The sequence below is a fragment of the Schistosoma haematobium genome, chromosome 4 (assembly GCF_000699445.3).
Source record: "Schistosoma haematobium chromosome 4, whole genome shotgun sequence".
Taxonomy (NCBI): domain Eukaryota; kingdom Metazoa; phylum Platyhelminthes; class Trematoda; order Strigeidida; family Schistosomatidae; genus Schistosoma; species Schistosoma haematobium.
Window position 1 is genome coordinate 19,956,301 of NC_067199.1, and position 71,466 is coordinate 20,027,766.

The 71,466-nt window shown below is 33.0% G+C and overlaps 2 protein-coding genes across 4 annotated transcripts; one reads left to right on the top strand and one right to left on the bottom strand.

The window, feature by feature from the left end:
* Positions 1–1,091: 1,091 nt before the first annotated feature.
* EFCAB4B_1 (EF-hand calcium-binding domain-containing protein 4B) lies at positions 1,092–46,141 on the top strand (the record flags this gene model as incomplete). Of its 2 annotated transcripts, XM_012942172.2 has the most annotated exons (15): positions 1,380–1,590; positions 3,758–3,886; positions 9,579–9,687; positions 11,048–11,194; positions 26,505–26,595; positions 27,675–27,770; positions 30,832–31,091; positions 35,605–35,877; positions 36,834–36,913; positions 36,964–37,057; positions 38,062–38,122; positions 38,856–39,061; positions 41,634–41,862; positions 43,459–43,535; positions 45,597–46,141. In XM_012942172.2, 15 exons carry the CDS (start codon positions 1,380–1,382, stop codon positions 45,685–45,687), a joined length of 2,154 nt encoding a protein of 717 aa, XP_012797626.1. In that variant the 3' UTR covers positions 45,688–46,141. The 2 variants fall into 2 exon arrangements, with proteins under 2 accessions (XP_051066469.1, XP_012797626.1); XM_051215924.1 differs by lacking the exon at positions 3,758–3,886 and having other exon boundaries at positions 1,092–1,590.
* A 4,145-nt stretch (positions 46,142–50,286) lies between these two features.
* On the bottom strand, positions 50,287–57,825 carry MS3_00007607 (uncharacterized protein). 2 transcript variants are annotated; one of them, XM_051215926.1, is made up of 6 exons: positions 57,658–57,825; positions 57,403–57,625; positions 57,072–57,371; positions 52,200–52,371; positions 52,027–52,166; positions 50,287–51,031 (listed from the first exon to the last, which is right to left on the bottom strand). In XM_051215926.1, exons 1-6 carry the CDS (start codon positions 57,777–57,779, stop codon positions 50,885–50,887), a joined length of 1,104 nt encoding a protein of 367 aa, XP_051066470.1. In that variant the 5' UTR covers positions 57,780–57,825; the 3' UTR covers positions 50,287–50,884. The 2 variants fall into 2 exon arrangements, with proteins under 2 accessions (XP_051066470.1, XP_051066471.1); XM_051215927.1 differs by lacking the exon at positions 52,200–52,371 and having other exon boundaries at positions 50,843–51,031.
* Between the last annotated feature and the right edge of the window lie 13,641 nt (positions 57,826–71,466).

A 71,466-nucleotide genomic window follows, 5' to 3' on the forward strand; every position in this document is an offset into this window, starting at 1 on the left:
TCAAGTAATCCACGAAATTGAGCGACACATGTGGTCGAGCTTCAATCGACTCATGATCCTAACTATTAAAATTACTACAATCTCCACAAGACCCCTTCCGATACTAAATTTTTGTTTCGTGTTTAAGTGTAATAATTTAACAAAAGTTAGTCAATCCTTTAAAGTGAATTACTTCTAAAGTCCATGTTTATTCACTTAATATTTGACTGATTCGAATAATAAGAATCAAGCTAATACAACATTTTTGTTAATAACATCGAACTATGAAGACTAATTCCTGGTAATCAGATGGTTAATTTATATGTAACAACAAATGAATTTAGAGAGCCGGAATTCATTCCACGAATAACTACTTTTTAACAAAAAATCTTGATGATATATAACACCTTCAAAACTATCTAACCTACCTTTTCACTTTAGTCTTTTTGAAAGTAATTTTATTTTTGAAAACTACCTGAAATACAGATTACAGGTGAAATGGTTGATTAATTAATTTAAGCATATGTTTTCTATTTAATAGTTGAATTCATGAGTCAATTGAAGTTAGACCACTACGGAAACATGGAAGCAATAGAAGGTCGTTTCGTCCTATTATTAAGTTACTAAGAACTCCACAAAACCCAATTCTGATAATATTTTTTGTTCACACAGTGGAGCTCGCTTATAATTGAGTATAAAAGTAATGAGTAAAAATCACATGTATTTTTAATGGTTAACAAGTTTACTTGATATTTAATGTACTCAAAATCACATGATTGCCATGAAACATATTTGTCTGTGTGTGTGTGTGTGGAGATCAGTGAGCATATATGAAATAAGTTATTTAGAAAATGCAATCGATTATAACCCCCCCCCCCATGTTATTTACATTTTTTCTTAATAATCCGAACTCTTTATTTAAGTGACTTTTATTGTATAAATCCTTTTATAATATACTTATTTGCCCATATTGTCCAGGAGCAGACCATTGAAAAGAATTTTATAGTATAAAAGTTCTTAATCTATTTTTGTTAAAAAATTTTTTTGAGATTGCCCAATAAGTGGGAAAGAAATGAAAGGAAACTACCTCTTATCCATATTTATTAGGCACGTACATAAATCTATGTGTGAATGTACGTGTGAAATGTGTGTATGTATGTGTGTGAAATGTGTACTTACTTAGGTATGAGTTTGTATGTGTGTTTACGTTTTTCCTTTAAGCTATTTTGAGTTCCATGCAAAGTATACTAGTTAGAGAATAAATGTTCATTACATAACCAAATCGTGCAACACTAAAGTTGTAAAATTTACTTCAGACAATAGCGTTTCTGCAGTTACTACTTTGAAATTTCTCATTCCTAACCATACTATTATTATTGTGTTCAAACTTCAACACAATAATGGATGACTGCAATTCAGATATAATTGAACAAGCTCGTCAATTGTTTATGCATTGTGATACAGATGATTGTGGCTATTTAACACGTCAAGCATTAGATCGTCTTAGTGATCGTTTACCATTGACGATTTCACAACTGGATTTTGTATTCAATTTATTAGATAAAGATAAAAATGGGCAATTGACTTTGGATGAATTCATTCAAGGTTTCGGTAAGTGATTATTTTGTAATATAGTAAATTCTTATCTTGTAATAATTCCAATAATTAATGATGATGATTAGCTAAACTTTGTTGTTAACTGAATTGTTGTTAACTGTCTGATAGCCAAGCTAATGGATTTAAGAATCCGTTGTACTATAACAGTTGTTGAATTGATAAAGACACTTTTTTAGAAGCTTTGATCGGTATAATTATTTTGCTTGTTGTAATCACGAGGTGAATTCGGCTTTCTCAACAGACCGCACAATTAAAAATACTGATATTTAGTTGTTCTGGTTCCAAATAATCACTTGTAAAATCAAATCACTTTAGCAGTGAATTGCTAGTTATTAGCACCATCTACTACTCGGTAATGATTATGCCAAACGTGTGATTACTACAGAAAGTGAAAAGATATTAGAAAAATCTTTAACCGATGTTCGTTTTAGTCACATTTCACCAGCCATCATAATTTAATTATAAATAAACAAAGGTAAGACTTACATTTCCTTAAATAGAGAAAAAATACTCATAGTTGGGCCATCATCACGCAAATTAGGGATTGATTATATTTCATTCCTTGCGTATTTGATGAATTTCCAGTCTGAACGTCTTTGAAAATGAGTTATTCATTCTTGCAAAAAAAGGCCCGACCAAGATTTCTCGACAGAAATATGAAACTAAAACCTTCATGAGAACCTATCATCTATGTACCCGAAAAATACTTACATCAATGTTCACTTCAAAGGTGACACAAGTATGTTGTTTTGCGGATCAACGTTCACAACAAGGCCCAGCGTTTGTTCACTAGAGGGGTTATAGACGTGGACTTTCAAATAGCCTGTTTAAAGGGAGAAATAGCTGTCAAGAGCTTTCTAGTTATCAAAAGCACTCAAACTGAGATTATAGGGTGATAAGTACCATTGACAAATTAAACTGATCTACGTATAACATCCGTAACACAGAAGCTCACTTTCATTAATTGGGTTATCTCGTATTCACATTCAGATAAATATTTCTAGAAAATCTGATAGACATACGTGATTCTTCAGTCTAGTCTCGATTTTGGCAGTTTAGTCAACAAAACATGGGTCTTTTAGGAGTGCGATATGAATATTTTAAATGAGACTATGACTTATATTCGCATGACATATATCTATGACATGTAAAAATAGGAATAATTAGATCGCCACCCTGTCCATCACTTTTCTTTTCACTATCTTGCCGATGATAATAATAACAGTATTCATAATAGATTATCTTTTTTATCTCTTTATTAAAAAGTAGGATTGCTTCTTTCTTTGAAATAGTTCTTTCTAGCTAAAATGACCTAGAGCCTATAACAAATAAGTAACTAATGTTAAACAAATAATAATAACCATGACCTTAAGTGTATTTTACTACTTGGCGTAAGATACAATCTACCGACATAATAAACAAAGTGTTGGACGAGCACTGAACTCAGAAAATTATTATTGAATCAATGTCACTTTATCATCAAAAACTATAAGATTGATCGGTATATATTGGGAGTAATATGAATTATCTGAAGAATAAAAGTGTATTGTTGATAGAGCTAGGGATACATAGAAAATAATCCGAAATATAATAATACTTAGTTATTCCGTCGAAAGTACTGAATATTATATTCTGTCCTTTAACTGTTATGTTGTGTTTAACTTAGGTATGGCGAGTATGATTGGCAAAAGTATGTTAAGCTGTAATATAATAAGGTCGACACTTTTGGTCTTTTATAGAATGGTTCGTTTCAGATATAACGAAATGAATAGTTTCAAATATCCATAATATTGTTAACAGTAATTGTTATAAATAAACATTATCTCGCAGTGATATGAAATCAATAGTGTCATGTTTGGAGGGATTTTGTGATACTATGTACTGGATGTTACAAAGATTAACAACAATGTATTACTGGATAGTAGGGTTAAATGTGAAGATTTAGGTAACTTTTAAGAATTTGATAGAATCATACGTTATGATTCAAAAGATTCCCTACACAATGATGTCACAATAAATTCTTTTGGTGGATTCAAATAAAACTTAAATTCATATTCGAGCATTTTTCATAACAGACGTTAGAATTAATTAACCTACACTGAAATCTACAAAACCATTTGAAATATACGATTTTATCTAATCTCAATAAATTTAATCAAAGGAATTCATGAAATATATGATGCATATATGAAAGAACTTTTAGTCACAGAAGATTTATTACCGGTTTTGAATTTATCCGCTGTAGAGTATATAAAACAAACAATCTCGTTATCAGATGTTTCACAGGATTGTAAATTGTAATTTTAATACAGTCAATAAATGAATTGTAGTTTATTATTCGAATGCATAAAAGACATGTTTAAATTATTATCGTCTTATTTCACAAAATAATGTGGAACGTCCTAATAATAAATTCTATCAATAAAAAGACCCATTAATTTTGGTGGAGTTTTGTTCTCTGAGCTGGATGGTTTGGTCATGGAGCTTTCATCGTTCTTCTGAACGACATCATCAGCACAAACTTCAGACTTCTATCTGAAGTTTGTGCTGATGATGTCGTTCAGAAGAACGATGAAAGCTCCATGACCAAACCATCCAGCTCAGAGAACAAAACTCCAGCAAAATCATCCACCTGAGCTACAAATCTTCTCCACCATCTCAGACCCATTAATGGTGTAAAACTCATTTAGTAACATTCGAATTAGAGTATAGTGAACAAAAATTGTCAATGTCTAATAATAAGAATAACACTAACAATGAATGGATGAAATTGATTAAAGTGACGGTCGTGCAATATCATGAATTGGTTGAAGTTAGACTTTAATGCTTTTGGATGCCAGCTAACTGGTCTAGAGGTTAAGCGTTCACGCGTGAGATCGAGGGTCATGGATTGAAATTCTACGTGCTAGATCGTCGATGCGCACCGCTGACAAGTTCCATACTGGGGCGGAACGGCCTTCTTGTGCTTTCAGGTTTTGAGTGGTAGTCTGACAGTGATCCATTCATGATCTCAATCTAAACTCAACAATCTCCACAACTGTATACCGATAAAACAGTTTCAAGTGCTGATATTTTTTTGATTAGATAAAAAAACTTTTATCTAAACTAAATTGATAGTGTTACCCTGGTAACTAGTTATTTTCCGTTCTTTTGAAATCCTAGACTTGTACATACACGGCGCATATTTATTACCTCTTATTTCTTATTATCTTTATCATCGATTATTTTAGCTATTTACTGTATTTGTATAAATAACATTTCATAGGACAATAAAAATTCTTAACAAATATTAACGCTTCCTATCTAATACCAGAATAGTCATCTTTAGAGCATAAAGTTGTTCTATATGATCTATTTTCAATATCTGAATTATCTTGAAATACTTTTAACGTGTTGTTTCTATGGCAAGATATATTATTAATCATTAAATCTAAAAACAGTAAACAAAATAATGATTTCCGAGGGATCAGTTTTCGAGCAGTTGAGTTGTTGTATAATCAAGTAATAATTCAATTCAGATCCATTCATTTTATATCTCATTCATTCGTAAGAATATTTCTGATAATTAAAATAACCCATAGTGTCATTGAATAAGAAAAAGAGAATTTAGCGAAGAAAATTTTCTTTTCGACGAAATCATTTACTTAAGCTGTACATTCGTATATATAGTTATATGGAAAAGGTATGTCTGTAGAAGGATAGAAAGGAATGTATCGCAAAAAATGGATTCGACAATAAATAACAAATGAGGTTAATGTACTAATCAAGGGGTAAGGAAGAACAAAATTTATGGGTCAGATAATAGTCCAATTGACAGATATGAAGGAAAACGACAAAACAACAAAGGTAATAATATCACAGGTTGAAATCATGGGTCGATTGAAGCTAGACCACCATGGAAAACCTGGAAGCACTGGACGGCCGTTTCGTCCTAGTATAGGACTCCTCAGCAGCGCGCATCCACGACCTCGCCCCCTGCGAGATTCGAACCCAGGGCCTACTAGTTTTGCGCGCGAGCATTTAACCATTAGACCACTAAGCCGGCATCCAACGGTGTTAATGTCTAACTTCAACCAATCCACGAAGTTGCGCCACCGTACACCATTGTCTTCAGTGAGTTACTATCTCACAACAGACCTGGTTGAAATCCACTGGTAACGGCTTCTCACTAGAACTCCAGGAGTTTTTCCTGAAGTCAGTCACTAGTGAGCAGTTGATTATTATCAGAATGGGTTTTGTGGAGAGTTTTAGAAATTTCACAGGTTGAAATCATGAGTCGATTGAAGCTAGACCAAGGTAATAATAATAAACTGAATGATAATCAAGAAAACTTGTAAAAGGTAATAATAATAAATGATTAGAGTTTAAAGTGCAAAATAGTAATTTAAAAATATCGATAATAATAAAAGTGCAGAAAAAAAACAAAAAAAACCTAGAAACATACCCATTAAGCGAATAAGGGCCAGGGAAGGATGAGAGGTCGGACAAATCGTTTTTGCACGCAAAGTTCAAGCTTTAGTTTGTGGATTGCCAATGCCTCTGCGGTGCATAAAATATTGATTCGAACCTCCTTCGATCCAGTTCTCTTGACTTTGTAAACTATCTTCAACGAAGAGTCTTTTGAATAGATTTTCATTCATTTTTATCTTTATTTATTGAATATGATATTAACAGATAATTCCCATTTAAACATTAAAATTAAAACACGAAGTTCAGCGAAGGGATCTCTTTTCAACGAATTTATTATCAAGCTGTACAATCATATATATATGAAATTTTATATTCTCATTGTTTTATTCGTACATACTCATCATATCACCTTATTTATTTTTTACACCTCTATGATCATCTTATTATATTCATCAAATCTATTGTTATTTTTATTATTCATATTACGTAATCTAGTATTATAACCTTTTTATTAACTGTATTCACATTTCCTCACGGAATTAGTACTTTTACAAAAACAAAATTTTCATATATATACGATTGTACAGCTTGATAATAAATTCGTTGAAAATAGATCCCTTCGCTGAACTTCGTGTTTTAATATGATATTAGTAAAAATGATTGAAATTTTTTTCTTGAAATGATTTCTGAACTACATTTTTATTTCAATGGTTGAGATCATGAGTCAATTGAAGCTAGACCACTATGGAAAACCGAAATGCACTAGACGGCCGTTTCGTTTTATTCTGTGACTCCTCACCAGTACATATACACGATCACACCTCGTGAGATTCACACCCACAACATATCGGTCTCACCAGCGAACGCTCAAACTCCAGACCACTCAGTCGGCATCCAACACTGTTAATGTCTAACTTCAACTAATCCACGAAATTGAGAGACACATCCACCATTGTCATCAGTGAGTTACTACCTCACAACAGAACTGGTTGAACTCGACTGGTCATTGCTTCTCACTAGAACTCCAGGAAATACATTTTGAAGCCAGTCACTAATGAGCATATGTTGATTAATATCAGAAGTGGGTTTTGTGGATATTGTAATAATTTCAATGGTTGAGATCATTAGTCAATTGAAGCCAGACCACCGTGGAAAACTCATGATCTCAACTATTGAAATTTCTACAATATCCACAAAACTCCTTTTGATAAAATTTTATTATTAATGAAATAAATTTAATACAATTTCTTTTGGTATTATTTCATTCCAGTGAAATAATATTTATAAATACAAAAAATGTAACACAATTTCATTAGAATATTTATAAACATAAAAATTATTTAACCACCTAGTCACTGATAACCTAAATAGCTTAACTGTTAAATCTAATACTTATCAAGTAAACCAGTTTTGTACATACGCATATGAAGCATTAAGGGGTTTCTTTTATTGTAATATTGATAAAAATGTTGACCTTTTGGACTTTTTCGATGGTCTCTTTAATCTTTTAGTAAGTTATTCTTCTTTGCGTCCTTTTTTTCACTAATTAATGTAATTATCATAATAAGCTAGAATCGTAGGTATTCTTTTCTTTTCTTGATTACGAATTAAAAAGTGCAAATATGCTTAACTTTCTTCTTATTTAGTTTACATAATTTTCGTATATATTAAATTGAAGCACCATAAACATCTAGATTGTATATTTTGTATTTCAGTAGAAATTTTTGTATTTTCTGAAAGTATGTATAGTCTTTACCAGATAGATATTGTATATTTAATTGAAAAATCCTTAATATATGGTCTAAACTTTGATTAAAATGGAACTTTTGATGATTACACCTTGAATGATGTTAAATTAATAATAGTCTCAAAATGCTTCATACTTTATTTTATACTCTTATTTGTCTATCATAGTTTATTAAACCAGTTTTTTAAACAATAATAATTTCCATGTATCTAAATAAATGGTTGCTCTGGTTGTCAGAAAGGGCATCGGCCTCGTGACTTCCGAAGGAACTCGGCTTTCATCATGAGACGTAATAACTCTTCTAAATGAAGACCTTCTGACTACCAGGGCAGAGTTTAAAAGGTTTGAATATTTTTTCTGGTTAGCGTTTTTTTAGCGAGTTAGTTTTCTACGGGATGGGGTCGCTAACCCCATTCCCAACCCTCCTCCTTTATCCGGATTTAGGACCGGCAGTAACCCCCGGAGGGACTCCATGCGGAGTTAAACAATATTAAACTTGAATAAAAATCAGAATTTTATTAAGTTAAAAATGAATTTCCTTTTTATTTCAATTAGAATGAATTATGTTATTAGTCTAAGAGTATAACCCATGTAAGATGATATAAACTTTACAATTCTATCTCGTTAAATACCATGAGTGTTTAGTTATAAAAATCTGTTTAAAAACTTTTTAATGCTTTTAAGCTATCGATGATATTTTAGGCATTAGTAATTTGTCATAAAAACTTCGCTTAAAATTCTTTCGTACAAATTATATTGATGTTCACTGAATTCGTTGTGAATACATCACCCAAAGTAAGGAAACGTGTCATTTTGCGCTTACAATAGTAAATACGTGTCATTGATGCTCTGTGAGTTGAAGTGAGATACTATACCTAATTCACTTTATTTAGGGTTATTTCCTGTTACTATGTAATAAAACAGCTTTCTTAATAAGTTTATGAACTTAAATTTGTTCGTTACAGATTTTCTGTACTGAATGTTCAGATCTCAAGTTAAGGTAAAACAAATATGTTGAATCTCTTTGATTATCAAAGATTTATCAGCTTGTATAAATTGATACTCACTAAAATCTTCAAATATTCAGTGCTTATAGACTGATTTATACTGATATTAACGAAACAACTAGATGATGTTCACAAATATTTATTCATATGCTAAGGATGAATGTTATAAAGGGTTTCTTTAGCTGAGTCAAATATAGATTCAAAACTTTGAAAGATCATTCAATAGCCAATTATTTTAAGAGTGAACTTCTTGCCCTCACATGGAATTTTTATAAAAAAGTATTTGTTATTGGTGTTAATTCTACTTAGTAAACTATATTATATTGAACTGGAAAATATGCATAACATTTAAAGTATAGAATTCTGAAAATGGACATTAATTGATCATTATTTTAACCCTTCTTCAATTAATAGGATTTTGAAATGAAATTTATTTACATATTATGCAAAGTTTTTACAGAATTAACGATTTTAATAAATTAAGAGGTTGTTTAATGAAAGAAATCCTAGTTCTAATTGAAGTAATTTTATTTATATACATCGTTTATAAAAATTTTTTGGCTGATTAGGTGTTGCCAAATTCAAATTCATTAAGATGTTCAAGTACACATACCTTGAAATATATTTACCTTGATTTAAACAAACCGGTTTTTATACTATTCAACAGGATGACAGTAATTCAATTTCCCATTCAAATTTGACAATCCAGTATGAATTAAATGAAATTGAAGTTATTCGTTTCTTTTCATGTAAAAACATTTTGAATTTTCACTTTCTATTAGTCTTATCATCATTTGTTTATTATTACTTGATTATAGGTCATTTCCTAGTTGACAAAGCAGCAAACAATTTATTATTGGATGAAGAAATTGACGAACAATACAATCAAATTATATCATCATTAGATCCAGAAAATGTATTAAAAAGGTAAAAAAAGAATTTGTTAAAGCTACTAGAATAAATACATTTTACTTTACATATCTATACATTTGCAAATATATACTTGTGTAATAGTTAACAATACAAATCAAAAAGTGTGCTACTATGCATCGAATGCAGATGTCATTTCGAAAGACATAACATATATAGTTCCTTTGCCCTAGTACTGAACTTTTCATCACTATGCATTCACAACTATACACATACTATGTAACATGGACGATAGCCTCATATCACTGAATTGGAATTTAGTGGACTGTAGTTTGAAATTAAATTAATTTCTAATATGATATGATCTTTAGTCAACATCATCGAAGTATAACAGTTATGACACCTCGAAAAATTTTTACAATATACATTTTAAAACTTGTAACCAGTTGATTATTATCGAAGATATCATTTATGTTGAGAGTGATTTCCATCGTGAAGTGATATCAATCCAAGAACTATCGAAAATTTCAGTAGTAAGTAAGAGTTTTCTCTAACGCTTTTTTATCTGAATACAAATCATGACGAATACCACTTGTGTCGATACGATTGTTGAAAACATATCTGAATGTTTCTTCAAGATACATCACAGCACACCGGGGCGAGACTATAATTTATTGATGAACCAGTCAGATTTACGATAACAGATCTTCAGTTTTGACGCAAATTTAATTTGGCTAAATAAAGTTTTGGCATTAAAGATGATGTTAGTTCGTGGTGAGAACCCTAGATCTAACTCTTAACCCTAACTGCCAACTGTAAATATTAATCCTAATTCCTCACATTAGTTCATAAGCCTGAATTGGCGGTAGTATGTACGGTGACATTCTCATGATCTTTTTAACGTTGCTCAAAGGTCATCCATAAATTATAGTTGCACCGGATACAAAAATATCATTCATATACCTTTTAGTATCTTATCGATACAAATATTCGGTGTAGAATTACATAATGATAAAACTATATGAATAAAAACTATCTGTTTGAGAAATGAAGAATCATGGATTTCTCATGCAAAATATACTGATTATTTTTAAACAACAATGATCATAACCAACAAACATTTACTAATGACTAGTAAAACTAATTCTAGATAGGGATGTCATTCGAACTAAATCAATTTTATCACTTTATATCATATATGAAATAAATACACAGTGAAATACAAAACTATCAAGTGTAATTATTCATTTAATTAAAATGTAAACTGTTACCTACATACTTTTTGTTCCAATTAAACTAAAGGAATCATTATCAAGTTGACTTTTTATAATAAAATTTAATTGAACAGATTGTTTTACTCACCTTTATCTACTTTTTCTTATTTTATGTTCAATTTTATTGTTTTTTTCGGAATTAGCTATGAACAAGTAAAACATATATGGAAATACATGAAATTGGCTAATTCACATTTATTACCAGAATTTGAAGATATGTTAAGAGCTATAATGAAAGAGGTTAATGGTGCTAGAGTAGAATATGAAAATATGGAACGTATGATACAAAAGTAAGTTCTATTTCTAATCATTTGTTCATCATTTAGTAAATGGAATTTACCCCTCCCATTAAGACAATAAATAAGATAGATTTATTCAACCGAAAAGAGAACACTTCACTCAACTGATTTATTTTGTCTGAAAGGCTAATTCCTTTTTAGTGTGTAAGAAATTTAAAGTAGAACGTTTTTTTATTTAGACAGAATCGTCTTAACTGTAAAATTCAATCTGATTGATTTATAGTTGAAAACTTCGGTTTAAAATCGTATCATTACCCAAGCCTCGATCATCAAAATGATAAAGTACCTGATAAAAAATTAAATTCATTAATATATTGACAGCCGTTTAATGAGATGAATAAAGCTCTGGGTTACGGGTGAAGTATTTAAATGTCGATAGCAACTAATAAAGAGGTATATAGGTTCTGAGAAAAAACAAATAATAAATGTATCTAATTTATTGCAGATTGCTTATAATCATGTTAGTTAAAATCTACAGTCGCTGATTTTTAATTACTTTGAGAAAAATTTAATTATGAAGTGAACAATAAAAAAATCCAATAAATTCTTTATATAATCACACAGCTCTATACATTGAATACAGCGAAAAATATTCATCACTTTTGCTCTCTATTTTATTGAGATTAATCATCTACTAATAGTATCCACAAGGTATGTCACGAAATTCCCTTTTTAGTCAATGAGTTTTATTCTGTACAACTGTATAATCAAATGTATCTGCTTTAATCGTTTAAAGATCCCCGTCATATTAAAAGACTAGTATTTGAACGAAGAATATTCTTTTCGATAGATTCTCTTCAGGTTCTACAATTATATATCCAAATTAATAATCCGAAAAATGGCCAGGGTAAGGGCAAAGTACATTGTTTAAAGCATGTGAATTTAGAATTGTGATAAACAAAATACAATAAAATGTTAATATGACTCATAGAATTTTAACTTGAATCTGCGTATACGTTAAGTGAAATTTTAAGATCCATGATCAGAATAAATATGGGTCAAATAGGGTGAGAGAGAAATAATAGTGCAGTTACAATTCGATCAAATAAGTAAGACGTAATACAGAGGGATGAATGAGAAGTGAATGAATCATGTATAGGGGAGATTAATGATGTTTAACCAATAATACGAATAATAATAATAATACGAAGATTTAAGATAACAGGGACAATTACAATTGACTACGAAAGGTCATAGTCAAATTAGGTTATTCAGTAGTTAAGATTACAATTGATTGATTGGCCTTGATGTTGGCTAGAGGAGGAGGAGGAGTGGTTGAATATATTTCTTCTGTACGCATAGCTCCGGTTTCTTCATCCGGATGGCTACTGCTTCAGCCGTTTGAAGGACTATAACTCTGACCAGTTTGGACAAAAAATTACTGACCTTATAAATAATTGAAAAAGATTGGTTTATACTGGCACTATGACGATGTGCTGAGAATTGTACCAAAATATAATATTGAATAAAGCCATTAATAATAATAATAATAATGACCGGTTTGTACTAAATGGGCCAATATTGAGCTGTTCACTTTCTTCATCAAACCTTTATTTAGCCACGCTGGAAGGTGTTCACGAGCACGAAAATGTAAATTCCCAGAACTTCGACCAATATAACTCGCTCCACAGGAGCAGTTAAACTGATAAATACAAAATGAGGTGGTCATTCTAGGTAATTCATCTTTTAGCTTCGGTGTAACCATTGGGCGCGTAGAAAATACTAATCACAGTTCTCCGGCGTTAAAAGACTTTTGTATTGTTCTACGTAATCTCTGAGTTAGTATTTCACTAGCCGCATCCCCTCTGAATTGTAGACGCATGAACAGGGATTTCTTCTTCACTGTTTGTATTTCACCTATTTTCGCCTTCGTGACCATTTATTTAATTATAAAATTTCTAGGGTAGCCGTTCTCCCTGAGAGTATTATGCAAGGTGTTAAGCTCTTGTTCAACTATATCAGCAGAACACATAGTGCGTATACGGCAACTAAGGGTTTTGATCAAGTTTCGTTTGTACTGTATAGGTACAAAGCTCAGAAAATTCGTATACTGCCCAGTCCATGTACTTTTCCTGTTTAAGTTCCTTTTTAACGATCCATCCGCTCTTTTAGTCAAGAGAACGTCCAAAAATGCTATTCGGCCATCACTCTCCTCTTCAGATGTAAACTGAATGGCTGGATGCACTTCATTAAATCGCCTAAGAATTTGAATTGCGGCGACGTATTATCTTTACAGAGGATGAACGTTTCATCCATGTATCTACAGTGAAATGTGAAGTTTTGAATAATCTTTTTTAGTGGACCGTTTCCTCGTTTGGCTAGAAAAATACCAGCTAGTATAGAGCCTAGTGGTGAACCCATTGCAACACCATCTGTTTGTCTATATATTTCACCGTTGAACTTGAAATTCACATTCATGGTGCATTTGAGTGATAACTCTTTCACGATATTGGTAGGAACAGTAGTTTCAATTTCATTTTCAATCAGCTGTTCACCTATATATTCTACAGTCTTTATGAATGGGACGTTTGTGAATAACGATGTTACATCCAATGATATCATCTTTGATTTCAACGTATTTGCATTTTTGATTTTATCAACAAACTGGAACACATCCTTAACACTATATTTTGCAAGCTTTTCATGTAGAGGTTTCAATACAGTTACCAACCATTTAGCTATAGTATAGTAAGGAGAGTTATACATATCTAGAATAGGTCTTAATGGGATTCCCGGTTTGTGTACCTTTGACACTCCATACAATCTCGGCAGATAGATTCCCAATGGTTTAATCATTTCATATAAACCCGATGAGATAGCCTGTTGGTCCCTGAGCTTCTTCAAAGATCTGGTAAGCTCATTCTCTATCTTATTATTCAAATCTCTCTGGTCAGTTATTTTTTGAAACTTTAATTTGTCACTTAAGATTGTACTCATTTCTTGAATATAATCACTTTTATTAAGAAGAACAACACCTGAACCTTTGTCAGGTTTTGTAATCAGTAAAGTATCATTCTTAAGAAGTAGGTTTATAGCTTCCTTGTGCTTCTTCGTAAGAATGCTTTTGTAACTAAATTTATTGTTCTTATATTGGTAACAGCAGTCTACAAGAGTTGATTAAGAATGTTCTAATTGATGATCAGAATTCACAACTAGATCACGTGTCTGACTATAAAGATTCTCGAACTGTATATCTGTATCGATGTGGTTACAGTTATTACGAGTATCACAAAATTTTAGACCTAGGGATAATACCTCTAGTTTAGTAAAAATGTTTGTAATTTTAATAGTACTACTGTTTTGTATAGTTTGCTTCTTGAATGTCTCCTAGTTTTTTTTCACATAGTTCATACTTCTTCCTCTTCTTCTTCAGATAATTAAATAACAGTTCGTAGTGTGATCAATTTTAGACCAGTTTACCTCTATTTTCTCTGAATTATAAAACATTTTTTATGAAAATAAAGGTAAACAAGTAAAGACAAAGAACCTTTCATCCTCTTGTTGAAATTGTTAGAAATACTTCAACTAGACGATTAGTTCGACATTTATCTTATTTGTTAGAAAGTTGATGAAGTAATCAAAATGGATATTATAGATATTCGTTGACCTATAAAATTATGTAAAGGAACAAACAATCATTCTCTATTAGGAATCCTTATGTACATCGTTTTATACGTGTTGAATAGTATTCATGATACCATTATTAATATTATCATTATTATTATAGAGATATTTAGCATTTAGAAAACATTCGGCTTATATTAACAATCTTTTACATATTATTAGTTACCAGTTGACAATTATACAGATTGGAATATTATTTACAGAAATCTTAATGCATTAGAAGATGATTGATATTGAACTAAAAATGAATTAGTTGTCAACGATCTTTGTGTATCACTTTATGTAGTTTCTCTATTAATTGAGTAATAACCTGCTATACATCACAATTATTTGTTCAATTATTACTCCACTCGTGAAAAACATGACTATACGCTTTTTACAACATTCTCTGATACAATTATAGGTCATAATATACCATAAATTAAAAATTATAACACTTGTTTATTAGGACAGGTTTATAATTAATTTACAATACATTGATAACAATAAAGATAAAACAACAGTTAATGAATGAGTTGGGAGCAAACAAACTTCCAATATTTATTATTCTCATTGATATCTCATATCTTAACACTATCTGAACAATATCATCCTGTCATAATTCATGGAATTACTAACCACGCTAAACAAAGGTAAATAGATTAACTGTCAGCTACATTTCTTATTTAAAAGATAACAAGATTACCGATATTCGTAAGTGATCCATGTATCACAAACATGATTTTTTAATAACAGAACTTAAGTTGATTGAACGGATTGAACACTGATCATTTAGAGAACTAGGCCTAATAGATGAATTGCTGAATAATATCAGATTGATATCATAGAAATATTTGACTTTAAATCCAAATTCTCATAATCAAATTAGAAAAAAAGTAAAGTCAAAACACCGCTAAATGACGCCCATTTTTTAAAATTTAACCAAGACCAGACAAATAAACTAAGGTACATCCAAGAAATACTTTAGTCTATTATCAGATTGGAAATGTTCTGAATATTTTACATAGCTCCTTGTTAGGTATAAAACTTTAATATTTTATCTCATCTAAAACTCCTGAAAATATAAATAATCACTGATAATTTATACTGCTTGAATACAATCACTGTTAGATGCAGTTGGACTTACGGAAATTTCTCAGCTATTTCTTCATTATTTTGTCCGACGGTTGGTAATAAGTAATTGAATTCGGAGGCAGATTTGAAACTGCACAGCTATATGTCTTAGCTAAGAATATTTCACCGATTACTTAACTTGAAGTCTAATCAAAGTCATAAATAGCTTACAACAAAAATAATATGTTTGAACCAATGCTACTAGACTACAATACAGATCGTTTTCAAGTTCAATCAATTTCCGATAAATAATCCAACAAACACTTTTATTTACTCGTTAGTAACCGAAATATTATTTACAGGTATTGATTAATGAAAGTCTATCAAGTCAAATATAAGTTTATGAAGTGACCATTTTACTAAATCATAAAAAATCCCATGATATTATCAGTGACAGAGTTATCTCTGTCTAGTTAAAACAACGTAATAATGTTGATCATTCTAAAGCGAATATTGATTTACTGTATTACAAGAAATAGTTTACAAGAAATATTTACGTTAGTTCACAATCTCAAAAACTTGTTTCGCTAAGCCATGATTGATTGTGAAATGTAAAGCAATTAGAATTTCAGTAGTTGAGATCATGAGTCAGTTGAAGCTAGACCACTATGGAAAACCGAAATGCACTAGACGGCCGTTTCGTTTTATTCTGTGACTCCTCACCAGTACATATACACGATCACACCTCGTGAGATTCACACCCACAACATATCGGTCTCACCAGCGAACGCTCAAACTCCAGACCACTCAGTCGGCATCCAACACTGTTAATGTCTAACTTCAACTAATCCACGAAATTGAGAGACACATCCACCATTGTCATCAGTGAGTTACTACCTCACAACAGAACTGGTTGAACTCGACTGGTCATTGCTTCTCACTAGAACTCCAGGAAATACATTTTGAAGCCAGTCACTAATGAGCATATGTTGATTAATATCAGAAGTGGGTTTTGTGGATATTGTAATAATTTCAATGGTTGAGATCATTAGTCAATTGAAGCTAGACCACTATGGAAAACCTGGAGGCACTGGTAAATGAAAAACAAATACATGTTTAAAATGACGGATTCATATAACAAAATATTTGCAACAGTATGTAATCTTAAAATGTTATTTGATAATTATATATTGAGGAGCAGAACTTGATCAAAATACAACTTGTCAATAGCTTGTTTATTTATTTATTTATTTGAGTTTTTCTTCTTTAAATATGAACCATTATTTGCCAAAATAATGAAATCCATGTCTTTCATACTTTTATTTTTAATATGAATAAAGTTAATTATCCACTAAATGTAGATTCATTTCACTTTAGCTCTTATATAGTATGTTTTGATGTATCGAAACATTTTCAAACGTGGTATATTTTCTCGATAATCATAAACAAAAATATGTATGATCATCTTTACGAAATAAAACGAATTCATTCTCTATTGTTTTGTAAAAGTATTTCATTAACTACTAATAACCTTAACTGTTCCATAGATAAAAGGAAAGATAATAAAAGAGATTAATGTGTCTAAATCGGTTTATTCAGTATTAAAATTCATGGCGAAACAGCACATACATAGGGAAGAATAATCGTGATTTTAAAACAAGTGTGTGGACATCTACCTAAATGGTTGCAAAAACAAATAGAATCGAATTACCCAATAAGAGTAGAAGATAAACATCCATCATCCTCTATTGCTAAACATTATTAAAACAGGTAATAAGATTGATATAACTGGACTTTTGTGGTGTTGTACAAAAGTGTATATTAGGGCTTATTGAAGCCTAAGTCATGCGAAAATTCAAACCTCATCTGTGTATTCGAAAACAGTTTGTTCTCACCTTAAACCTACACTGGTAATATTAACTTATTATCCAGTGATGAGGCTACAAATTGTTTTCACATTATTTCTTTATTATCCTTGTCTCCTCTTACCATCCAGTTTTAATCTAGTTGACCTTTTGTTTTTATATATAACTGTTCTTAACACAATAGGACGTAACGGCCTTCCAGTGATTCCAGGTTTTCCATAGTGGTCTAGCTTCAATTGACTCATGATCTCAACCATTGTAATTACTATAATATCCACAAAAACCCTTCTGATATAAATATACGTGTAATCAAAATGTTCGAAATGTATTGCGCTAATACATCACATAGTTCTGATAATTTTCGTCTTCTTATTACATTATCGAAAACTAATAGAATAAAACACAAAAAATGAGATTGGACATGGAATAGTGCATATCCTTATGTGAAACATAACGTCTTTCGGAATAAGGGAGGATGAGATCACAAATAAAATTACCAAAAATTTTATAAAAAATTGTTAATTAAACCATCTCAACGACCAAACAAAATATTTCCTACTCTACATTTTATTCACATGATTTGTTTTATTACATTGATTGTAATTTGATATCTTACAATGGATCATTCTAATCTTTTGTAAATCATCTTTCCAATTGATAAATGACACAATTTTGAAGATACTTAAACCGTAACAAATGCAAGTATGCACCATTTTCAAATTCATAATCTTGTCTGATTCATTAACATGGCTTATTTTTTGCATTTGTTATACAATTATTATAGACTGATAACTATAGATCCTTATAAAATTATCAAAACAATAATTGTTTGCTGTAATATTCTTTGTTTTTGATAAGTCATTATACCGGTAAAAGAAGCTGACATTATCTAATGAATCAGGTTGACTTACGGGAGACACATGTTCCGCAAGTTAATCCATCTATTATACTGATATTAGATTACTGATTGTTGGATAAATACTAAAGTTATGCGATCATTTTTAAATATTCTGATATGTTCATACTGATTGATATAAGAAATAAGCATTCACTAAATACATCAATTTTGTTTTATTAAGCTCTAAAAAATACTCATTTTTCTTTAACATTTTAATGGATCAGGAAAAGAAAAATATCATCATAACCCATTCATTCATGATTTCTTTTCGGTTAATAGTTAACATTTCTACAAAAGAAAACAATCGTATGTTTATCTAGAATTAATCATCAATGGTAATCATTATAACACAATGACTTGAAACTTAGACATAAAAAAGATACTTAGAAAAACATGTTTATCTTCTGAAATTTAAATGTCATTATTTATTATCAATAAGAAATAAACCTAAAATATCTTCTAGCTAGAACTATGGATTACTTCCCTTTATTTAGCGTTCGCGTGCGAGACTGAAGGCTCTGGGTTCGAATCCCATGAGAGCGATCGTGGAGGTGCACAGTTCAGAGGTCCCACGATAGGACGAAACGGCCGTCCAGTATTTCCAGGCTTCAGTAGTGGTCTAAAGTCAATCGGTTCATGATCTCAATCAAATAAATCAAATCCATATGTTTTACCGCTAAAAGTTCAATATTTTTTAATACTAAAACTATTGATTACATATAGTTATTTCTAGTTTTACGATATTGTTACTCAATTGTAAGTGTTAAATTAGATTTATCTAGTTAAACGTTTTCAGATAATTGTTGTCCGAGAAACAGTTTACATTTATATACATAGGTTTGTTTTAAAATTACATTATATGTACATATATTCTATTTACTTAAATATTGATGGTTAATATCCAATTTCCCAATACAAGTTCTATTAAGAAGCACAATATTGATTAAATGATTTTAATTGAGTTAAAATAGTACTCTAAATTGTAATTGTTGTACAAATTGTATAAAAATTCAAAACTGACCATGATATCTTGATAAAACAAGAGACGTTGTTATGATCCCATTAAAACAATGACATAGAATCACGCAGTAAAAATTTTCAAAATGACATCATTCCTGCTAAAACACAATGACAACTAAATGATGTCAGTGAGAAAGTTACTTTATTTATTATATATTTGTACCTAAAGCTTTCATGACTATCTCAAAGAAATTTGAGAATCGATCCTGAGGCTGATCGTTAATGATTATAAGATTATTGCTTGGATAATTGTTTTGATCGAGTTATTTGGTCATCAAATTCAGGTTAACGCTTCTTTAGATGAACAATGATTCGAAGATATTGTTGAGACATAGGTTCATTTCTTAACAATAAATGCTCTTTTTTATTAACCGAACTACTTTGTCTTTGTAGTTTTAGCAGATTTCATTCTCTGTAAGAAGAATAGAAATTCAGAGGAATTTTACATAGATTATATTTTTTATTATAATTAAATGGCACCATAACGTCACACAAATCCTACCACTTTTGTAGCCATAGTAAATAGCTTATACCGATGAAGCTCACTTATTGTTACTTTGTCAGCAGATGTACTGCCATTAAAAGCTTTGTAACCACTTGCATTAAAAGAAACACTTCTAGTCTCATGTCACAAGGTGTTGAATTCAGACTGTGATATTCATAACCAAGTTTGAAATACATGTGATATTTTCTAAAGTATATGTCAGTTGGGATTGAAAATAACTCATTCAAAAACCACTGAAGACTACAGTATATAAGTCAAGTGTTTCATCTTAGTTTGAAACTTTTCAAAAGCCTACACTCACAAAATAATACAGGATTAAATAAAGGATATTAATATTACCTTAATTGTCACCACAATATTTATGAAGAAACAATTAATTGATGCTAAATACTATACAGTTCTAAAGCCTATATATATATATATAAACCGTAAAGTCTAACCGTAACCAAAATGTAACGTAAATTAAACCCCTTAGGGCTTACACAAACATTTGTCATTAGCATTTGAACAAAAATTCAAAGTAACTCCTTTTCCGAATTATGTCTACATATAGACACATATATAATGACTAAATGAAAAGTGCTTTAATTTGTTCTACAATTTTGATTTTTACCAAAACAAAGAGAATTAATTTCTGAATAACACTATGTAATCGGACTTATCTTTTTTAAATGAATTTTATACAGGTAGTATGTAATTTAAGCAATTGGTGTTTTATTCATAAAATATTTTTCACATCTAGAAAAATTAAATACAAGACAAATGGCTTGGTTTTAATGTGTTTTGTCACAATAATAAACAAATGCCAATTAAATGAATGATTTATTGATCTTTGTCTTAATTATCATAAAATCAATTCCGTACACATTGATAATGCTTTAGAATTTCGTCATGATATTGAAGTGACTGCTCAAGATATGAGTGTAATGACAGCAATTCTAGAAAACTATAGAGTCAGTACATATATTGTTTGAATTCTTAAGTTTTTGTCTGTTGAATTGTTAGTGATTAGTACTTCAACAATCTTTGAATTTTATTATACTGTAGACAAAAAGATAATTCTCTGACATCTGGTTTTATCATTATACATCAAATATTCTAGTGTTCAAGCAGAGTTTTCACCCCTTGTAAGATATACCCGGTCAGTGTTTAGGTGCTATTTTTCACTTCTTCATTAAATAGATATATTGGATAGCAATCAATAACAGTGTTATTAGAAATTTTATCAATCTTATGCTTTCGATTATTCATGACCTTCATTAAGTTAAAATATGTAAATGATTACTTGCATACTCTAACTGTCCGTTTTATATATTATTTGTATTAGTAGTTAATAAGTAATAATTGTATAATGGTACTAATTAGTAAGTACAGTCAATTAGACGATCTCGTAGCTAAGTCTCAAAAAACTGAAATATTCTAGATTTAACAAGTACATAATCACACAATCTTGAGCTTAAAATTTAACAAGAATGGTATATTGCACGCTAAAATATTTGATAGTACACACGTTAAAAACTTGAAAATGAAAATCAATGTTCCTGAGTTAACAAATCGGTTATATTTACACATTACAACACTGGTAATATTTTTATTTGAAAATATCACATAGTATGATTATTAGTCAATGATTCCAATAATCATAATATAGATTATTGACGAATATCTTAAAGTGTAAAAACTTGATTTGAAACCGTCTCTTTGTTAATGTTAAGAAATGAAATTGATTAATCTGAACTGGCATATTTGTAACCTGTGCGGATTGACTCCTTATTCCCAATGCTCTTTACAGAAAGCTTTTAGATATGTTACTAGTCACATTATATATAACGTGTAAATTAATCTCTTGTATTCTAATAAATTGACATTAATAAGTTTGGTATTAAACAGATTTAAGCGTGTTTACAAGTCAGTTGATTGGTTTACACCTAGTAAGGAAGTAAGATAGTTATTGATATTTCACACCTGACTCTTCTATTTAATTCAGTTAATTATGGTTAATACATAAATTATTTGGAACCTAAATTAAATTTCTTAGATAATCTGTGTGCATTTCTTTAAATTATTAGATCGGTCAAAAGTAATAAAAATGATTTTTCTGATCAACAAATACACAACGACTGGTGATATTTTGTATCATGTAAATGCCTCTAATAAAATGCAGTTCTAATAGGTAATAAGGTTTTTGTAAGAAAAAATGCCAGTTACTATGAATAAGAACTGAAAAAATAAATTCATAAAATATTGACCAACTTTCAGTATATTTATGTCAAAATGGTCCTCATATATGAAGTTTTGTCGTATTAACATATTGATGACAGTTTACCTGGACCAGTGATCGATATCAGGAAATAAAATCTTGGTTTCCTGACTTTTAAAATCAACAGGGGCTCAGTAATGCTCAATTGCAATCATGAATACATTTAAATCCATATATTTTGATTACACTGAATCTATTATCCTAAACATATTAAAATATAAACGAGCATAATAGAGTTATGAATATCGGTCTGTCTTAGTTTATGACTCTTCATCATCATACAATCACTATCTCACATACGATTTATTTGAACATATAAATATTGGTACAAAGCGCACCGAATACATGTGCGCCACACAAGTCACTTGATTTCTATGTGGGCTGGGATACTTTCTGGGTGCTCAAACCGAGCTAGTGGTTTTCTTAGAGGACCACACTCCGAGACTTCGACCTAAAGGTCTGGTCAACAAAACAGTGGAGCAACGTCAGAAGATGCATTCCCATGGTAGCCGGTGACCAACAATTTGTTCAAAGGCCACTTGTTTCCTTCAGGGTCCTGGAGCTCATGTGCACCATTGGTTTGGAACCAGGGTTTTCCGACTCACCTAAGTGGATCCTTCATACCCACTAACTCGGTTAAAGAGCCTGACATTCGTTTCTTGTCCTCTTAATTTCGTAAACAACACCCCCATTGCTAGAAGGCAATGAGTAGGACTTCCATAGCAGTGTTTGTATGCACGTGGCCATGTGAGAGGAGTTTGAGAGGGAGATCTGACTCTCCCCACTCTCGGCCGTACCAGGGCACTTGGTCCACAATTCCAAATCTAATTATAGTATGACGTTATCATCTATGCTAAAGCGGGCCTAGTTCACTATGAAATTTTAAAGAGAGCAATAACAAAAATTGGTGCAGAATACTATGAATTCATTTTATTTCGTTAGGTTCTCATCAGCTGCTTACAACCTAACGAAATAAAATTAATTCATATTATCCCGCACCAATCTTTGTTCTTGCTCTCTTTAAAATAATAAAGGGAACTATGTGAATGAAATTTCACTATGAAATGTTTAGGTTTATTTGAGCAAATCTTTTAGGTCAAATTACTCAAATAATGTTTGTTAAATAAGCATTATCTATGGACAAAACCTATGACATGTCAAACATTTTAAGTAACCAGTATGAATTGGGACTGATTACAATTTCTTTAATAGAAACGTGATCGACAAAAAAGCTTGTCCTATATATATATACTCTAGATAACTTAATCATGATTACTATTTTGGTGTATCAATTTACTAAAATGAATTGAATTTTCGAGCAATAGTAGTTCTGCCCTATTTATAACCTTGTATCTGAATTCTGTGGATAGGTACATTAATTTTCATAAGCAATTACCAAATTTGACAACCATTCAAATATTTTATCATACAATTATTGATATAGAGTATTTAACCGCTGAAACTAATCCTAACTGACGGCAGACTACTCTCATATTCAAAAACATTACACTTTACTGAGAATACTTGTTTTCGTAGACATCATAGTATAGTAATAATGTTATCATTGTTTTGTAACTTTAGTGATAGAAATTTAGACGTTAACATAAATGTTAGGCGGTTGGAACCAATCGGTATTAATTATTAACCAAAGTTTTTAAACTAGTGGGAACTCATTAGTTGGTACAATTTTCTCCTCACAGAAGACTAGACAATCACGATATCAGTAACTAATCAGTGACCAATTATGGTCGTAGTAATCAATTCTATTCCATTTAACAATTATGTTGTTTATTAACCTTATGAGAAAGATTTCACATCTTGATACTTTTACACAACTCATTAGCTGTTTTGATTCAAATTTTAAAGAAAAATATTATTTTGTAAATGAATTACTCGTACTCATTACACTAACAACCTGAAATTTTGTCAATTAAAATTAACTGGAAATAAATAAACGTTCATTAAAAATCTTTATTCTTTGAATCCTGTCATATAGAATGTGTTCCATCAAGCAAGATAACTATTCAACTTCAGCTACACTACCCAAAATTGTAAAGCTCAGATAGATCTCCTCAAAAATCGAAAATAAAAAATACCAAAACAAAACCCTTTAATTTAAATAAAGTTTATAGATGGTGGATAAGGATTCAACCAGATAATGAACTATCATATTAACATCTATAAGACTAAACAAAGAAATTTTATCCATTATTCTACAAAGATTTGCCTGTAAAGCATCACATCGACTTGAAATTAAAGAATACAGTTAAACGAATGATTTTAAGTACCTTTCTTTTCAATTTCAATTACTTTATTGAATTAATTAATTTTCTAGTATCATCGAATTGATTACTAGTTCAATAGATTTTTAATTACTAACTGAAATGTTTAAAATAATTAACTTTGGAAGTAGTTATATTCATCACATTCTTTTTCTTACAATCTATTTACTGTACTAAACAGTAATAATAATAATTGCAAAATATTAGATTATTAGATAGAATGAACAATAAAGTACAGTGCAAACAATAGTCATAAATAAAGATGGATGGGGGCTATCAGTGGAATCAAGTTTTGTGGTGAGCGCGACGTGATATGAACACACAGCCTTCTGATATGGAGTCAGACGTAGAGCCACTAAAGTGTAATATGAGTTGGTTCATATGCCTTTTCCACTGCGCATCATTTCGTTTAGCTCACTCTTCTTCACTTCATACGCCGCGATTCTCTGATTATCTGTTCCGATCAACGAGTGTACAAGATATACATATTCAAACATCCATTCTTATATTTGACTTATTTAATTCCGTTATTCACCAATGCGAGTTAGGTCGATAATTATATAGGAAGATTGACGACATGTATATTTCAATAACATTCATACGATCCAACTGGAGTCAGATCTCGGGCCACAAAAGTGATATTTAGACAAGCGTACCTTAATAACAATGAAAAACATGATATAACTGGAGTTAGATATAAGGCCACTAAACCAGGACCAGCGTTTCGTACTATTTGGGACTTGTCGGCTGGATGTACCTGAATCCTTCAGTTGATGTTCACTCCGGGACTTGAATTGCAATCCTAAACATCAATGAGAAGATTCAAACAAACAATTTAAAATGAATTAATAGTTATAAACGAATTTACATTTTAATGTTAAGAATACCGTATGAATTCTCTTGAATTCTTACGAAACATAATAATGTCACTAACAGTTTTTTTTTTCTTTTTAAGTTGACTTATCAATAATGAAATGTGAAACACAATCACAGAATAACCTTGAAGTCACTAGTTCCAAATCTGTCCTGATTCAAGATTTTTCTACATTTATTCATTAAATAGGATGACATAGAGTTTATTAGTTTGAGTTAATTATAACTGGTTTATTTATTCATATTTCATTATAAGCTTGTATAGTTGGATCTTAGTTGAAAAAAAGGCAAAAATTGGGAGTTAACTAGCAAAAAATGTCTGGTTTAAAAATTAACCCGGAATTCACATGTAGGACACTAAGATTATTTACTGTGCAGGATAACTTTCCAAATTCAACTGTGATTGAAACGAGCAATACTTTCCTCATTGTGCGTCCATTTCAAACCTTACAATTATACACTTCATCATGAACGTGTATTATGGTAAGGACATTAAATGAAATTATTATCATTTCTATATCAAGTCAAACAATAATTAAACATCAAACAATAACGTGATCCATCCAAACCTTTAAAAAATGTCAATCCTTAAATTGATCATAATGAAATTTTATACACTTTCATATAAAGTTTTCAATCATTTATGATTTCATATTAAAGAGTGACCCAAATTAAACAGGCATTGGAAATCACCAGAGATCAGGAACTCAGGACCTGATGTGACCGTGAATGCACATTACATAAATGTTCGATACTACTATAAAATAGCTGTCCATAACTTTTCGGTTTTCAATACTTCATTAATTAAAGTCAATCTGTAATGTATAATGACAACATTCAACAATCTCCATAACCAACTTCATCTATTATTTCTGTATTCGATTGGTTTCTCCTTGTTTTTTCTGTTTCTCTCTTTAATAGTAAAATAATGAAACAAGATGAAGAATTGCACAATTTAGTCGAAGAACTCGAGCTACAAGTTAATCAAGAAAAAGAACAATTAAAACAAAAGGTAAACAGTTAACTTTGATGTATGTTTGTTTCTCCCTGTATATAATTCAATAATAATGAATAGTCCATCGTACCAATTAAAGCGCCAACAAAGCATAATCAAATATCTCGCGTTATTTCGTATAATTTAAAATTAAAAGCTCACATTATTATATACATAAAAATATCAGGTTAAAATACACCGATATGCACATGACAAGAATATTTGTCATTACCAAATTAATGATTAGTTTATTGTAATTTTTGGACAATAAAAGAAAAAAAACATTTAGTGAGTTAGTGAATGCCCTCAATTGGATATTATGAAAATTCATAGACTAATTATTCAATAATTACACATTGAGAATACATATATATGGGATATCAAGAGGATAGCTTTCTAATTTTCATAGGATGAAGAACATTTGTAGTTTAGGATGAGAATTTGGACGGTGTTATATTCGCTAAGCTAAATAGTTTTTAATATATTTGATAAACTTTGTAACATATCAGTTCAATGTTATACTTTATGAAGATAGTTGACAGGAAAATCTAGATTTCATATGACTACTTGTCACCAATGTAAAGTAACTGCACATTCAAATTATCCGACTAATTTTTTGGATGAATGTTTTTTACATTTTTATAGATATCTGAAAGTATACAGTTTAACTATACTTTAATTCAAAGTTATATTTTCAATTTTTCTTCATTATTTCTGCTGGTTTTACTCATATCCATTTCAGTGACTTTGCCATCACAACATTTATCAGTAATAATCTGTTGATTTTGCATTTATTCACATTTATCAGTAGGATTCAATTACATGTTGATCAGAATGTATACTGACCTAACGATTATAATCTTTAAAATTATATAATCAAACTAAATATTGTACTGTTTTACTGTATGTAATGTGAAGAAACATTACATCGTGTATTTGATGCTACATGTTACATGAACCTTAAATTTCCGATTAATATACAAACATACCGATAACATACATAGTCGTATTTAAATATTTGTAGTAAATTCTATATTCCAAGTGTTTTTAATACTTTCATGAAATGATCTTTAATTTTTCTCCCTGTTTTTATAAAGGAAGAACTCAAGGAAAGAGAACTGAAAGAAGAATTAAATAACAAAGTACAGGAAAAAGAAAAATTGTTAAATGACCTTGTACAACAATTTGAAAAAGTAAGGTATTTAAAATGTGCTTTCACATGATCAATAGTTTGTAGTACATTCACCTGTTAAGGGGATCAATTTCGATTTGAATACCTTACAACTAGTTTTAGTTAATCCTAAATCACACGAAGAATTGTAAAACCTTTGTATATTGAATATTTAAAAGAAATAATATCTATATTTTTGCCTAAAATTCCCATACAACATAAGTTTTCGAACATTACTTATATTGTACAAGATTAATCACAAGTTGTTCTGTAACAATTCCTTACTTTCTCCCTTACGCATGCAAACTCGAAAGAGAAAACTTACCGATTGAGCACTCATTAGTGTTCCATGTAAAAGGTAACTTTATGTGAGCCTACAAAGTATTAACATATTAGTTTGATAAGAATGTATCTTTCGACTACCAAATTTATAAAGCTGATATAGTGTAGACGTAAATGACTGGTAATTTACCAACTGAAGCTCTGCCATCTGATTTATAAAGTCTTCAAGCAGAGAATAATATTGTTCATAGCATTTGATTTTTTTGATTCAGAATGATTATAAGACATTTAGAATGATGAAATCAGTTTGTTTTTGAATTCACTGAACGAAACTACTTCATTTATGTGTTAAGTTCAGCAATAAATTAACAAAATAGGTTACATGCAGTGAGCCTATTACATACATTTCATAATGCTAATGCAAACTTATGAGTTTGTTTTCAGTTACCCATATTTGGTAGAAAGTATTTCACCAATCATTATAAATTGATATAACCTCTTTTATGCAAGCATAATAACTTCCCCTTTCGTGATGAAAAACTACTTTTTAATATTCATCGAGCTCTTTCAATTATATTACTGATCATGTTGCATGTTTTAAGAATAAATTTTACGCAACTGTGTGTAGTTCATCACAAATATTAGTTACAATGTAGTGAGAAATTTTAACGCATCCTCAAGTTTTACAAGAGGTCATTGGAGATTTGAATACTTTGATGCTCGGGTGCATGAATTTAATCCCAAATAAAATAAATTTAAATCTTTGATTCTTTTTGAAAAGTACATATTTTGGTTTAGATGATCAATAAAACAACCGTAAAAGATACAAAATGAAAGGATTTCTTAACGACATTTTTCAACGATCACTTGAAAGAGAAAGAATTTAAAAATAGAAAATGATCACGTTACTCAAATTTTTGAGTCACGATAATAAATTCTTGATTGAAACGTCATTAATGATCCATCTAAACTTTTAAAATCAGTCTAAAAAGTTCTAAAAATGGAGATATCGAATGTTTTGTTAAGCTTTATAACTGCGATATTATTGAAGTAACTAACTCATATGATTACAATTAAATGATAATTGTAATCGAAATTTTGTTAGGCATACAAATGATCTTTTAAAAATACTGTTAAAAAAACTACTGTATCATTTATAATGGTGAACAGTACCCAATTTACATTTTGTTATCGAAGTGTTGATTATACAACTTATAATTGAGGATATAAATTTGGATGGGACCACAAGTTTCTGCAAGAAAAATACTCACAAACAAACTATATTATGTGACTGGATGTAATCGATGCGAAACTCTGGACCTCGGTTTCAGGAGATCATACCTGTAAACTTGAGGTAACTAGTGCTCCATGGCAGATTTGATTAAGCGTCACATGTACGGATACAGCTTGCTGACGAGTGCTAAACCTCACTACACATAGTTCCTTAGTTTTAATTTAATTACCTTTAGCTACCTATTATCTCAAGATAGTTCACGCAATATCGGGCCACTTACAGTACTTTCCACAGTATAGCTCGATAGGTAGCAAGAAAAAAGGACTAGATCAATACGATAATCCTCACTATTCAGAGAAAAATAGATTCTACAAATAACCTGAATGATTCAAAACAAACGAAAGAGACAATTTAGCGGATTTCTCGAAAAAATCAAATCATAGACACCAATATTCATGTTTTATATATAGCGTGAAAATTGGTAAGATGTCCTTTCTCACATTCCCTTTATTAGGGAGCATGAAATGAAGTCGACCAAAGCGTTAGCTTATTCTGAATATCTGAATTTCAACTGATTGAATCATAAAATTCCATCATCATAAACTGAAAACAGCCAAGGTCCTAAAATATAAAGGTTTCCCATATGCAATATATATATATATATATATATATATATATATATACACATTCAGTTGTAAAAATGTAAGTCCAAAACTTGCCATATCTATTGTAATATAAGCAGCTAGAAAACTACTCTACTTCTAACACAACTCAGATATTGTAGGAATATTGAGTTTCATTAATTCAAATTGCCAGGAAACAATATTTAATAAAAAAACATTTTGCAGTTGACTTCGTTTATTGTACTAGATTGTTCTTTTATTTATTTGTAAGAGCTAGCAGATCATAGAAAATACACCGGGCTAACAGTCATAACTTTGATGATCAATAAGATTCTAATGAAAATAAACATGTTACTCCATTTCCTAAACTACGAAACTTCTTTAGGGTAAAGATTAATTTAATCGAATGTAAACTAGTTTTCATATATTATGATATGTAGTCCTACTAATGTGCATATTTGTGAAAATATATTTCATTACGAGTCAACATGAGTTGTATAAATACAGAACGTCAACTTTCACTCGAAAATTATTAGATAATATATACTAAGAAAACAAACTGTATGGGACCCAGAAATTTATGTACTAACTATCTAGAAAGTAAAGCTAGTTTTAAGATGACTTCTTGCCTTTTAGTTAGATTCCATGACCACTGAGTTCATTTCGATCTGGAGTTAAATTATAATTCAAAGATCACATTCTCAATTTATTCTCCATAAAGTAATCTGAACACTTGATATATTTCTCTAGGTCTGACAGCTCTGAGCTCGACCTATGGCTGGGCTTGGAGCAAAATCAATAATATTATTCAGTCGATTTTATTTAGTGATAAAAGCTTTCTTTATATTTATATAAACCTAAATTATTGCTTGTAATGATCAGATTTAGAGCAAAAATATGTATATTTGTGTAATTCTTACCTTTACTAAATGATATCTTTACAGGCTTCTATCAAAGTAGAAGAACTTCAAAAGAATCGAATGAGCATTGCGCAAGAAAAAGAGAAATTATTACAAGAAAAAGAAGATCTAGAACGTAAATTAGAAGAATCACAAGAAATGTTAAACGAATGTAAAGATTATATTGATACACTACAGAAGAAAGCACGTGAAGAACGTCGACGTAGAGCAAAAGCAGCCATAGAACTTAGTGAAGGCATAGCATTAGAACGTGAAACATTAGTAAGACAACTCGATATGTTACGGTATGTCCGATTCAGTACCAGGATCAATTAAGTTTTTATGATTAACAATACTTTCACGTATGATTGTATAGTCGTAGAGTGGGATGTGGATCATAATTGTAAATCCACTTAGTTATAATGTAGTGAACAAGAACACGAGTGGGGACAACCAAATGTATTTGAGCACGAAATTACAGAACATCGCACTAATATCTGAGAACAATACAATAAATGCTTAATTTACAAAATATCAATCCATCGTCTCAAACTTGACTGTTTCTTTTGTAAATATCAATCCATCATCTCAGATTTCATTGTTTCTGCATTTCCATACCAACTGCTTTCCGTTACCGTTCTTTCTTTCTCAATCTTCTACTAAAATACATTCTATTCCTGAATATCGTTATATACTACTTATGTGGATATAAGTAGCTAACACTACAATAATATCAGTATTCAATAAATCGTTTAGTTTATATCCATTATTTTCTCTTAAAAGTATTATGTCACCCATTAATTCGCATGAAATGAGGAAAAAAATTGTAAAGGCGTACTTTATTCTCATTAATCTCAACACTACTCTTTAGAAATGGTACTAAATTCTTTTATACACAAAACATACTAACTAATTCACCTTTTGATTCATTTCCATTCCATCAACATTTTAAAGATAATATTAATAGATTGAACTCATGAGTCAGTTGAAGCTAGACCACCATTGAAAACCTGGAAGCACTGGACGGCCGTTTCGTCCCAGTATGGGACTCCTCAGCAGTGCGCATCCACGACCCCGCACCCCCCGGGGCTCGAACCCAGGACCTACTAGTTTTGCGCGCGAGCACTTAACCATTAGACCACTAAGCCGGCATCCAACGGTGTTAATGTCTAACTTCAACCAATCCACGAAGTTGCGCCACCGTACACCATTGTCTTCAGTGAGTTACTATCTCACAACAGACCTGGTTGAAATCCACTGGTAACGGCTTCTCACTAGAACTCCAGGAGTTTTCCTGAAGTCAGTCACTAGTGAGCAGGTGATTGTTATTATCAGAATGTGTTTTGTGGAGATTTTTAGAAATTTTCACAGATTGAACTCAACTGACTCATGAGTTCAATCTGTGAAAATTTCTAAAAATCTCCACAAAACATTCTGATAATAATATTAATAATAATGAAATGAGTAAATCTAATAATCCAAACCTTTTCACTATCAAATATACATATATATAGTTAATACGTTTATATATTTCTTATATAACTATTATACTAGTTATATATTAGACTGATTGATTAACCAAAATAAAACTAAGATGATTCAGTTTAATTAACTTATAAAAACATACTTTAGATCTGAAGGTTATAAGAAAGGTCAAACATTCATCATTTATTACATTTCCTAAATGACCAACTATTTATTATATAATATAATATAAATTACATAATTAGATAAATATTTATCATGATTCTTTGTAACTAATTTAGTAACATTTCATCAAATCAATAATCAATATAATCAATTACCTAGTATCAACTAATTTTAATCAGTGTGAAATATTTCGATAACTTTCTATCATTAGTATTTTAGTAAACTCTATGCAATAACATAAAGTATTTTTTCCATTCATAGTCAACCTTTTTTCTAAATCTGATTAATCAGTTATTAATAGTGATCTAAAGCTAATTGTAGTGGGTGTGTGTGTGAGTGTGTGTAATTTTTTTTGCTTAACACCATGTTATCAACTGTGAATGAATTGAAATTACAATAAATTACATTCCATAATAAATAAATGAACGTAGTTTAAATATGTTAAAGATACGGTTAATATGATTAAATAACTATGAAATAGCTTATGATTGATATTGCTTGTTAGGTTGTTGATTACACGAGAGTAGATAAATACATAGGAGATAAATATAACTCGTTGGTTGAAGTTAGACATTAAAACCATCGGATGCCGTTTCAGTGGTCTAATGGTTAAGCGCTCACGCGCGAAACTGGCAGGTTTTGGGTTCGAACCTTGTGGAGGGCGGGATCGTGGATGCGCACTACCGAAGAGTTTCATACTAGAACGAAACGGCCGTACAGTGCTTCCAGGTTTTCCATGATGGTCTCACTTCAATTAACTCATGATTTCAACTTTCGGGATTTCATTAACTTATCATCATAAGTTTGGATGTTGATTCCAGTTATAGTATGTTGTCATACTCTTTTCAGACATAATATTCAAGTTATGATACTATAGCAACTATCCTACAACCAATTTCGATTATGGTTAATTTTGGTTAAGCCCTTTCATTAATTTACTTAACGGACAATGATATTTGAACAGTAACGATTCACATATTTCTTTGCACCATTATGTTCACAAGAGCACATGACAGACACTAGCTAAAATGTTGGTTGCTTAAATATCACTCGATGATTTATCCTCCTCCCGATGTATGTATGTACTCGAATCCTATCATTAGTCCTTGCTTTGCCTTGCTGAGCCATTATGTAATTTGACTATAAATTTGCCTATGTAATTGCTCGCATATACTTACTCGCCGTTCCGCTTCAAATTCACTTGATGTGCTTATAACTTTGTGTTCCGCGCTATCCGCTAATAAACTGTAGTCACCGCTTCTCATCGCCTTCTGATTTTAATCACCGTTGAGATTTATATTATAACGGTTATCGAGGTGATCGGTTAACGAAGCGAAGCCATTACAATACCATAGCATTTTAAAAGATAAGTAGATAAAGTGTGATTTCTGTAACTAAATAAGAGGTGGATAATAGTTTAGTCTGATAGGTACCATCATGACTAATAGCCTTCAACTCAAAAATCACCGAAAACCAGAGCAAATTGTCCAGCTATTATATATCTGTATAGAACTCAGTAGCGTGCACCCATGACCCCTTTGGAGGTCGGACCCATGTTCTCTAAATTTTACATCAAGGCGTTTGCCTTTAAGTGTATGATTTGAAATCCTACGTTCCATGTTCCAAACTTTAGTTAACTTGTAATATAGCACCAATATAATCAATTGTGACTGTCTCACTCCACAAAAATTGAGCCAGTATGATATTACACAAAAAATACTTCTATGTTAGTTATCAATATAGACGAGTTCATTATTCAGATGAATCGATTGTGAAGATTAGTTCCTTGTCTGTTTGTTACAAAAAGATGTATGATTCATAAAGTGAATATCATTTGTCTAATTGATCTCTTATAGTCAATTTTCTTCCTAATTTGAAATTTGATGATAAAAATATACAGAAGTAAACACTCACGATATTATACAAATCCAAGTTAATCTGTTCAAATTATCACAGTGACCATGCCATCAGTCATTTACTTTCTTAAAAACAACGAATAATTTGATGACATTATTCAAATTTCATCCTAACGGATATCTTCTTATAATGTCAACAGTAGTTACAGTTGCTTATTTACATTTTGGTATAAAATTCATTTGGCAACAATTCAGAAATATATTCTACTCTATTCACTAATTTACTCTTTAACAAGCATTTAAAAAAAATTACAATCATTATCATAACCTAATTATTATATAATAACAGCTGATGAAAATTAGTTAATACACATGAACATTATGAAGTATGTTTAACCAAAAAAACTGTTATTCCATCGTTTTAGGGTATCTGTTAAATCATTACTAAATATTACACATTATACTGGATGTTTCACAAAATTTAAACAAATGTGTTTTTTTTATTACCATAGTTTCATTACTTTTATCTGAAATCAAACTGAATTCAAATTTATGAAGAACAGAAATATTTAATATTTTACCTTTTAACCTAAAGAAAATCAAAACAAAACGAGTAGAAAAGAAAGATCTAGGTTGTGACAAAATATCCTAACATTAGTTGATCACTTAATAGTATCAAGTGTCTTGTTTTCTATTCTCTATCGATTGATCCTATCGATCAAGTTATGAACTAATGGCTAGACAATCGTCAACACATTTAGAAATAGGTTAGTTGAGATTCGTATGGTTTAGTGGTAACACCTCTGATTGTAACACTTAGCGACATCAATTTATAACTCCACTAGGAGCATCATTTTACAAAAAATGTCAGATATGCCCTACTAAAGAATGCTAACTAGAATGAAAACTAAAGTCAGGGTTTCATACTGACTCTTTTCAAACATTGAAATCAATTTCCTATTATTATTTTATTGGATAGGTTTGAAACTCCCTTATAATCCATATCTATCCGTTTTTTAATAGAATAAAGAAGCCTGCAGGTTTAACACAGACGTATTTTCCTAAATTCGCTTAAGTCTGGTTCTTGTCTGTAAATTTATTCCATCCTTATCTGAAATCTTCTTCTTCTGTGGAAAATAATCCAGTTCTGAAGTATGTAATTAATGGCTTTTATTCTTGTAACAACTTGAAATAAGTAAATAACCATGAGAAAATGAACTGTTCTTTACTTTTCTTCAAACAATATCACTTCATCCTAGATAGAGTGTTTAGAAAAATTAGTTAACTTCTAAATATTTTGATCTTTATATAGGACTATTAATCAGAAGTTAGTTGATGAACAAGAGTTTAAATCCCAAACGCTTTACGCAGTAAAAGAAACATCACAAACAATTGATTTACGTGATTTTCACAGTAAATCACAATCACTTGATATGACCAGTGCAAAAGCTTCAGAGACAACAATAAAAGATACTGCCGCTTTACCACATTTACTATGTAGTTCAACTGATTTGGATGCGACAAATTTTGAGATCGCAGATGCAAGAAGAGGTTCTACACTGAGTAATTATTTCACACCAGTAATGTAAGTCCAACGTTCACTGATGATTGTATAAACTTTTGAATTAAATTTTTATTTCAATCATATTACTGCCCAAATTAGTGGTGAGTTAGATAAGTTCAGTTCAATAAATCATTATGAATCATGGATGGTACTTAACTGAAATTTTGTTATTAATAAATTCAGTTGAGAATGTCCTTAATTAAATCAAATAAATGTATCTCTGTAACTATTTATTATGAAGTATCATTTAGGTAACTATCTGTTTATCAAACGAGTACATTGAATAATATTCCAAATCCAAATTATCAGTATTACTCAGTAAATACGGTAGTTAATACATAGTTTTTACAGCTGAATTCACGAGTCGATCTAAGTTAGACAACCATCGAAAACCTGAAAGCACTGGACAGCCGTTTCCTTCTACTATGAGACTCCCCAGCAGTCAGCACCCATAATCCCGCACTCGAAACTCGAACCCACTGCTGAAGGGTTCCTTATTAGAACGAAACGGCCGTTCAATGCTTACAGGCTTTCAATGGTTGTCTAGCTTAGATCGACTCGTGAATTCAACTTTGAAAATACTACCATCTCCATAACTCCCCATACTGACAGAGCTTTTAATTTTTAAAAATATTGCGAAACCTTATTATCATAAAACAATCCTTATTTCTTTAGCACCTAAACTAGAAACTTCATTACTTTTATTACTAAATTGAATTGTTTCAAGATAACTCTAATGTTTATATTTGATTAATACACTGAGATGTTTAATTCATTGAAAATATATTTGATGGACATTTCAAAATCGATTTCGAACACAGAAAGATGGTTTTCCAAACAACATAACGGAGAAAGTTAGCGTGAATCATCAAATTCCAAATTAAAACTATCTAAGTGCTTAGAGAGAAGAGGAACAAGTAACTGACTGTATAGATTTTTGAATACAGATTGTACATTTTAATTTGGCATCACTTTAGACTAAATGATGACAGTATACGTGAAGGAGATCTTGGAAATATTGACGAAGCTGAAGAATACGAAGAAGTTTTCAACCAATGTAGATCATACTTTATTTTTAAAAAATCTCTTATAAGTAACTTATTACAGATCCTGGCAGTATATATACCCCTCGTATTCGAAAAACTTCACAGAAATCTCGAGCACATATTAATGATTCAGCTGAAGTACGTTATATGCCAAAGTGAGTTGATCGATTATCATTATCGCAATTATTATTATTATTACTTTTATTAGAGTTCCGCAGAAGAAAATGATATTATATTTTTATTTACTATCATAAGTTAGTAATTATTCAACGACATTTAGCTAACTGAAAGGTACTTGCCATCACTATTTTAGGATATGCTTCGGTTATAATACGTTGGTAATAAATATGAATCCAAATATGTTCAGTGGCATCTAGAAATCCCAGTTAACAAAGTATTCAGTGAAAAAGCACAGCGAAAGGGTACTAAGCACCCAAATATACCAATAGAGTAACCTTTCTTGACGAAAGCACAATCAGAACGATTATTACTTTAAATATGTTGACAAATTTCAAAAAAAAGTTTTATCAAAACTGTCTTGAAAAATAACTTACTTAGAAAGTCCATTTTTATAAGTTACATTTATAATATCTAATTCACTTAATGAACAACTATTCTTTACAATTTAAAAGTTTGTTTAAAATTTAATATTATGCGTATAAACGCATTGAACAAGTCAAACTCCTATAAATGCTTTTATAAATACAATGTATATCTATTTCTTTAACCAGATATTTAACTAATCACTAGAAATGTCTTAGTAAATTATAATCTAATAATAATTTATCATTCTATTTGACACCAAATTCAAAATGAAAAGGTAGAGTTGTGTAAACTGAATGACTAGTAATGATATAGAATGATATTGATACTATATACTGAATTGACTAAAGTTGAACCTAAAATATACTGAACCCTAATTCAATAACTGGATATTATCTATCAGATTCGACAATATGGAAAAGATTGGTTTCGTATTGTTGAATAATTCTTAACGAGAACTAATCTGCTGTTTAGTACTTTTCGATTTTTGATAACTGTGTCAACTGATTTCAATTTGTAATGAAAGCATTGTTGTATATTATAAATAACTATCATAACTATCAAACTGAAAATATTTTATTGGTAACTGTTGTTTTTAACTCATTTATACATGTAGTGGAAGAAGAGTTTCACCTGATGGAGCCTCCTACATGAGTTCAAATGCTGACTCGACCACTGTGAGTAGCCTTTCTGTTACTTGAAATACAAACTAATGAATAATTTTTAAAGAGCAAAGTATAGATGCTAATCATTAGGCTTACATATATAGCTCGGTATTAAACCCTGTTAGAGGTAATATTCATTATAAATGAAGATTTGTTACTCGTTTTGTTTTCTAAATCCTTGTTCGTTCAAAAAGAAATATAGGTCTACTTGTTGGAGTTTCAGGGTCCTACAAGATTGCAGACAAACTTGATCTTATTAGAAAAATATGTACATTTTATTGGAAATAAATAATTATGGTGGTTACACAGTCATACCGTATTATTAGATAATCGATTCACTGATATCATCTTCATCGGGAAACCTGAGGATACTGGATTTGGTTTTATATAGGGTCATTGATACAGATATCAACTGATGATAAACATTAGAAAGATTAACATACTTGAAAAATTCCTCCCGATAACATTACCAAACGTATCCCTCCTCTTTCGTTGCTACCTCTGTTAAAACAAACCACAGCTTTCCGATAAGTAGAGATACCTGGGTTGAACTGAAGACCTGTTATTTGGATACAACAACACAAATGAATAAAATTTTTAAAAAAAATTAGTTACTTTTTGTCTTTTTTTATTTCAATAGTTTTCTGACTAATATTAAGTGTGTATTAATAATTCTCTTCAGTTATTGATATATTGTTATCCACTTTTCATTTTATTCATATTCTTTACCTATATATTTAAAAAGAATGGATCATTTACTGAACGTGTCTACAAAGTTATATTTGTTGGTGATTCAGGTGTTGGAAAATCAAGTATTATAAGAAAATTTGTATCTGGTGTATTTGATTTAAATCTTCCATTAACTGTGGCAATTGATTTTCATGTGAAATTTATGCATTGCGATGGGACTAATTTGTATTTACAATTATGGGATACAGCTGGACAAGAGAAGTAAGTTCATATAAATGCATAAAAAATATGTACATCTATAAGTGTATTTAACTATGTTTCTCTTTTCCATTTGCTAGCTCATATCAGTTTATCTTCTTTCTCTTTTCTTTTGTCTAAGCTTTATTTCATTCTTTACTTTTATTTAATAGTTAATAAATGTAAATATATGAATCACTAGAATGAATACAACCAATCATTTTTACACTTGAATATTATGGACCAATCAACCAGTGACTCATATACTACTTAAAATAGACAAATACACAAGGTCACTTATTTTTTGCTTATGTTAAACACTTGATATACGGATAATGAAATGTATATAGCTTCAATTAGTATATTAAAACTATGTGTAATAGTAATGATTGTTTTGTTTCATACACATAGTTTCCTTTATTTTGAAGCAAGAAAATGTAAAGATTTGAGTAGAATAACATTCATTCATTCATTTTATTATGTTAGAAACATATTAGATACTAACAGTCTATAATATTTTAAAATCAAAATTACTGTAGAAGTTGATATATTTATGAGAATGGAGTTAACTACAAATGAATATCTACAGCGTGATGAAGCGAATATGCCAATAGAATTAATAGAACCATGAAAATTATTTGAGAGAAGTACAATGTGAAAGGGAATATTTCAAATTATCAAAACTCGTAATCAAATTATAATAAAACCTAGACTGGTGGCCACATTGCAACATGATCGATAGCATTCGATCTGCACTAATAAGGACTAGACAAGCATGAGATTGATCATCACCCAGTGATCAATCAATTGTGATTACATCTCAGTCCTACAGGAGGTCGGTCATGGCCCGGAAAGCTCAATGGTAACGTCTCTGACTGTGAAGCTGGGTGACGCTGGATCGAGTCCGCCAGGGAGCACCAGTTCCCTCAAGATTACAGGTAAACCTTGCTGACGAGTGCCAAGTAGCACGAAACACGGGTCCAGGGTTTCCTGTTGACTACCTCCAACCACCATCTAATCTTAATAAAACAAAAATTTTAGGATCTAATTAACTGAACATAGATTAATGGTAGTAAAAAATTAACATGAATTGAATTAGGTCAGTTGGAAATAAGGCAAACATTTATTGGTACCTATTCCGTAATGCTCAATGAAAAAACTAGTTGTTGTAACTCGTTAATCTAGTGGACAATTTTCTGTTGTCGAGTACCAGTAGGAAAACTGATTATCTTTAGAAAACAGATATGTCAATTCAAGTTTAGAAGAAAAGGTTATCTGAAATTTCTCTGATGATCACAACCAATACGTTCATCAGCGTAAATACAATCGATTCTATGATAAGTATTGTTAAGAGATTTTTTGCACAAATCAATTACTTAGTTTGCACAGTTTCATATAGATCCATAAATAAAGGTTATTTACAGTTCAGGATTAACATTCAACCATCTGTCGTATTTACTGTCTATGTACATATAGAGTTGTTATGACAGTTCACTAAATTTGCTAATTTGTTAATATACATGTGAATTATAAAATTACAACTATTATGACGAAAATAATCATATACATGTAATATGCGAACGAGTTGAAAAGTGAAATTTAAACATTTTTGGTGAATAACGTAAGTCCTTTTTTCTGTGACTTACATTAAACTATGTAACACCAAAAGTTCAACATTCTACCAGCTGTGACACTACAAATAAATTACCCTTTTCATACAATCGATTCAATCGACGCTAAATTTATTTGAAATTATCAGTTCCAACCTCAGGAGTGATACGGTTTCATTTACTAAGACAATTAAATTCTCTAGAAAAGTGAAATTATACACAGTTATTCCTTTTTTTGGAGATTGTTTATAATCAATGAAGTAATTTTAATCATATAGTGATCTCAGCTAATGAACTATTTTGAAAATTATTCGAATTTAGTGGTAAAATATCTCATATTGACTAAGAACTCTTCACCAGTTTACATTCAAAACGCTATACGGGATAGAATCCAGTACAGTCACATTTAACACAAAACATGGACATGGACATCAGTTAGCCTTATGAGTAAATATTTAAAAATAATGTGCCTCAAAAAAATCAGAAAGTAAACTAGTAGAAGAATCATCCAAAATGATTAGTTTTTAAGTGTACTTAGTACAAGTAATAATAAACAATGAGTAAAAGCCAAAAGACAGTAGATAAATGGTTTTTGTACATGTATTCTCAGCTCAAAGAATACAGATCATCTTATGCCTTTTTGGAGGATCCAACAAGATTCTATGAATGATACCAAGAGGATCTTGAAACCACTATAAACCAAACGTTGTTGAGTACAGCTGTTGACATTTCCACATTAACTTGCCTGGTTCTGAAAGCCTATAGTCACAGCCTATGTTCGTATTTTGAATATGGTCAAGTAATTTTCTTCAAAAGTAAATTCACCATTGAGTGATTGGTGGAAATTAACTACAAGATGGCTGCTTAGGGTGCTTTGTTAAGAGATCATATTTGTGTGTTCTAGAAATTATTTGACATTTTTTAACTACTTCTAAGTAGTATAACATTTTGAAGTAAAAACATATCTTACTTTGACAAACTTGCAGATTCAGAAGTATTACACGACAATATTATCGTAAATCAGATGGTGTAATTATTGTGTTCGATGCAACTAATGAATCAAGTTTTTTAGCCGTCCGTTCATGGCTTCAATCGGTTACCGAAGAAACAGACGAGAATACCGTTATCTTAATTCTGGAAAATAAGTCTGATCTCATTGAAGAAAATGATAATAAACGTGCAGTATCGCGAGCTACAATTGATAAAATTGTTCGCGTAAGTTCTTTGTGTAGCAGTGATTAAAATTAAGATATTTGCCAGATTACCAAGAATTCTTTATATACCACATAAACATTTAGTACTTCATATTATAAGGACAATAATTTCGCGAAAACTCTATGTGTATTGATTCATGGAATTTGCACTGGTAAAAGTACTCAGCACGTATATATATATATATATATATATATATATATATATATATATATATATGGTGACTTAGAGCAGTAAGCGCTACTGATTTGTATTTTAACCTAAGTAATTGATTGGATTCTTTAGTGGGGTGTATTTTTGTGCTTATTACAATAGATAATTTGTGGTCACAGGGAATTTGTTAGTGAGCATTCAGACGTCTTAGTGGCAGAAAAACTAAAGAATATTTGTAACTAGTGCTCCAGCGATTTTAATGATTTACGCTGGTGGTCACAATACTACTGACATGATAATTTTAACAGTATACTTATGGTCACTTTACTGTGGATGACTTATTATAGGCCGGTTGCATTGAGTTTGGGCTCGCTACTTTGGTAGTCCAAGAGCTCAACAACTTTGTAACCTGAATCATGACTCTAATTAATAAGGATGAAATATATATAATTTCATTTTTCATACTTTGGCTAATTGCCTCTTTACAACGGTGGTATTTAGAAGTCACATGAGAAATGCTGCTAGAAAATCATATTTCGTGTATTCACATGACCAAACAGACAATAAGCCCAATGAATAGAAGAAGCTTAAGCGGTTGGTCATGCGCTCACACGAGCCTTCAAACGGCCTTATGAATAGTAAAAGAAGTCAGCGAATATGATAAGTGGACAGGCCCATACAACAATAACAAGCCCTCTGTTAATTATGCATGAATACATATAATACAACCGATATATTCAATATTAAAAATGACAATCCAAGTTTCGCATTAGTATTAGGTTTTGTACCGACCTCCACAAGGCCTTACACCAAACTATAATGCCATGTTGTGATTTTGTAAATTTGACCGTGTCATGCTTCACGTTTATAAAATTTTGCTGCAACCTCACCCCCGCGTTGAGTATTTTTTATTTTTGAAGAAAATGAAAGCCTCCGGCTTTCTAAGACAGTCTGTACATGAATAATTATTTTTACTTATTTAGAATTTAATAAATAATATAGTTGTCTTCACCTTTTTCACCAAGGTTGATATGCATAATTCATCTGTGCGGTATAATCCAGGAACAATTTTACTTAACAAATTACTTCTTTCGAACTTAGATTTAAAGTAGATTCTAAAAGTTAGGGTTAATAAACTCAGAAAACAGCTCAAAAATGCTAGAAACTGAACGTTTATTGAACACTGAAAAAAGATGGATATATTCATACCATAAAACTAACTCCAATATTTGGAGTGATTTCTCGAACATTGCACGAAAACAAATTGTTCTTCATTTGTCAACTGGTATACTTGGCTACAGTATTTTCTTTAAATATGGATATTTCATCCTGGTCAAGTTCGAGTCCTAAAATAATTTGTATCTTAACTGAAGATCATCATCAACTCATATTTGTATGCTTCCCCTTAATTGTATCAGAAATAAATTTTAATTATTAAATTTACAGGTATATAAAACAATGTGCTTTGAAGTCAGTGCAAAAACTGGGCACAATATAGAAGAGGCGTTTATGGTTATGGCAAGGTAAAACTATTTAATATTACTCGTTTATTATGTGTGAACATATAATTCCCAGTATATTGTAAAAGAATTCATTTCATAAGACATCTCTTCCTATCGAGTCCGATGTTATGGTGAGGCAGAAAGAAAAAACTGTTTCAATTCATCCAAACCTTTTTGCACTCAGATGGAAGCTTAAAACATTCTTCGGAAAGACTATGACTTATAGACAACGTTTGAGCGATACTAAAGTGGTCTCAAAAAACTTTATCTACTTACTAGGGTCAAAACAGGGCTATTAATTACTGTGAGGAATTAAGATTATGGATTCCAGTTAGTAGCTATGGTTAGGAATTAAATTAAGTTTTCATCACGAATTGACATCAGCTATGAAGTCAAAATGTTGTTTAGCTATTTAGGTAAATGAAACCAATAGTCACTATGTTAAATCGATTTATCCATGAGTTATAGTCCTGAGAAAATTTTAATGACATCGTTTAAATAAATCAGTATCTAACTTGTTGAAATTGAAACGTTTTAAGTTTTAATAATTGTTACAAGCTAATTACTGACCATTTGATAACCACTATCTTCGGTCGTATTTTGGTAAAATATTGGTACCGATGTGGTTATTTGTTATGACCGCAGAAAAAAACCGATTCAACTAACAAATATAATCAAACAACTGAATGAGATTTTTTCTTGTTCCTGACACCTCCCACAGTGGATCAGTTGTAAATCAATGGAGGGATTAATGTTTGATCCATAAAGATCTTGCATTTGAACTGAGCACAATTTATTGAGGCAAGGTGTAAAAGTTTAGATGCATCATTCATTTTATTTGAATAAGTAAAATGATTACCATCAAATTTATTGGATGACTTTAGACAACTTCAACGGATACTGAGAATTAGTTTTTTTATTTGAAATAAACAAACCGTTTAACCAATTACATTTATACGTTACTTGAATTAAAAAGATAATTGAACAATTGAACATACATGTATTCAGGTTAGTAATCTAATAAATCCTTCATCTATAATTAGAGAAGTGATTAAAATAAAGAATAGAAAATTTAAAAATGAAGAATATTTGAGCGAACAATTGTTTTCAATAACTTCATCATCAGGCTCCACAGTTATATTTCCATAATTATCATATTTTACAAAGGCCAAAATAAGGCATTTATTAATGAATTAGACAATGTTATGTGTTAAAAATGGTGCATGTTTACATCTGTTACGATATATATATTACTTCAAAGTTATATTATTTGCAATTTAGAAAGGTAATTCAATAAAGGTCAGGATGATTTGGAGTAAAGTGTTCAGTCTAATGGTTAAGTGCTCGCGCGCGAAGCCAGTAGGTCCTGGGTTCGAATCCCGCGGGGTGCGGGACCGTGGATGCGCATTGCTGAGGAGTCCCATACTAGGACGAAACGGCCGTCCAGTGCTTCCAGGTTCTCAATGGTGGTCTAGCTTCAACTGACTCATGATTTCAATTTGTGAAAATTGAGATGATAATAATAATAAGATTGTTGTGTGAATATAATATGAAATAAGGAGGGTGTTATCAAGGTAATTACGATAAACGAATTGGCAATGATGGATGTGAAGATGAAGATAGAGATAATCAAAAATAATGATAATAAGGAAAAAGAATAAACAGATAGAAACAAAGGAAGAGGGTATGAGGTTTATAATATTCAGTCTAGGTATTCGGTGATCCAGTCGTAAGCCAAGGTAAACAAAGAGGTTGGATATATTTTCTCTAGATACATAAATTTGGTCTTCTGGAGTTGATCCCGATGGCTTAGGCTATGTAAAGTAGTCGTAATCTAGCTCCTTGAGGTAGATATTTCGGAACTTGAAATGAAACAGAGAAAGCTTCCTCTATTTTGATATGATGTTCATTATTAGTATATTATAATTATGGACTTATAACTGTAGAGCCTGATGATGAAGTTATTGAAAACAATTGCTCGCTCAAATATTCTTCATTTTTGAATATTCTATTGGGGATTTTTAAACTGCTGAAATAGAAAATTTCAAAATATAGTTTATATTTATTTCTTTATTTATTAAGGAAACTTAAAGAAAAAGAAGTTTATGAACTTCAAACTCTTCAAAATTTAAAGAATGATGCAAATATTAAAAAGAATACATGTTGTCGATGAAAAATCAACAGAATATTTAAGGAAGAAAACAAAAAGAAAAAAGAGTAAATGTGGATTATGTAAACATATACAATCAGATATAATACATGTACACGTACATATATAAAAATCTCTTATATGTTTTTTTTTGTTTAAATTATTTTCGTATATATTTCATTTAAAATGAAATAATTTAGGTTAGAAGTAATTTGAATCACTTCGTTACATGATTATCGTTTCAAACTAGAAGGGACCATATTACTTCTAACATAGAAAAAATTACTTTACATATTACGAAACTTTTAAATTCTTGACATTTTGATAGTCATCAAAAATCTTTCATTTCCCGATTGTTATTTCTAATGATTAATTCATTACTTGATTATTTTTCCTTCATCCGTAATCTTACATGATATTGTTTTTTTTTTAGTAATTCAAAAGTAAATATGAATAGTTTATTGAAAGATAAGTGGAATTACAATATATTGTGCTTAGATATATGAACATCATTAATTGTTATAGGCCTTAAATATTACTGAATCTTCCAAAGTTTAAACAAATGGACATTATCGTCAATTTATGCATAAAATGTATAAATAAATAGTATATTTGTAATATCGCAATGAGTAGAAAAATTGGATTTTCTGACGTTTCCATGACTTAGTGTAAGTCCGTTGTACTATTTAAACTTGGATTAATTTTAATTTGGTTATTTATTCTCTGAAGAAGTGACTTACATTAAGCCACGAAACATCAGAAAATCTAATTTTTCTACTTATTGAGATATTACAAATATACTATTTATTTATAACAATCTACCCAATGCCCAATTTATTCGAAATTATCAAATCAAACCTTGGTAATGATACCTATAAAATGTATAGTTCAGAATCTAGTTAATAAAAATGGGTATGAATATTGATGTTAATTTGTAATTATTGTCAAAAACTAATATTATAAATTTGAATAATATAGAAAAATGCACTGAATAACTAGATGTTTACAGAAAAATACATGATGCTAGAAAGAAATGAATGTTCTGACAGTGAATTGAGATGCTATACACAATGAATATAGTATGTGTATGTTTATGAAGTGAGACGAACACAATAATATTGATTTGTACATTAGAATAAATGCTTGTTAAGACTTAATTTTTTATTGCTGTATATGAACTAGTAATCCATCGATCTCAAATTTTCTAATCTTCTGGTTATTAGGACTGTGATAGATGCCATTTTTCCACCTTCAGGCATTACATTGAGACTAGTGAATTTTTTTTCATCTATGAGAGTTAGTTTTCCATTATGAATGCATTAATTCTCCAAGTGATGTATTTTTTGAATATTAATTTTTTCTAAAACTGAAATGTACTGGTCTTAATTGCAGAAAATCTATAATTTTACCAGTCTGTGTACAATAGACTACACTGGGTGGAATGCAAATCTTATTCACCAGTTAGATAAAAAAAACATATTTAAATTGCTAATTAGACATAAAATTTTACTCGGACGAGAACTAGATCCAATTTTGGTGGTGAAACAGTTGAATATTTCAAATCGCAAAATGTGACGATGCGATTTAGGACAATCCGTAAGTATGGTCGCGTCTTATGCAAAATTAGATGCCGGCTCAGTAGTCCAGTAGGTTAAGCGTTCGTGCGCGAGACTGGAGGCCCTGGGTTCGAATCCCGCGAGCGGAGTCGTGGATGCGCACTGCCGAGGAGTCCCACAGTAGGACGAAACGGCCGTCGAGTGCTTCCAGGTTTTCAATGGTGATCTAACATCAATCGGTTCATGACCTCAATCAAAAAATTCTGTGAGTTATTTTTTTAGAACTGCAGTATCACGGTTCATGATTTGGCAAATACCTTCCATTAACATTCAGATATTAGTTCTGTAAGTTAAATCTACTCTACTCGTGGCAAAATTTAATGTTCACTGAACAAATCTACGACGACCGAGACCCAAAACGTCCGATTCATATATAAAAAGTCGACATAACTGTTGACTACGCAGGAGGAATGCTTCACAAAGTACACTATATTCACTTGAGTAACGATTTCTGACTTTTAACTGATATATTATATACACATGATGAGCTAGTAACCCCAAAAGTCAAGTTACTAAGGTGAATAAGTATATTCTGAAATGAATGTTTTTTTAAAAAATAAAATCAACATTGCCTTACTAGTCAATTTTTTTCCTGACTACCAAGTGTATGTGGACACATAACGAGATTTACTGAAATATACTCTTACAGTTAGGTCCATACTATCTATAGTGTATGCAGAACAACAAAATATTGTGGTATTTTTCTAAGCTCTGTATGCCTAGTAGAAATGTTATTCAGAAGTAACTTGTATAGTCCTATACTTGACCATGGCTCATAAGCTTTAAACATTTATTCATACCAGCTAAGGTAACCTGATCATGGTATCATTGAAGGCTGATGACTTCTGTGACACTGAACTTGTCCGTCACAAGTGCCAAGAACTTCGAAAGGCATATTTGCAACATTGAAAATGTTTTTAACATTTGTTCAATTTGCCTAGAAAAAAGTAGGATGACCACTAATTATCCCAATATTATTCACTCCAACTGGTTTTCTGGATAAAGTTACAGGAGTTAATTCGCTAAACAATAAGCCATTTAAGGATTAATTTTGTTGTTCTGACTACCCTTAAAATAAGTTAAATAAAAAACAAAAACTGGTCAGATCTGACTTTTCCGAACGTACTGATTCTTTTAACTAACTGATACATGATAATCCGACATTATTTGAGCAAATTTCTTCACTCCACAACACCAAAAATCAGAAAATGTTTAATGAAGTAAACTTAAATTAATGATTATTATAGCCCGAAAACTCAGGTAAGGCCGACGGTGTGACGATTATTTATATAAACCAAACCAATCGTAGATCAACGGGATAAATAAACTGTTCTGCATGTGTATTAAAATCGTACTTTGTTACAAACAAAGTTAATTTATATCAAACAGCAGCTCTATATTGCTTTCATTCTAGGTGACTCAGTTTTCCCCAACCTCATTTTGGAATTTTCGCACTTAGCAAGTAGATTATAATAGAACTTTTTGGTCTGTAAAAACAGTCCAAAGTCATCACACAATTGCTATCAAAAGGTTATTCTTTCAATACAATGTCTGATGAAGCTAGTTTGAAATCATACCGCATTTGAATCTGCTACTCGTGAGGATCCTAAGATGATGCATATCGAAAACGTGTTAGTGATCTGGAAATCCCGTAAACCTTAGTTCTACTTCAGAGATGTTTATTTAAGATTTTAGTACTGTGGATCTATAACCGTTAAATTTTTCGGTGTTTCCCGTGCATTTGGACGACGTCCCATTGATTTCCAGCCTCATTAGCTCCTGAGTAGTATCAGACCTCAAAGGTAGAGCAAAAATAATTGCCTGAATCGCTATCAACAGTCATGTTATGGATTAATAAGAATAAGAAGTAACACATCTTTCCTTTATTTCTGTTATGCTCCTCTGAGTTACAATCCAAATGTACCAGATTACGAAATATATTATCAAATTACATCATCCTGCTGGCTTTTTTATGTTTGGTTAGTAGCCAAAGACAACCAAAAAGTCAAATGTTAGGTAAGAAATATTTTAATCCCTTAAGACACTGAATTTCAGTGGGTGTCACACAAGTTTATGATTCCAAGTCACTCTAATAGGACGAATTATTGGTAAAAGTCCCCATGATGATAATTACACAAAACATGAGTACGGCATGGGAAGCCTAGTGTTCAAAATGGAGATACCATCTGAATCTTATAAATATCGGGGGCTGTCCCACTCAAGCTACCTGAAGCTACAAACCCGATGTCAATGACGCGATGTGTGGAACCTCAAGATAACTGACTCAATAATAATTTAATATCGATTGCATTTAAAATACTGACTACCGTCATGTAGTACATGAGTCTAAAACCAGCTTGTAAAGAGTAGGTTAGGCCCCATCCAGACCGTGGATCCATCAACCACATATTTGCTTGACTACAAGAACATACAATGGGGGATACGATTACTTTGAAGTTGTCTACTAGAGCATTACAATTCGGGTGTATTAATTTAGAAGCAATTTATAAACAAAACTTAATAACAAATACAATTGTTCCAAATGAGCAGTAGACCTACATGAGGTTTGTCAAATCTATTGAAGCGTCTAATTACACGACTGAGACACGTGCGAAACCATAGTTCATAAAACAGCCATTTATCCAAAAAGCGGTCCTTTATTGGGGAATAAATATAACTTAGTTACAAACCTCAACTAGTGAGGTAGTGCTTAGCGCGTCTATAAGTTTGAAGGAAAAATGGTCTCTTGAAATGATAACATAAAGAATAAATATGGCATACGATAGTGTAAATGACAGCTGATAGCTGTGTCTAATTTTGATAACAGTTTATCAACAGGCAAAAATGGAACCAAAAGCAAACAAATATGGAAACTGTTATGTATAAACAAATATTCAACGACCATACAAAATTGAGAATAACTGCTACAGGGAATGAGAGGAAGTAATGATAATGATAAGTAAAATAAACGTTATAAATATATGTAAATACTTCAGAACACTACACGACAAACTTGCGTTACAACATACAGGTAGAAATTGTTAGGGATACAACTAGTTACTGAATATTAATAAGTAGTATGAAAAGTACAAAAAAGAACTGGAGAGGAGAGGATAAGGAGAGAACGTAAGCAAACTTGACAAGATTGTTTAAATAAATCACTTCTCTTAACCAGTGCCGTTGACTACAAGCGGTAAACAACCTTAAGGTGTGCCACGGTAACCAAGAAAAGTTTCGCCATATTATTTTACTGCCCAACACCATACCAGCCACAAAAGCAGGTGACTAAGTAGAAATCAAATCTCTCGCACATTAATTATTCACGTGACGTTTGCAGTTTGGAACGTGCAATAACAAAAACCAAAAGTGTTCCCACCAGAGACTTATCTTAAACGCTTTATAGGACTACGTTTACTCTAACTTCTACATCTAAATAATGTAAAACAAATAAGATGCGATGACACGGAATATGATGTACAAGTTTTCCACTAACCTATAAAAAACACTTCCCACACAAATTCAATCTCGGAGTTGTTAATTCACAATGAAATAAAACGCTGGAATAAATATATATCTTTTATTATATGGAAAATATATACACAAATTCATGAGCAAAGTTCAACCCGTTTACCGTCATCTGAAAGTTTCATAGACTGACTTTTATTGACTTTTCTCACAATTTTACTCTCCACTTCCTCTTTCGTAAGACTAACTTCCTTTTGATCATTTGGATTCAAAATACGTGACGAGACCTATATACAAATCAATAAAGTTATTGATATCAATTTTATGCTGCAAAAAGAACTGCATTTTGAGAGTAATGAGGAAAATATTATATTTTTGAGGATAAATTTACAGAATCCACACCAAACTGTGATGGTGGTACTTTCAATTAAGTGTTTGTGTATAAACGAACCACTGAAAAAAGTATACATGGAGTTGAAAACTTATGACATGGACGCTACTACATGCTAAAAGCATAATGCTCATGAGCTTTACCTTAGGTGACACGGTTCATAATTGGCTACAGTGTATTGGATATATTTATTTTAAGTTTTTTTCACATATCGATCTTAACATTAGTTCATACAAACAATTTTTAGAGATAAATTTTCGAAATTAGTTCGCCGCTACCGTTATGAAATATTCTTACTTCTATGTTTTTAACGTTCCTATTTACCTATGGGTTACAAAAACATACTTGGTAAAGTAAAGCACTGAAAACTGAAGCACAATATTTGGGGTGTAAAGATTTTGATTTTCCTGTTTCTCAATAACGTCACTGGGTTGAGTTGGGGTATAATTTCGATGGCCAACAACATTATGCAATTAAAACAAGATCATATTATCTGGGACCAGTAGCACATTGACTGAAACAATTACCCAAAGCAGTGAACGACTGTGCATACAACAAAGTATAAATATTAACCGCCCTTATTGATTGGGATAGTTGCAAATTTTAGATGATTCAGACAACATATATTGCTTCGTATTGAGATATTCTCCGAAGTACTAACAAGCAATTAAAATTTAAAGTAGGTTACAATCTATATTTCAAGTATGAGAAATCTACCAGCGATATACACATTAGCATTCAGGATTTGACTATAACATCGCAATATTTTTCTAGGTAATCTAGAAAAATAACGGAAGTCTATATCAGATTCTATGCTAAAATGATTATTTTTAACACATTAATAAGCAAAAATACCGTTGGACTACGCCAAGCCAAAATGAACTATCTTACTCTTTTCACAAGCTTCTTCAGAGAAATTTGTCCTCCCGCATCGTTTATTGTGGTGATTAGTAACTTTTTTATACTTTCAGAATAATGTGGTTTACCGTTCTGACAAGTGATTATAGAAGTATCTGGATCTGGATTTACACCTAAAATTCAATTAGAAAAGATTAACTACTTACAGAGATCTGTTCTAGTGACTAAATCATCACTAACCACGCTGATCATACCATCAGACGGTGAAAAAATAAAGTACCCTGAGTCTTGAATGACACCTAACAATTTGGCTTTAAACTCTTTTTTTGTCATGCATTCTTGTGGGGAAAGTACGCTGGTTTTATACGTACTGTAAATCTGGGAACAAAAATATACATTTAATACTCATCAAAAAAAGATTTACAAAAGGCATAAGATGAGAACATTTTCAAGAAATTGCACATATTTTCCAAACTGGCGTGAAAACAAATGCCTTTATATTGTGTTCAAGTATGAAACTGGGAACTTCTATTGACTTTGTATTTTAATTAATCTGACATTACCTAAACCAAGCCAATAACTGAAGCAATTGTTCTTTGGTTTTAGAGTGATTAAGACAAAAGCATCAGATCTGACGTCTAAGGGTGAGGTTGCACCGTGAACTACACTGGAGCATGACAGCATGAAGGTATTTCCCAAGGAAAGCCAGTAAATTTTATCATGCGATTAAGAAAGTTGCATTATAAATACATTGTACTCCGCCGTGCACCCCGTACTTCCGGTTGCTGGTGATAAAACGTGAGAAGTACAAACCCAAGAATACTATTCATAAAACGGTCGTACGTGACCAGTTTCAAGCAGCTTTTTATAATCAACGAGAATCAATGTAAAGAGCGGCACAAATATGAGTTAGCCAAATGCGCCATATCAAATCAGCACAACGGAATAGCAAAGAAGTTCAAACAATCAGAGTAGCGCTGACAGTAAGAAAGACTAAACATTGAGAACATGGTTCGAAAGAGAATGAAGAAGTATGCATGGATTAGAGAAGCAGCTTGAGGTCTGGGAAACAGTAAATGCATGTGCGTCATTGTGATCAACTGATCACTGATTATGGCTAGCGAACATACAACAAACGGGTATTCAGTCAGTGAGATACAAAGTGGGACCAGGCACATATATGCATCGGTCCAAGTTGCCACACCTCATTAGCATAACAAGATGAACACCAAATTAATAGAATTAGCTACTTTATTCGAGTATAAGGATATAATACAGGAAGAAAGAATTAGTTCGTAAAAAGGTATAAATTAATTATAATCTCATGGTTTGAGGTATAACAAAGAGTGTATACACCTACGCCATTGTGATTAATTCTGAGCCATGTCATGCAGTCTCCTACCACTGGTTAGTCATATGGACCCCAAACAAGTAGTCTACATCTACTAACATGGCTAAGACTAGAAGTTAGTGACTACAAGGACTGATGACACATTTTGGTTTGGCCGCCTCTAACTTTCTTCCAACGGTCTTCAACACTAGTCAACATTATGGTAATCGGTTTTCAGTCATACGTAACACGTGGCCCAACCATCTGAGTCAATGAAGATTAACAAACTCATCAACCGATTTATCATCATTCCCCAATACCCTGAATCTAACCTCACTATTACTTACCTGGTGATCCCAACAGATGCGAGCAATACTTCTAAGATATCTGCAATCAAATGCTAGCAACTTACGAGTATCTTCTACTTTTAATGGACACGTTTCTCAGTCGTAAATTAGAACAACGAACTGCTGCAAAGCATACTCGTCCCTCAATTGATAGATGGATATCTCACCTTCGCCATAGGTGACGTAAGTTGACAAAAGTAAAACAAACTTTTCGAATCCGTGCAGAAATTCTTCAGACACCAACCAATTAGGGTTAATCAGACTTCTAAGATAAGGGAAGTTGTCAACATGTTCCACCACTTCACTCCCTATCCTTAGTTCACTTGTTGACTCAGGTCAGTCCAGAAGCAACAATTTGCATTTAGAGGCGAAGAAACATACTCCAAACATTCTAGCATTGTTGCTTAGTGCTACGAAAAGACTTGGCATTTTATCAACGTCTTCACCAAACAGGACTATGTCATCTGCGTATTCTAAATCGATAAGTGGACCTCCTGGTAGGAGATCAATGCCCGAGAACGTTATTTCCATCAGTAGGTCTATGATGAAGCTAAACAGAAATGGATAAAGTGGACAGCCTTGACAGACACCACTTGAGGTTGCAGAAGCAGATGACAGTTCGCCATAAGCTCTGACTGGACTAGTAATGTTCGAGTAAAGAGCCTTCACAAGGTTTATGTACTTCGTAGGTATGCCTTTCAATGACAGACACTGCCGCATGACCTCTCGGTCTACAAAGTCAAATGCTACTTTCACGCGAAGAAAAACTATCATTGTCGAACGCCGATAAGCATGTCTGTGTTCTAACACCTGATGAATAGAGCATACACGGAGGGTGTATCTTGTCGGCTCTCTGCTTTGGAGAGGTGAGGTCAAGTGAATGAGCAACACTAGGATCCTGTATGCATGTTTCTGAAACACAGAATACATCGATGGTACGAGATTCTACGGTTTTAGCCAAGGATGCCTGCTGGCCGATTTGACACAGGGTGCGTACGTTGAAGGCTCCAATGTGTAGTTCGGAGCGAGGTTTCAGTAGACCTGGGATAGTGTTTCGCGCACTACAATCGTTGGTCATGGTGACACCTGAAGAAGAAGCCAAAAGAGGATGTTTATAGTTGAAAGCTAACGTAGGGAGATTGATTATGAATACACTGATCTTGGCTGCAGGTATGAGGGCGGTTATCACTTCCCGGTTGTCCACACCGTGAGAGGGCTCTTCTGAAGATACCTGAAAAGGAAACTGGGTTAGGGGTGGTATTAGTGACCTGAGATTGTGAACAGTGTCCAGGGAACAACTGTTTGAGGTCGGTCACACACGACCATTTTGTAAGTAGTTTTCGTATTAGCTTCTTGATTGTTGAGACATTACCGCTGGAGACGGAAATCCGTGCAATAAGGTGTGATGTGCATTTTTAGGGTGAACCCTCTCTAACCCCACCCATCCTTGTGGGAAAGCAGCATCGCTGTTACGCCGGTTGTCTGAAGGAAACACCTTACTGCCGTCACACCTTCGTACAGTCAACAGTACGACTTTACCCTCGAACTTTAGGTTTGCTGCTTTTAGTCTTACAGCTCTTCGACTGACCCATCTGGCACGCCAGAACCCTTAAGGACGATTGCTCAAGCCAATATAGCTCGATTGGTTCATTACGATAGGTAAGCCCGACCACCACGTCAAGGTAGCAGCAAAGGACAGTTAAGAACTAACTAGGTGGAAAGTAAGCAAACGGGTAGTTTGCTTCTCCAAGCACGCCTCAATTCAACAATAATTCCATGGACTGACCTCGCATCTTTGTTTGACTTTTATTAGCTATCTCCCAATTCGGTACCACGCTTTGAAGCAGGTGGTAATAAGGGCTATGTAATACATGTTCTAATCACCACTAATTGATAGTAACAGGTTTATCAAACGATCCATCTCATTTTTCGAGCATCTTATGCTGAAGCCAAGAACGAGACACTAATTCATCAGCGTCTACTCCATGTCTAAAATTGAGCTCCCAGGACAGAGAGCAATCTCCGAAAAATTGGATGCAATTTGTAAGCGGTATGTCTACGACGAGACTAAATAAAAACAAGGATAGTAAGTATAACTTAAGAGTGATAATCTTGACGTTTCCATATCGATCAGATCTTTACAATCAATCCATTTTCTCTTACAGTCCACTCAAGAGGAAGTAGTCCTGCCAAGAAGTGAACATCAGATAACTGGCAACACCCCAAAACATCTCGAACAGGATTTGGTCTACTTTTTCTTACATCTCCAAATGTTTTCCCACCTAGTAAAGAAAATGACCTGTAGACATCACCTGCAGGTCCTCACTACACGTAAACAAAAATAAGATTCGAAACGTTAAAACAACTTTTGTGTGAAAACGCTAAAAAGGCTCATGAATGAAAGAACTAGTGATTCTGTGGAATTAATAGACGTAATTAAGGGGTATGAAGGTAAAGGCATGAAGTGCAATAAACGCCAAGGATAAAGTTACAAGGAAGTTCTGGTGATCTCTTTATGCCCCTCGATTAATGATCTCTGAAACTTTAGATAATCAGTTTGTTACACAACATTGCAGTATATAACCAATTAGGGTCCCGCAAACTAACCATTACTTAGGGTTAACACAGCTATTATTCAGCCGAGACTTTTCTGCCTTTAAAAAGCTCACCACTGATAAACTATCAGAATCATCAGCAAGACTATCGTAAAGAATACTTTACAAGATAATCATAAGAATTTAACTTAAATATTCACCTAGTATATATATATATATATATATATATATATATACTAGGTGAATATTAGTTTCTTCCTAATGCAATGACTGCGTGTAGGGTAAACTTAGTTGCTGTAACTAAATCAAGGACATGTTAGTATCACTCTTCAATGATTGTTAATATAGCTGCTAGCAATAACTACTGTTTGTAGCTTAGTGTTCAACTAACAAACAGATATACATTCGAGTTCATCTCTAATATTTGTCTTAATTTTGAAATAAACGTACTAGGCCCTAAATAGTTTGGATAATTTATTAGTCCTTACTTTAAAAAACTGTACTTACACTTATTAGAACTGATCTCAATATAAAGAGGATTAGTCAACAAATTAAATTTAGAAATAATTACCAAAGTACTTATGATATAAACAAGGAGATTTTTTCGTCCTTTTGGACCAAAATTCAATCAGGTCTTAGAAAACAGAAAAACATTCGGCAAACCAAATCGATCTCAAGTGCTTCTTGAGCAGTCAACAACCTTTCGCCATGAAATTGGCCTGCTAAGTTGAAGACTTTATACTATAATTTGTTTAGGATTTTATAATCAACTCGGGAACCACTACGTTAAGCGTTATGAGACTAAGTGTTCAACTAGTAATCAACAGACAAGTTGTGAAAATGTACCTGTTTTCTCAAACTTGAGAAAGGTGCTTTCCCACCTAATTCAGCTAGAACATTTTGTATATGATGAAGTGACAGCAAGTGACACTCGTTCTCTGATGAATAGTTATTGAGGGTTTCAGAAGTGTCTTCCAATTTTCGTTTCTTTATCGTCGGTTCATCATTTGTTAGATCACTTGACAAATCTTTTTGAGGTTTTAATGGAACAGTACTAAATGTCCCCCGTTTAAGTGGCTCCAATAATTTCCATATATCTTCAATGGTCTCCTCGGGTATTTTACGATACTTGGACCTCATGAAATTCTACTTACAATAAGAAAAAAAGTGAAACTACCTCGAACTTTTTCTTTTTTTGAGGTACATTGCAATTCCCCCGGATGTTTTGAAGAATAGACTTGTGTCGTTGTGACTCACAATTTTGTATTGCATCTTCTATTCTCTTGACCCACTCCGCTTGTTTACTAATATTGTTGCTCTTGGATGACTTCAAGTAGTTTGCTTTGTCATACTTCTCTTTCTCAGAAATACATGAACAGTGAGATTCCACCGAAAATTTACTGTAAATGAATGAAAAATATACGCAGCCTACTCAAAGTCCTTGTGACAGTCTACACACGAAACTAAGGAACAACGTCGAGAAAATTGTAGATGATTCCGTACATTGCTCTTTTTTAATGTGGCGTTGCACTGAGAACACACGAAAACCACCATGCCCAAAAGTAGCGTAAACACCAACTAACGTCCCGCTTCCTTTTTGAATGTGCCAACAGAAAGTGGTGATATTATGTGTTCTGGTTGGAAATTCTAGTAATTCACTGCTCGATGCGAGAAACGGAGCCTCAGAAGTAAACAATTGGATCTCAATTTTTAAACTTCCTTAAAATGATTTCTCAGATGATCAGTCCTTAATAGGAGGAAAAGACAAGACATTAATACCAAGGTCATTGTTCAGTATACGGTAAGCCAATATTAGATCACCCCGTAATATGTGATGAGATAACAAAAATAAGTTGGGGTGTCTCGGTTTGTCTTCCTAGGGTTGCCTGTTTTACCATTTTGGTCTAGCATATGCACCTCATACTCGAAACAAGGACTTGAATCCCATATTCCGGATGCGGCCTCACGATAGTCGGGTTTAATACCCTAAACACTTCTCCATCCAAGTACTGAAAACGCATATGAATACCACACAAGATTCCTGAGTCTTTGACGATGTAGCGTTAAATGAATCCCCAAAATCAATAGCTCTGTAAGTTTTCGACGTTGGATGCTGACTACATTAGTTTTAACGGACTCACCTAGCTGAAGGCGCTCGGTCATGCATACGCACCAGATCACGTGTGGGAACGCCGTGCTCAACATCCCCTGCAATCGCTAGACAGTCTAGATCAGTCGATTCTCAATATACTGATAGCCTATCAAATATATCTTCGAACCTCCTCGCTTTTGACTTCTGATTTCACTTGATGGGTACGATTCATAGTAGAAGGTGTTACCTGTGGCATCTTCATTGATGAGCCCGATCTGGTACACAAACTTGCAAACTGTGAGTTTGTTCCTTTTTGGAAGTTTGTAGTGGCTGTGCTTCGTTGACCAATCACCCTCGTAACCGTTATCATATAATCCTCAACGGCGTTTGAAATCAGAAAGCAAAGAGAAGCAGCGACTACAGTTTTATTTGCAGATAACTCAGACCACAAAGCAGAGAGACAACTGAGTGATTCAGCGGATCGAAAGGGTAGAGTAGTGTGTGGGTTTAAATGTACATATATATATATATATATATATATATATATATATATATATATATATATATATATATATATAAGGAAATGAATGAATCATCAAATCACTTAAGCAGCTAATAATAAAGCTAGCAAAATGAATATATGCGTAGGCGGTAAGCAATGTTCAAGCATACATAGTTCATACAAGTGCAACAATAATAAAGGTACAATAAGTTTTTATAGTACGGAGGACTCTGTCCGATAAGTAAGTTAACAAAAAGGCTTACCCGAACTAAATGGGAACAAACTCAATTGTACATGAGCTGCTATAAGTTCATATATCATTGCTTTATTCTAAGTTTTATATCTTGTAATATTTTTTCCTCGTTCATTCCTGTTTTTCATATTTGCCGTGACGGAACAGACACCTAAGGCACTTAAGTTAAAGATCATGGATCCATCTTCATTTCAACTAATGTCATTTTAACCAGACAACATCGAAGTCTGGTTCTGCTACGCAGGGATAAACTTCTACGAGCACGGCGTGAACGACACGTGTGCACAATTCCTCACAGTAGTAAAGACACCAACGCGCGAATGTGAAGGGTGATCGATAAACAAACTCACCAATGCTAAAGTGCAACGCACACCACCACATTAACTTTCTTTGACCTTATATGACTATGTCTTGTTTATTCACCAATCATAATTTTATGTTCATTATAAAACAACATTCGCCTTGTCGACCCATTTTTCCTACCCTCTAATTGCTGTTCGGTACGTTATTTATGTCGCTCCTTTTTCCTGCTTATTAGACTGTACTGCTTAGCTTTTATACTAACGGTGTTAGTTTATGTTTCAGAAACAGATATAGTTTATCAAGCCAAATAGCTTATTTGTTTTACCTTGAATAAATAAAAACTCTGTGTTCGACAGTCTTGAGAATAGCTTGGAATTACACCTGTAAGGAATTGATTCCTACACGAATTTAACAGGTGATGTTTCAACACCTTACGAAGCTCTTAAAAGCGGAGATCTAACCGATCAACAAAGGTTGGAACAAATTCCTAATAATATCGATTTACAACACGGTTCAGCGACAGACATGATGTTAAGAACGAGCGAGGTGATTAACCAAAAAACTTTCGATGATGGCCTATTCAGGCAAATTTTCTTATTTTCTTGTTTAGTCTCGCTTCAAAATAACGCCATAGACGAGCTGGCTGCATCTGCTGACCGCGTCTTATGAATCATCAAGTCTTCTAACGTCAAGAATTTTCCAGTCAAAGGAAAGCTTCAAGCGAGACAGAATGACATTACAAAACTATGTCATACGCAGACTCGTTATCTTCGATTTTGTGATGGCCATAAACGGTCACATTCCCCGTGAAGAAGCACTTCACGTAAGTGATCTGTCTCTAAAGTGCGAGAGACGGGTAACTCCGAATGGTAATGATACCATAACCAGTTTGAAAAATCTAGAAATTACAGAAAAACCTGCAATTTTTCAAATTCAAAACCGAACGATACGAAAAAGAATTCGGGAAACTCTTCAGCCGGCACGTGTTAACGACAGTCGTAGCCGGCGAACATAGACGTCTGTTATAAGTCACAGATGTTATAATGAAAGTTCGCTACCACGTCGATACTGGTTCTTCCAGAAATTTCTAACGACCGGCTTCACGAATCAATTTTAAGCTTACGAGTGGCAAACAGAAAGCCTATCGCCATATGTAAGTTTGTCTTGACGTGTGTTTACGCAAACCCATTCACTGGATTTTCGTTGATGCAGATGTTCGAATGTCAATCATTCGTATGGGCATGTTACAACACTACAGTCTACTCATCGATACTCGCAAACGGAGGCTAGTAGACGGAAACACTAATTTACCAGCTTGTGTAACATTTTTGCGGTTGCAGATTATCTCCAGTCACAGTTAGGCACACGATAGATCCATTCTATCAAAAATTACTAGATAAGTACTCTGGGACACGCCAAACGCAACCGAAATTGCCATGTTTAACTAGAAATGTTGCACACCACATCACGACTACAGGACCACCAGTATTCTCAAAAGCTCAACGACTGGCTCCCGAAAAGCTGAGGTTGGTTAAGAACAAATTTGATCATATGATAAATTTAAGGATCATTCGGTCACCAAACAATCAATGAGCATCTGTAGAATTATGGTCTACTATGATATTAGTGCTGCTCTAATAATAGACCTAATTCTAAATTTGTAGATTCGTCATGATATAACTGCCTAATCTATAAGAACTAACGTGGAAGTCACGCCATCGACTACGCCAACTCACTGTATCGTACCAATTACCAATACATGATGTAGAACAAGGTTAGGCTAGAGAAAGAACAATATATTTAATATGAATAGAAGAAATAAGATAACATTCAGCAGGGAGCACGCCTGCATGGCCGAGCCATGCCGTTCAATCAACTCTAATTCACTCAACTCATTGTTCGCGCCTTCTCCATCGTTAGGTATATCTCCGTGTTAAATATTGAATATCTATTTTCCGAGTTGTCTCATGTTCAGCTTTGCGGATTGTGTGGTTATGGTCCAATGCCACTACACATCTCCCCTGCACATCGTCCCTAAAAACGACAGCAACAACTGGCGTCCAACTGGTGAATATCGGCGACTGAATGCGAAAACCATTCCCGATCGTTACCCGTCGCCTCACATTCACGATTTGACGGCTACCTACAAAGGTACAACTGTCTTTTCGAAAATCGACTTGGTTATAGCGTATAACCAATTCACTATGGCTACTGACGATATTTCGAAAATGGCTTTCATAACTCCCTTCGGACTCTACGAATTTTGCGAATGCCTTCCGGTCTAAGAAACGATGCACAAACTTTCCAAAGTTTCGTAGATGACGTTTTTCGAGGTCTCAACTTCGTACATACATATGTCGATGACTGTCTAATAGCAAGTCCGGACAAAGAATCGCATTTCCAGCATCTGGATCTTGTATTCGATGGACTACAAAAACATGGCATTACCGTAAACATTCAGAAATGCCAAATCGAAACTGACTCATTAGACTTCCTAGGAAATATTACTCAAGTTTCAATAAAGTCGGCATTATATTTGCCATATTTGAAAAAGAAAGCAATATTAGTAGAAATATGATAATAAACAAGTTTTCGTGTAGTCAAGAAGAATATTGAGTTTAGTGAAGATAAAACGAGTCTGAAAAGTTAATTTAAGTGCAATACAAGTTATTGTTTTAATTACGAACTTCGTAATCTCAAGAATAATATTTATTTAGACAGAAAAAACAGAGAGAAAAGAAGTGAACACCTAGTGAAAGAGTTAAACTATGATAATAATAATATTGCGTAATGAATATCTACCTCTGAAGAAAACCAACAATTGAAAAAAATAAAATAAGATTAAAATTCTTCTAGTGCACTCGGATAAATACATGTAGATTTATGTAATAGTATAGAGTGATGATGCTATGAAAATATTAGATAAATAAATTTGGGAAGTTAATTTATGTAAGTGTAGCATAGGATATTTTTTCGTTTTTAGTTATAGACTTCAAATGCTTAGGAATAAAATATGTTCAGGAGGATAAGAAGAGACGAAAAGAATATCTAATGTGTCGGGAGACCAATACTGATATTAATAACAGTAATAACTATAAATACGAACATAAGTAAACTTCACATATTAAGATGAATAGAAATAAAATAAAATAGACCTGAAAAGTTTCAAAGGTTACATTTTAATTTTCAGTCAATTAGACGGACGATGGACCTTGTTTGTTTAAATCGTTATTGAATACATTGATATTTAATGGGTGACACAATCCACTTTCGCAAACAAAATAATCTAGGAGACTTCTGAACCGGGTCGCAGTCTCACTGCAACGGAGGTTCACTGACAGTTGATGATATCATAGAGTATGAAGGGGTGGATACCGAAGAGTAGGAAATTCCGTTAGTAAGCCGGCAGATAAAGACAAGGTTTAATTTGATACTTTTGATCCAGATAGGTTATAATTTGAGTTGTTGACATCTTTGGTGATAGTCTTTGTTGTCGGAATACCTTAGAACAGCTTTGGTGAACCTTTTATGAACACCTTTAATTTTAATCAGGTCATTATGCCTGCAATTACTGTAAAATAAATAGCATATTCAAGAATGGGTAAGATACATGTTCTGAATAATAAGAATCTCGATTCGATATTATCGAAGTTTATCATTGTGAATCCGATGAGCTTCCTAGCTTTGGATACTTCAGATGCAATGTGCTTAGAAAAGTTCAGACTATATCTTAAACTCAAATCACAAACAGCGTTGATAGGTTTGAGTGTATGTTTGTGCATAGTCAGATTTAAGTTAAGGCAGCGGCCAATGTGAATAAATCCACTTTTGTCAACATCAAGCGGCAAATTCCACAAAACAATCCACTCGTATAACTTGTTTATTTCTTCTTGGATTACCGCTGAAATATAGCTTTCTTTGGTGGGAGAAGAGAATGAATAAACTACTTTTAGGTCATTGGCAAAAAGGAAAGGTTTATCATACTGAAAGAGGGAACACACGTCATTGATAAAAAGGAGAAAGAGTAATGGACCAATCACACTTCCTTGTATAACCCCACCGGTTACATTGACAGGTTCAGAGTAGCAAGATTCAAAACGAACGATTTGGCAACGTTCTTCTAAAAAAGATTTGAGCCAGGATAAAGGGGATTCTGTATGTCAAATGAAAAGAGTTTTCGTGGAAGAAGTTCGTGTGAGACACTGTCGAAAGCTCTACTGAAATGGAAGTAAAGAATTATCACTCACCGACCAACATCTCTTCGCCGGATAATTTGATCGGAAAATTCCAGGTGCTATATGAAGCATGAGCGTTTAGTCATAAACCCGTGTTGCGATGGGCTTATTAGACTATCCGAAAGTAAAAATGCTAATAGCTGTTTGTGGATGATCTTTTCCATGGTTCTTGAGAGCACGGATGTTAAATTAATTGGCCTATAGTTAACAATATCACTACGTGATCATGTTTTGAATCCAGGGGTGATAAGAGATGCTTTCTATACAGATGGATAGATCCCATATTCCATAGATAGGTTGAAAGGTTTCAAGCGAAATAGTGGGAATTCCGTAATTCCATATTTTGCAAATGATGAAGGGATCCCGTCAGGCCCACCGTCATACGACGTTTCCAGGGCAGCTATGGCCTGCTTGATGTTGGAGGGTATAAAACCAATTTTCGATAGGTGTCTGGATGTCAGCATTGGAAATGTAATGATAGAACTTTCAGTTCCAGTTTTGTAGCATTGCGAGAAGTGTTTGCAAAATGTTCGCAAATACTATTAGGGTCGTCATTCATGTTTCCGTTAACTATGAAGAATTTAGTCGTGCCAAAGGAATTCGACTTCAAACGGGATTTAAAACGCCGAAGTATTGATAATTCTGGGCTTTTACTACGCAGGGATCTATTTTCTATATTCATAAAATACTTGCGTTTAGATGAAGCATTTCTGTCGATTAAGTTACGTATACTCTGAAGTGTATACACGTTGTTATGCCCGTAGTAGTATAATTTTAAGTTCCTCAGCTTTTCTTAAAAGTTTTAAAAGTATTCTGGACCCTATTATCACTATGGGCCACATGGCCGATAACTGGAGCAACGCAGTCAAGGCAATATATCAGGTTGTGGTATAGACTGGACAGCGCAATGCCAACATTATTTGTAGTAAAATAAGTTTTCCATGGTAAACGTTGAATCAAAGTTTCAGTCAGTTTCCAGGTTGGTTGATCAAAATGTCTGCTCTGGTTCATCACTGGAGCCTTAGAGTTCAACTTTATCGCGTTTAAAGAATGAATAATACTCAATACAACTCTATGATCACTCATAAAACACCCATGACTGGTATGCACTGAGATAGCGTCTATGTTGATTGTAAACAATAAATCAGGTATATTATTTCCCCTTGTCGGTTCTCGGACTTGTTGAACCCATCCACAAATTTCTAGTGTCTCAACTAGCTTATTATATCGACCCGGTGCCGGAATCGAACCCCATGCAATTTTTGGCGGATCAAAATCACCTCCGACGACTTTAAAAGTATGCGGTTGGTGTGAAGCAGTGGAAATGATGTTTGTTAGTAATCTGTCGAACTTAGTATCCGCATGTGTTGGTCTGTATATGCATTCCACCAGTAGATAATTCTGAAGTCCACAGTTTACAGTAACTCAAGTAGAGTCGTCTATATCATCAAGAGATTTATCTTCAAATTTGCACGCCTGAATGTCTAAACGGACATAGATAATTGTACCACCTCCTAGTCCATAACATCTATCGGTTCTAAAGAAATCGTAGTTATCTACATTCAAGGAATGATCGAATATAGATGAATTACACCACGTTTCCGGAATAAGTACAATGGTTGGATTTACAAGGAATAAAAGAGTTTTAAGATGAATAATTTTACTGGACAGAGAGCGAGCATTGAACGAAAAATAAGAAACTAAGAGTTATCATAGTGAAGCAGGTTAAAGTATAAATCGCAATTGGTAGTTCCATGAATACTCGTAGGATTGACTAAGGTAAGAGTTATGTTGCAAGAGGAAGTAGATTCAGCAACTTTGTCATCATTTGAAATATGCTTACCGGCAGAATTACTAAGAAAGTCTTCTTATTGCTATTGGATATAACATCTGATAAAGGCGAAGTGTACATAATGGGAGCCGGACCAAGAAAATTATCAGGTCTATGTGTGCAACCAAATGGCCATTTACAACTCAGATTAGCATTTATACCTGACGTACGAGTACCATGTTCCAGGCATTTATTTCCAAGGTTTGTGGTTAATTTTGGCTTCGTAATTTGGAGAGAATTGTGTGCTGTTATATATACTTGCGATGGTTTGCAACGTTCAGATATATTGACGTTAAGTGTGTGGTCAGTTATATAAATGTTTTCCTGTTATCCGTTGCACAGTTACTGTAAATTGGTGCTGCACCGACAGGGATTCGGACTGTGTTGTCGCATTCGTCATCAGCACAACTACTTCGGGTTGGATTTAAGTTAAAATTCTTGAGATGAACACCACCTAAATCGGGATAACTTTTTTCTGGGTTTTAAAATTTAGGAGATTCGGGAGAGTTTTTCGGTGGTGGCATACTCGTAAAGCCAGACGTCCTCTTAGAAATGGACTTAATTGTACGACCGTTAGGATTATGATGCGTTTGGGAGTTTAACGCTGGTGGTCTGTAGCTATCTCTTCCTGCTTTTCACTGGTATGATGTTCTATCTGGAAGAATCTTAATATCCTTGAAAATCTGTTTTTGTCTCAATGAATTGGAGATGAGTTGAATTTAAACAAGATCGGTGAGTGCATATCAGGGTGACTTCTTCTTAATCTTGTGCATGCACATAGTACGTGTGTCATATTGCTGGCTCTAAGCAGGCTAGTTTTGTTATTTTTAACGGCTAATGTGTCCGGTATATTAAACACAAATGCATCGCTAGATCATCTTATTCTTTCAAATACCCCTGATGCAACACGATCTAGGAAATTATTTATGTCATTCATTTGATCTGGAGTTTCCGTGAGGTTGGAGTTGATGTGACACTAAAGCGGATTGAGAATGTTCATGTCAACTTGCAACTTTTTTATATCATCCATATGGTCGCAGTTGCAATTATCATCACTGTTTACCAAGTGTTTTCAACATGTCTGGAATGGAGACAACTGGCAAAAGCTTGTCTGCCTGCGGATGAGTGGAGTAGCTCGTCTCGTTGAAACCGTTGGAAATCGTGTCAGTAGTAGTGTTAGATTGTGTCGTTTTCCTACGTTTGGATGGACGCCTAGAAGCAGAGGTCTTCATTTTCTTTTGTGGCACGATAAGAAAGTGACATATAACAGATGGATTGAACAAAATGTTGGAAATAGAAATGGGTGAAAAAATCAATGCTGAGGGCTCAAGTTAGTCTAGAAATCAAAACCTGTGTTTTAACCAAGAGTGAATGTATCGTGAGGACTAGTGAAGGTGTCAAAAACAAAAGATGAAGATGGCAGGAAGATAGTGGTGGCGATGTAGTATATATGTCAATATCTGTGTGGAGGCAAAATAGAACATAAAGGAGCACGTTGTGTAAATGTTAACACATATATTACATGGAAAGATAGCCTTATATAACAAAGTAATTTAGAAGTGTCGATAATTAGTATCAAACAATCATAGTAAGTACGGTATGTGGATACTTTTATCTCTTAACAAGCGTAGACCGTTTCACTAGATGGCCAGAAGCAGTACCCTTCAAGGACACCACTGCTGAAACAGTGGCCCGCACCTTCGTCGAATGATGGGTAGCAAACTTTGGCTGCCCTTCGACTATCACTACATACCATGGGCATCAGTTCGAATCCGAACTTTTCCGTTTTCTAACTACACTATTAGTAACCACCTTCTTCCAAACGACCGTCCACCACGCACAAACAAGCGGGTTTGTAGAAAGCTTTCACCGACAGCTAGAGTTTTCCCTACCAGCTGCAAACGTTTCACAGTGTACCGATGCCCTTCCACTCGTTTTACTAGATATTCTCAATTCAGTGAAAGCTGAAATTCGATACACTGCAGCTCAACTCGTTTATGGAACGACACTTCGACTTTCAGGAGAATTCGTGAACCCCTCATCTTCTTCAATGAATATGGATCCAAACTCCTACACAATCAGGCCTACAAACGCAGTGCCTTCAAATCAACCTGTTTCTACTCAACCTGACTTACGATATGGTACACACGTCTTTGTACGTCTAGACTCACATCGAAGACCTTCCGAATCAGCATGCAAACGACTCTTCAAAGTTCTTCTTTAGCCTTCCTGCTGTTTCCTACCAATGTGGTAGTCACTTATCCAGCCTACAATTTCACAATGGATACCAAAGCTTTAATGTCTAAATTTAAGACTCAAATAAAAGATCTTGCAGCACAATCTTTTCTTGAAGTGCAAAGATTTGTCATTTAAAAGAGCTATAGTGAGGACCGACTCGTCTTGGAAGTCACGGTCCCGATGCTCCTTTTTAAAATCAGAGCAACATTTTTTGTAGGTACATTGACTGTCCGGACAATGTGGGAGACCGAGAAGATCAATCAAATAGCATCGAAAATGAGGCGATACAAATTGGCAGTACTGGGAATCAGCGAAATTCATTAGACCCAGGCTGGACAGAAAAAGACAGATACAGGAGAGATGCTGCCATACTCCAGCCACGATAAGGAAAATGCTCCACACACTCAGGGAGTTGTTCTAATGCCGTCCAAAGAAGTACGAAATACACTTGCAGGATGGGAGTCTTACGGCTCCAGAATCATCAAAGCATCATTCAAAACAAAGAAAATGAGTATCACAATGAATGTTATCTAATGTCATTCACCCATCAATGATAGCAACGGCGACAATAAACATCAATTGTATGGGAGGGTTCCAGAGATCAGGGCGAAGTGTCCAAGAAAGCACCTAACCATTCTGATGAGTGATTTAAACGCCAAAGTCGGAATAGACAACACCGAATATGTAGATGTCATGTGACGACATGGGCTGGAAGAGAAAAACGAAAATGGGGAAAGATTTGCAAACCTATATGCATTCAACAAAATGTTTATCAGCGGCCCAATATTTCTGCACAAACGCATACAAAGCTACATGGGCCTCGTCGGATCGCGACACGAGGAACCAGATAGGTCGTTTCTACGTCAATATAAAATTCTGGAGGACAATGAATGATATGAGAACCAGGAGAGGAGATGACATGACTTCAGACCATCACCTTGTGGTGACCAAGATGAAACTGAAGCTAACGAACCACTGGGCAACTAGGAGAACAACATTACAGACGTTCAATACAGCCTTCCTTCGAGATACTGATAAACTCAAGGAATTCAGGATAGCTTTTAACAACAGGTTACAAGCCTTACAGAATCTACTGAATTAAGAAGAAAGTTCTATGGAGGACAACTGGAAAGGGATCAAAGAAGCATTAACTAGCAACGACGGAGGAAAATTCTGCAAGAGAAGGAAATATGAAACAACCATATGATATAACTAAGAAACTAGCAGGGAAACACAGTAAACCAAAGTGACCGGTCAAGGGAAAAGAAGGCAGGACAATCACTGAAATTCAAGGACAGAGGAATAGATGGGTAGAGTAATTTAAAGAGCTCTTGAATAGATCAGCTTCATTGAATTCGCCGAGCATTAAAGCAGCACCTACAAACCTTCCTATAGATGTCGCCCCACCAACGACCGAAGAAATCAGGATGGTCATCAGACAAATCAAGAGAGAAAAAGCAGCAGGACCTGACAATGTACCAGCTGAAACACGGAAGTCAGACATAGAAGTAACTGCAAACATGCTCCACGTTCTGTTCTGAAAGGTGTGGGAGGAAGAGCAATGACCTATGGACTGGAAAGATGCCAAAAAAGATCTTAGCGAATGTGAGAACTAGAGGCATCACACCACTGTCTGTTTCAGGAAAAGTCATCAACGGCGTGTTGTTGAACCTGATGAAAAATTCAGTGGGCGCTCAGCTGCGAGATCGACAGACCGGATTCCTTAAGGATGGGTCGTCCACAGAACAAACCACGACACTACTGATCAGGTAGAGACAACCAATGTAGCATCAGCCACCGCATCAATAGGCCTCAACATACACAAGAGAAAAAGTAAGATTTTCAAATACAGCACAGACAACACTAACGCAATCATACTTGCTGGAGAAGCTCTGGAAGTGGTAGAAACTTTTAGGTACCTGGACGGTATCATTGACGAAAAAGGAGGATCTGATGCAGACGTAAAGCAAGGATTGACAATGCACGAGCGCCATTCATACAGTTGAAGAACTTATGGAACTAGAAACAACTGCCAATCAATATCAACGTCATAATCTTCAATACGAACGTCAAGTCAGTGAGTTCTACTGTACGAAACTGAAACTTGAAGAAATACGTCAATCATCAAATTGTACAAGTATTTATAAACAATCGTCTACTCAAGATACTGAATGTCCGTCGACCGGATGACATCAACAACAACCTACCGTGGGAGGGAACAAACAAAGTTCCAGCTGAATAGGATATCAGAAAAAGACGTTGGAATTGGATAGGATATATATTACGGAAGTCACCAAACTGCATCCTAACTTGGGATCCTGAAGGGAAACGAAACAGAGTAAGGTAGAAGAACACACTACGTCTGGAATTGGAAGAAGACATTAAAAGGATCAAAAGAAACTGGGAAGAAGTTGAAAGGATTGCCCAGGGCAGATTTGGACGGAGAATGCTGGTGAACGACATATTCTCCTCCATGAGGGGTACGAGGGACCGGATGTTGGAAAGGTTTGCATATTCAAACTAGTGACCTTGCACTCCACTATATGGTGTCTCACGACCGAAATAAAAACCAGTACAGCATTAGTTTGGTTTATTCTATCAATAGAGGTACTTGCCGGCACGAAAGTCGCTCTCTCCATATTTTTGTTTCTTTTGTCAAAGCTATCACAATTTATTTTTATTATTATGGATTTTTTATGTGCATAAGTGGACTTTATTTTATCGTAATTTTAGAATTAGTTAGAGGTATAACGTTTGGCATATTGTAAATTTTCTCCCATGTTAGCCAGCTGCACCCCACTTAACACATCCATGGCATTATGTAGTGGTATTTTTGTCGAAGAAAAAGGCACGTTTTTCATGTAAGGCAGCAAAAACTACAGGGAATAAAACACGTCCTGAATCATAGACTACGATTATGTAAGTAACGATTCCCGCTTCATTTTGATTGATTGCCAGATGCAAGATCAAAAGTAGGAACGAGAGTGGAGATTATCCTTAGTCTCTCGTGGCATAATTTCCAAAACTCTTGAACGAAGCAACGTGGAACCGAAAATATCATAATCCAAAGTTATAAACGAAGAGGTTGAATGGTTAAGTAAGACAGCATTATCCAAAACAGTGAAATTAAAGATATCCAAAATAACAGTTATCAGCCAGTTAAACATTCAGTTTTTCCCGTAACAATGTGCAAATCCACTTAGACTTGTGGATCTTCTTCATTGAGTGAGGATTTTATCTCTTAAATGAGCAGGCTTACAAGCTCCATATGTTCAGTCAAACCTGTTTCCACTCGACTGCAATTATCTAATGTTTTTATTTAACATTTCCTACCATATAGTACACACATTTTTCTACGTAGCTACTCATTATGACGACCTCTTGAAATGTAATACGAAGGACTTTAAAGTCCTTCTTCGCAAACCTAAATACTATATCGTCGATGGAAATAGAACTAACGGTAACGTCAACATTGCCCATCCTAATGCTGCGAATTTAGAAGGAGACCATGAAAATATTGAATTTCTTTCTGTGCACTCGAACGACACGAGACTCACAATTACGGAATATCACAAGAAAATCAGAAATTATGAAGAAACTTTGCCAGTATCTGACAACCGGCCTAAAACAACGTGCTCAAAAGATTACTGCATATAGGACACCACACAGCATGTTTTATCTTGATTTTGTGTATTGTTTTGTCAAAAACACCAAGGACAGGAGTTATTTTTTGTGTTTATATACACGTGGATATGACTTATGTTTTTCCAAGAAATCCTAAAATATC

Bases quoted from the DNA above. Each gene is read 5' to 3' on its own strand.
- MS3_00007607 (XM_051215926.1), bottom strand. From the start codon at position 57,779: ATGGTGGTTTTCGTGTGTTCTCAGTGCAACGCCACATTAAAAAAGAGC. The intron at 57,372-57,402 runs GTAGTTTCACTT...TATTGTAAGTAG, and splicing joins AAAAAAAGAAAAAGTTCGAG to AATTTCATGAGGTCCAAGTA. The intron at 52,167-52,199 runs GTAAGTAGTTAA...ATTGAATTTTAG, and splicing joins AGTCACTAGAACAGATCTCT to GTGTAAATCCAGATCCAGAT.